The 72,089-nt window shown below is 39.2% G+C and overlaps 1 protein-coding gene across 2 annotated transcripts; it reads right to left on the reverse strand.

Annotated features, from left to right (window-relative positions):
• Nucleotides 1-28,108: 28,108 nt before the first annotated feature.
• Nucleotides 28,109-45,509, reverse strand: LOC140782817 (caffeoylshikimate esterase-like). 2 transcript variants are annotated; one of them, XM_073129605.1, is made up of 9 exons: nucleotides 45,334-45,509; nucleotides 45,024-45,253; nucleotides 37,820-37,849; nucleotides 35,918-36,044; nucleotides 35,671-35,817; nucleotides 30,459-30,589; nucleotides 30,243-30,380; nucleotides 29,866-29,964; nucleotides 28,109-28,592 (listed from the first exon to the last, which is right to left on the reverse strand). In XM_073129605.1, the coding sequence occupies exons 1-9, from the start codon at nucleotides 45,386-45,388 to the stop codon at nucleotides 28,362-28,364; spliced, it is 1,188 nt and encodes a 395-aa protein (XP_072985706.1). In that variant the 5' UTR covers nucleotides 45,389-45,509; the 3' UTR covers nucleotides 28,109-28,361. The 2 variants fall into 2 exon arrangements, with proteins under 2 accessions (XP_072985706.1, XP_072985707.1); XM_073129606.1 differs by having other exon boundaries at nucleotides 45,024-45,243; nucleotides 45,334-45,452.
• Between the last annotated feature and the right edge of the window lie 26,580 nt (nucleotides 45,510-72,089).

The following is a 72,089-nucleotide window of genomic DNA, read 5'->3' on the forward strand; positions in this document are numbered from 1 at the left end:
CCTCAGTAGGATTTTGCATGAATTGGCAAACTGAATTAACACTGTAAGCAATATCTGGACGAGTAAATGTTAAGTATTGAAGGCAACCAACAATACTTCTATAAGTTTTCACATCAGTAAAAGGAGCTCCATCATCCTTAAGTAGCTTGGAGTAGGGAAGACAACGAGTAATGCTAGGATTGCAGTCAACCATACCAGCTTTTTCCAAAATGTCATTTGCATACTTAGCTTGTGAAAGAAAGATACCATCCGGAAGATAGGTGATCTGCAAGCCCAAAAAATAATGAAGAAGACCTACGTCTTTCATTTCAAACTCTTGTTGAAGAGCATCTTTGACCTTTTGTATAGCAGAAGCATTGTTCCCTATGATTATTATATCGTCTACATATAATAGAAGATAAACATGGCAAGATCCAGAAGTAAACACAAACAAGGATTTGCAGTAGATTGTCTGAAACCAAGTTGGGGTAAGAAAGATGTGAACCTCTCATTCCAAGCACGAGGAGCCTGCTTTAGCTCATATAGGGATTTTTGCAATTTGCAAACATGATGTGAAAACCTTGAATCCTCAAAACCTGGTGGCTATGACATGTATACCTCCTCTTTCAACATACCATGTAAAAAAGCATTTTTCACATCTAATTGATGAAGCTTCCAACCAAACTGAGCAGCCAGAGCCAAAATAAGATGCACAGTAGTGTGTCAAACTACTGGAGTAAATGTTTCTGCATAGTCAATACCCTCCTCCTGACTAAAACCTCGAGCTACAAGGTGTGCTTTCTGCCTTGAAATTGAGTCATCTGAGTTTGGTTTAACTTTGAAAATCCATTTACAACTGACAATGTTCTTGTTAGCTTGAGGAGGAACTAAAATCCATGTTCCTTGTTTGGTTAAGGCATCAAATTCTTCTTGCAACTAGTATTTGCAATGCCTTTTTGTAAGAATTAGGCTCAGTAGTTGTAGGATCAAACAAAGTATTGTCTAGAAAGACCTTTGGTTTAAATATCCCATTCTTACTTCTTGTAATCATAGGATGAGTACCTTTGTCAATAGAAGTGGAAACATATTGAGGTTGAAATGCTAAAATAATGCTAGAAGTAGCCTCAGATGGTGGATCCAAATTAATCTCAATATCCGATACAGGAATATAGACTTCTTCAGGATGTAAAATAAATTTTGTAGAAGAGTCAGGAATATCATTTTGAAGCTGAGATGAAGCTTGAGGTTGTGCAGTGTCAACCAAAGACGGAACCTCATTAGGAGTTGTAGCATTTTGAAACTGAGATGGTGGAGCTTGAGGTTGTATAGTGTCAATCACAAATGGAATCTCATTAGTAGCTATAGGGACAGGTGAGGTATGGTGCTGTTGTGAGATGGTCTTGGAGATATATGTATGTTTAAATTGATACCTAAGAAGAAATTGAGTAGGTGAAGGATAAGATGGATGGGAAGAAAAAGTTGTTTGGGTTTGGGTGGGTACAAATTGATAAGGAAATGATGACTCATCGAAGACAACATGTCTTGATGTAAGGAACTTAGAACTTGAGTAATTGTAACACACGAAACCCTTGTACCCTAGTGCATAGCCCAAAAATATGCACTTAGATGTTTTGACTTGAAATTTGTTAGAATTATATGGTTTAAGCAAAGGGAAACAAGCACACCCAAAAACCCTTAGATTATCAAGACATGGTGGTTTAGAATAGAGTAGCTCATAAGGAGATGACATAGACAATGTAGGTGATGGCATTCTGTTTATAAGAAAGACTAAGATAGCATAAGCAAGGAACCAGAATTTGGGAGGAAGATGAGCTCGATGAAGAAGTGTTAATGCAGTTTCTACTATATGCCTATTCTTTCTTTCTGTAAGGCCATTTTGCTGTGGTGTATATGGGCACGAGATTTGGTGAATACTACCAGTTTGAGAAAGAAAAACTTTAAACTTTTGACTCAAGTATTCACCTCCTCCATCAGTTTGCAGAACTTTAATGGAAGATGAAAACTGATTAGAAACAAAGGAGTGAAAGGCAATGAATAAGGAACAAACTTGTGATTTCTTATTCAAAGGAAAAATCCAACAAAATCTTGTACAATCATCTATAAAGGTGAGGTAATATTTGAAACCTTCAATGGACAAATGAGGAGAACCCCACACATTTGAATGTATCGTATGAAATAGTACAGATGATCTCGTACTAGACTTTGGAAATGGTAATTTGGTAAATTTACCAGATAAACAAGATTCACAAACAAAAGTAGATGAAGCTATAGTAGGACATATTTTGGACTTTGCTAACATGGAAGCTGTAATGATATTGGATGGATGACCAAGGCGTTGATGCTAAAGAGACTGGGATATCTTGGAGCCAATGTAAGCTATAGGTTGTAATGGAAGTGAATGGAACAGGTTCTTGGACATATACATTACAATAGGATAGAGACCATTCTCACTAAGGCCTTGAAACAGCACCTGACCTGTCACCTTATCCTGTATAAAGAAACAAAACTCATCAAAGATCATTCTGCAGTTGTTGTCCTTGCATAATTGAGACATAGAAAGCAATTTCGTTGCAAGTTTTGGAACATGTAAAATATTCTTTAATGTAAGAATAGCATGTTTATTAAGAAATATAGAGCTATTGCCAATGTGCTTAATAGAAAGACCCGCACCATCTCCAATTTGAACTTGAGCACCATCAGAATATGTGGTCACATTGTTGAGATTATGAGCATCTGAAGTCATGTGTAGAGGCTCCAGAGTCTATGATCCATACTTCCTGAGAAGAAGAATTTGGTGTGTGCTGATGAGATGCAATCATTGCTGTAGGCTAACCTTGAAGAGTAGCAAATTGCTGTCTCGATTGCAATATGCAACAGTATGATTTGTTAAACCACACAATTGTGAATTTGCACCTTTATTATTCCATTCATTGTTTCCACCATAGTTACTAGGTTCACCACTGTGGTTTTTGTAACCTCCTCCAGAATTGTGTCTAAATCCAGAATTAGATCCTCTATTGTGTCCACATTATGCTTATAGCCTCCCCTATTCTATCTTGGACCATTACCTTGAGCCAATAACCCATTGTAGTTAGGTGTTGACAAGATTCCCTTATCTTGATTTTTTGAAGAATAAGAATTATTCTTGGCCACCATGGCAGACATAAAAGGCAATACAAGAGATTTGGACTCAATCCAATTCAGATTCAGCAGCAAGAAGCAAAGAACGTAGCTCATACATAGATATTGGAGCATGTTTAGCCTTAATCATCATTCTCACAGTACTAAACTCTGAGGGTAAACGCTTAAGAACAAGAATCATAATATCTACATCTTCAATCTTAACACCAATAGCTGATAATTGATCCCTAGCATTTTTGACTCGAAGCAAATATTTATCAACACTATCTGACCCTTTTTTAATAGATTGCAAATTAGACTTCAGCTGAACCACATTAGAACGAGACACAGTAGCATACCTATCTTTTAGAGTATTCAATACCTCTAAGGCTGTGTTACAGCCAACCACATGAGACAAAGCTTTAGGAGATAGAGTTGTAGTGAGCAAAGAAATGAGATTGCAATCCTGCTCTAGCCAATCATCATGATCTTCAGAGGAATTTTTTATGAGACGACTAGCATCTGAAATGGAGTGCTGAGATGGACAAGGATATGAACCATCAACAAACTTGAGCAAACCATGACCTCGAAGAAGAGAATACATCTGGAAATGCCATGTGGTATAGTTGTTGTCATCAAGCTTGATAGAGATGATGTTGGAGAGATTTGCAAGAAGAGAGGCTGTAGTAGAATTCACCATTATTGAGAGAGTTCTTGATCTTGAATCTTGAATCTTGAGGATTGAGAGATCGAAGAAGAAGAAGCAAGAAAAGGAGAAGGAGGAGAATTAAAAAATGGATTGGATTTGTAATCCTAGGCTCTAGGCTCTGATACCATGCAGGATTGAAAGTTTTGGGGTTTAGTGATTTGAGAGTAGAGAAAAAAGAGAGATGAGGAAGAAGATGAGATTGTATTCCTCTTTTTTCGATATGTCCTCCAATGACTAATACAAAGACTTATTTATAGAGCTAAAGCTTAACCAAACTCTAACAAACTTTAGTTAAATTGCTAACAACCTTACATGCAATACCTCGACTCCAGTTAATCACCTTATAACTGACGCCCTCAAATAACACTAACAATCCAAATAGAGTAGTGCTTTTTTATCAGAGAAAAATAATATTTTTTTAAGCTCAAGGATTTAAATATTCTTCTTCCTTTTCCTCTTACCACCATTTTTATTAAACAAACTAGTCATTATTATCTACACAAACCATATACGAGAGGCATTGCATACATTAACCTTCCTTTATTGGGTCGGACCTTTAACTGAAGAAGTATGTTCAAAACACACGAGTAAACTTATTAATTAGTGATTTTTAATTTCTATTTATTTAATTTGACACTCAAATATTTAACTAAATATTTATTGAACAGATGTACTTTTCTCTTTATAATAGTGGATTACAACATTTAAAAGCATATATATATATGTTTCGTGTTTTGATTTTTTGGTTTTATTTTTAGCATATGAACTTCGATCAATATTATTTTAGTTGCATTGGAAAGGTTATCTAATCCTTTCAAATTTTATTTCTCATAAGTATCTTCAAATTTGATCTTATCAGATTAGATGTTTGTGAAGATGGACAATTTAAAATTTTAACTTAATTTGTTAAAAAAAATAATACAATTCACTGGTAACTGATGTGATTTGTTACTAAATAATGGAATTAAATTTTGTTTGATGTTTTGCTTTATATTTTTCATATATACTCTGATCGGTATTATTTTACATTACTTGGAAAGCTTAAAAAAGTAATGTAATATTATCGATTGATAACTATCGTGATATGTTGCCAAATAACGAAATGAATATCAGTTCGCTCTTTTTGTTTATATTTTCTTGTATGAATTTTAATCGGTATTATTTTGGATATATTAAATTTTTTTATTAAATTCTCTACATTTTCATCTTTCATGGGTATCTTTAAAATTGGACTTTTTGGTGATTAAAGTTTTGTTGGAAAGTTTAAAAGAATAACAAAATCTATGTATAACTAAAGTTATCCATTATTAAATAATAAAGTTTATTATTTATTAAAAGATTATGTCAGTCAACATGGATAAGTTGTAGAGGATAGAAAGGTTCGATGAAAACACTCATGAGTAGCTGATTATGTTATTTATCCACGAATTTAATCCAATTCGAACATTCATTACAAATGATTATTTAATCAACACTGACAAGTTGTAGAGGATTGGAAAGATATGATGAAGATACTCATGAGTAACTGACTATGTTAGTAGGAAAATTTATATATAACATTATATCTTTTAACAAAATTATAATTTACACCCTATATTTTTACTATTTAAAAATTTAGCCTTATAATTTAGTGAATGTCCATAAAATACTGTTGTTAGATCTGTTAGTTAAACTTAACTAAATATTTAAGTTAAGTTAACTATACTAAGAAAATTATGATAATACTCTCAATTAAGTCATACTAAGGGTGTTTTAGTTATTTTGGAAATAAATGCATTTTAGTTATTTTAGAAAGAAAATATCTTTACTTAAAGGAATATTTTCACGGTGTTAATTCAAATCTAATCTAAGATATTTTTTGCACATATTTACTAAATTATAGAGCTCAATTTGTGAATAGTAAAAATATAGGATGTAAACCATAATTAGTGGATTATGTCAGCCATGAACTAATTATGTCGTTTAATAACATATTACATTGAATTTAAAGATACTCTTAAGAAATAAAATTGTAACGGATTGGATAAACTTTTCAACGCTCAAAATGATATCAATTAGAGTTTATGTAAGAAAGATATGATCGAAACAATGATGAGCAATAGATTACTTAATTTAGTAGTAAAAAATATCATTTATCAATGGATTACATTATTTAGCCATATGTCAAATTTGAATTTTCATTTGAAATGTGGAGTTGTATATAATTGGATAATCTTTTCAACATATCCATACTAATACAGATTAATTTAGTATAAAAAAGTTATGATCAAAATATTAAAGAGTAGCCAAATTTGTTGTTTATTACGGATTATGTCAACCGTCAATGGGTTTACATCTTTCAATAGCATATTAATCAAATTTGAAGATAAATATATTCTATAGAAGATTGGATAAACTTTTTAATATATCAAAAATTATTTAAATCAGAGTTTATAAACAACTGATATGATCAAAATACTAGAGTGGTGAATTATGTTATTTTGTAACAAAAAGTAGCATTAATTATTGTATTGCTTCATTCAACCATGTACTAGTTTGAATTTGAAAATTCATGTAAAATATAAAATCGTAGATAATTGAATAAGCTTCCCATGCGACTAAACCAATGGAGTTAATATGAGAAAGTTATGACCAAAATACTAAAGAGTTGCACATTCCGTTATTTATTAATAGATTACTTCAATCATTAAAGAATTATGTCTTTAGCAGTGAAGATATTCATGAGGATTTGTAGAAGATTGAATAAGATATCCAACACAACCAAAATGATATTAATCCATATGACAACGATATGATCAAAACACAAGCAATAACAGATTATGTTATTTACTAGTGAAAAATAACATTCATCAATGTACTATGATATTTAGTGATGGATTAGTTTGAATTTAAAAATATGATATAAAGCATGAAGATGTAAATAATTGAATAATCTTTTCATTGCAGCCAAAAATGATAAACATAGGAGTTCATATAAGAAACTTATGACCAAAACACCATTTAGTTATTTATTAACTGATTATATAAACTATTAACTAATTACATCTTTTAGCAATGCATTATTTATACTGAATTTGATAAAATTATATAATATCTGATATACCAATGATAAGCTCTGATACTAAATTGATGGGTACTTGTACCAAAAGATCGGGTATGGAATGATTCCTTCAAGATCTAGATGTAGTATAGAAATCAGTCCACGCAATTGTGGGAAATTATTCGTCAAATATTCTTCGATAGTTATAAAATTACGAAACCAAGTGGATTAGATTCGTAACTTCCTGATCTACAGCTTTCATATTTATGTCCTTCGCAGATTCGAACTACAATTGGGGTGAAAACACGGAATAACGTGAGTGATGGTGGTGGTAACGGTGGAGTGGATGCTAGGGTTATGGATCGGTATGGAGATGAAGGTGGGTGGATGTGATTAATGGATATAGACTAAGGGAACGAAGTGGTCAAGATTCCAAAGAAGAGGATTGACTCGATAGTCGAGGGAGATTAGAAGTTAGGAGAAAATTTGCCAACGGTAGATGTGGAAGGATGGTGAAGAAGAAGGAGGGAGATTATGGTAGATAGATGATAGAGAGGCAAGAAATCAATAGTCCAATAGCATAATGAATTTGACTGCCATCCACATATATATAGAAGCTAGCCAACAAGTCCTAAAATAATAAGTAACCCTAATTCTAAAGGATTCCCACCGATTGCGTTCGAACACGCCTGATTGCGTTCGAATGCACAAAAGGCATTCTCTGTATGTGCGAACGCGATGCAGGCATTCGAATGCGGGTGTTCGAACGCACCCGACCGCGTTTGAATGCGCATTATGCGTTCTTTGTATTTGCGAACCTGATGCAGACGTTCGCAAGGGCGTTCGAACGCGACTCCTCCTGTGTTCGAATGCGACCTACAAGAATTTTATTTTAGTGAAAATAAACAACTAATGCAGTAAAAAAAATCCTAACTAAATGTATCAATATCTTATAAGATTTTTAATGCATCTAAAATAATATTCAATGGAATTCGTATGAGAATGATATGATTAAAATTATTGACAAATAGTATATTTCGTTATGTAGTCTTAGTGGAAATGACATTGATCAATGGATTTCATTATTTAGTAATGTATTAGGTTAAATTTTAAAAATTCATTCGAAACATGAAGTTAATTAGATAATTGAATATTTTTCCAACATATCAAAAATGATACTGATTAGAGTTTATATGAGAAAGTTATGTCGGGTTGGGTTTAGTATAATTGGGCTTGGATCATAAATAATTTGATACGACTCAGTCAGATTGGATCCACTTGTGACATTTAGTTCATATGTTAGGGACCTGCGTTCGAACGGGCTATGCGAACGTCTGCACACGTTCACAAAAACATAGAACGAAAATTACGTGTTAGAATGCCTACACGCGTTCACAAAGATAGAGAACGATATTACGTGTTCGAAAGTGATCGAGCGTGTTCAAATGCACCACGATGAGAGTTATTTTTTTAAGGTTTTAATTTGATTGTTTGGGTCAAAAGGGTGAGTCTCTATAAATATGTGGAGGAAATTCTAATTGGAGTTTTATTTGATAATTGGATCGTCATTGTTGCCCTTATCTCCCTCATTCTTGCTCTATCCATTGGTACCCTCTTTTGCCTCCTTTCTTCCACCGCCCAAGTCCTTGGTCGGCCTCCTCTAACTCCTAATCCCCCTCTTCTACAGTAACTTCTCCCCCTTCACTCCAAAAGAATTCTCCTAGCACCTATCTAGCCATTGAAGGGCTAAAAAGCTAGGATTTATCCGATATCTCAAGATCTAGCCATCAAAATCCTAAGATCTTGGATTCATTGGGAAGTTCTCTTCAAGAGCGACAACATATGCAAATTTCAGCAAGATCCAATGGCTAAATCCTTCGAAATTTCTTTCGAAAGTCTCGTCCTCAAATTAGTCCAAAACTGTTACAGATCAGATCAAACCGGATCGTAAGACAATTCAACCCGTCTAATCCAATTATTAAATGAGTCATGTTTATATTTATTAGCTCAACCTGATTAACCTATTTATAAGGTCATGTTTGTGTTTGTATTATCATGACCGACCTGAATCTTGTTAACCAAATCAAATTGCCATCCCTTGGCTGAAATATTAAAGAATGGCAAATTCTTCTATTTATTAAAGGATTATGTCAATCGATGGATTACATATTTTAGTAGTGCATCACATTGACTTTAAAATCTCATTGAGATGAAGTTGTATAAAATTAGATAAGCTTTTTAATACATTCAAAATAATATTAATTGGATTTCGTATGAGAAATATATGACCAAAATACTAACGTAGCAAAAAATGACATTCATCAATGTATTACGTTATTTAGCTATGGATTACTTCAAGTTGAAAATCCATGTGAAATATAAGTTGTAGATAATTGAAAGCTTTCCAACATATTTAAAATAATATTTATCAAAGTTCATATGAAAAAATTATGACTAAAATACTGAATAATAGTGAATTTTTATTTATTAATAGATTACGTAAACCATCAACAAATTACTTATTTTAGCGGCGTATTATGTTGAATTTGATATATATATATATATATATCAAATTTAGTTGAATATTTGAGTATCAAATAATATCAAAATAAAAAAAATTCTAATTAGTAGGCACATGAGTTCGTATATAGATTATAAAGCCGATAATGATAAGTTAATTTAGATAGGATGTTGGTAAGCGAGAGATGAACAAGAATAATATTTAATTCCGTGGGTTTAAAAAGGTAATGCTTTCTCTAAAAAAATATTTTATTTTGAAAAGGACAAATAGTAACTAAATGAAAAACAACTTTTTCTCCCTACTAAAAAGTAAAGCAAAGATAATTTGGTTAGAAAATAGTGAAACGGTAAAAGTTGTTATATCAAACTTATTTTGGGTTTATTCGGCAAAACACTCTTGTACTATAGCTTTATAAAGATTATGTGTTCTTTGTTTATCTTTCTTGAGAAAGTAAGTGGGTTATTTTACAAAGCATGTCAGAAGTAAAATTCATGTAATTGAAGGCTGAAAAAGGTTTACAGTATTGTGCCACATCTAATGAAATTATTTCATATAAAACTTTTTTTGACTGGAAATAAGTTCTCAATTTTTAGGATAAATTTTGTTTCACTCTCTATTTACATTATGGTTGAAATTTCCACATTTCTACTATTCTCAATTAAACTATGAGTTTCTTTAAAAGGTTGTGGAAGAAATTAAAATGAGGGAGGGAGAGATCAAGAAGAAACAATTCCAGTTTCATTTATAAAACAGATTGCTCTCATATTTTTTTTTTTATCTATCTCTACAACCAATTTTGCTATATGAAAATTCTAAAGCAATTCTGAGAGAGCTTAAGAAGATCATCAAAATAATATCATTTAAGCTAGTGATCAACCTAACCTCACCATCTCTCTCGAGAGTTCCATCACCACCCACGACAAAAATCCTTACCTCCATCTCAATTCCCTCCTTGCTGTCCAATCCAAAATCCCCACCAAATCGCTACTGTCCAAATCTCTCATCACTTCCATCATCTCGATCCCTTACTTTCTGGTAGAGAGCTGTAAGATTAGAAACCTTAGTACGGCGAGGTCACTAAAGTAAAAGACAGAGGAGGAAGGAGGTGGTGGAGTCCGAGGGGTGTGAGAGTGGGGCAGGAGGAGGTGGCAGCGGAGGTAATGCAGATGTCGTGGTGTTAGGCGAGGAGGTGGCATCAGATATGGCAGGGGGATGGTGATGAGGTTATGGAGGGTGTTGTAGGCAGCATGCTTGAAGAGGATGAAGCGAAAATGGTACTCGTTTAAAGTTTGGGTTTAGCTCGAAAAGAACTAAGACAAGCCTAAAGAAATTTTTTGGCTCAAAATTAATTTGAGCCATGCAAAACTTGGTCGCCTAGGCTTGGCGCATTTACACCTCCTAAGAAGGAGAATAGAATATAAAAAGAGAGCGTGAGAGGTTTATAAACGACAGAGATAAGTAAAAAGTAGAGAAGGATGCAAATCTTTTATAAGAAAATTAAGCTAGCTTAAGGACAAGGCCGTGGACATTAATGCACAGAAATGAAAGACTTTTATGTTGCGCTCTCTCCAAAATTTCCACCATATTACAGCTAGAAGCATGTCGAGGCCCTCCAAAGAGTTTGATGGGATGTTGTTGGTTTTCCAATTGTGAAGATTGTCCCAAGAAGTTGACCAAATGACAATGTCCAATCACAGAATTTATGATCACACACCTCAAAGAAGATGTGTTTGACTATTTCTTTCTCCGAATTGCAAAGCACACAAATAGTCAAGCTCATGAAGCCTTTTTTTGGCAAGGTTGTCCTTGGTGTGCAATTGGTTGAGATGCACTAGCCATAGGTGTTACTTTGGTTGATAGTGTGAATTTCGATATTTTTGTGATGTCTGTCTTATTGAACTCTTAAGAAATTTATGTAGATTTAATAATGTATATCCCATACCAGCCTTCATCTCTCTCCCCTCTCTCGCTCTTCGTCATGAAGGTTTGACATACGCCCCATTGATCGGGATTCCCTGTGAGCCATTATCTCTTACTACTGCCATCCGGGCGGAATCGTAGAGCACATCACATGCTGATTTCGAGTACGAAGATAGGTTGCCTAGCCGCCTCCTTCCAAATCATTTAACACTCTTTATTGCTTCTCGCGACTTCTTTTACTATTGCTCTGCAGCAATCCCTACAATTGCTTATAGGGCTTTTTAAATAATAATAACTAGACGGTCAAATCTTCATACAACTCAGTCTCTATCAACTAAGAGGCATCTCTTCACAATGAGAGAGTGAAGGTCTTCAAAGTCCTGCAAGAGTATGTCCCCTCCACACGGTTTTAAATGTTTTCGAGATGGAGCATGAGAAGGCAATATTCTTTGAGAGGAATTCTTTGATGATAATATTTCTAAAGATAGGTCTGCTTATCACCTAAAGTTTCTACCACCATTTCACCAAAAGGGTGATATTTTGAGAATAAAGGTTGAGGACACCAAGATCACCCTATTCTCAGTGTTCGTAAATTCTACCCTAATTTATAAGGCAATGAAAACCATTAGTTTTGTGTCTTCCTTACCAAAGAAAATTGATAGGCTACGGAATGATTCCTTTAAGATCTAAATTTATTGTAGGAAGCAGTCCACGCAACCGAGAAAAAATATTCATCAAATATTCTCCCGTAGTTAGAAAATTATGAAACTAAGTGAAATCGATCCGTAACTCTCTGATCTACATTTTTTGTATTAGCCCTTCACAGATTCAAACTAAACTTGAGATGAAAGTATAATTTAGTGCGGATGATGGTGGTGGTGATGGGTGGAGTGGAAGTTAAGGTTTTGAATGTTACTGGAGATGAGGGTGGATGGGTGATATTGTTTAAGGGATAAAGACAAAGAGGAAGAAGTGGTCAAGATTCTAAAGAAAGGGGAGGACTCGACAGACGAGGGAGATTAGAAGTTAAGAGAGACTTTGCCAACGATAGAGGTGATAGGTTGGAGAAGAGGGAGGAGGGAGATTAGGGTAGAGAGAATAGAGAGAAGATAGGAGGCAAAAAATCAATAATCCAATAGTATAATGAATTTGGCTGTCATCCACACCTTTATAGAGGCTAGCCAACAAGCCCTAATAATAATAACTAACCCTAATCCTAGTGGAATCCCGCCGATCGCATTCGAACGTGCCCGATCGTGTTCGAACGCACAAAAGACGTTCTCTGTATGTGCGAACGTGATGCAGGTGTTCGAACGCACATTTTGCGTTCTCTATTTTTGCGAACCTGATGTAGGCGTTCACAAGCTAGTGCAATAAGAAAAGACTCTAATAAGGTGTATCAGCCCACCACGCTTCCCCCACCTTGCCCTCAAGGTGTAAAGTGAGGGAAACGCTACAAGATGTCTGTCTCCAACTCTCATGTAGCCTCTCAACTAAAATCTCCATCTCTAATCTGGTACCATGACGTCGTCGGTGCCTACCAAGTACTCGAACTAGCTCTACGATCTCTATCTCCTCCAATGGCTCTAGTAGAGCTAATCCAACAACCTCATGATCACTAATCCATTCCCTCAGCAATGAAACATGGAGGACAGTATGCACTCTCGACCCCTCCGGCAGCTCCAAACGATATGCAATTGGACCGAAACACTCCAACACCCGAAATGGACCAAAGTAGCGATGTGCCAACTTTTGGTTACGCATCGGACGCAAGGTCACCTGTCGATACGATTGTACTCTCACAAACACCCAACTGTCGATACGATTGTACTCTCACAAACACCCAACTGTCGATGTCAAACTCTTGCTCTCAATGGCTACGATCATAAACTTGCTTCATACGGTTTTAAGCAAGTTTCAGCTGAGTACGCAACCTCCTCAATGTGGCGTCTCTATCCATCAAAGCTAAGTCCACCTCCGTACGATCTGCAGATGCCACTGGATCATAAGCGTGTAATGTCGGAGCCGTGCACCTATATACCACCTCGAATGGAGTCATGCCAATATTGTTGTGGTAGGCGGTGTTGTTGGACCACTTCGCCCATGGTAATAACTCCAACCATCATCTCAGCATCTCTCCAACAAAGCACCTCAAGTACTGCTCAATGCCTCGATTGACCACCTCGATTTGGCCGTCCGTCTATCGATGGTAGGTCGAACTGAAATTCAATCGAGTCCCTTATAACTTGAAAAACTCTGTCTAAAAGTCGCTCATAAATATACGATCACGATCTGAGACCATCGTGCGTGGGATGCCATGTAACCGAGCAATATCTTTAACAAAAATTTCAGCTACTCACTTGGCTGAAAATGGATGTGATAATGCAGAAAAGTGCGCATACTTGCTCAATCTGTCAATCTCCACAAAAATAACGGAATAACTACGTACCAGCAGAAGACCCTTTATGAAATCCATAAAAATGTCTTCCCAAACATGATCCGGTATAGGTAAAGGCTATAGTAATCCGGCTGGTTTCAATGTGGTTGCCTTAGCCCTTTGACAAACTTCGCAAGCACGGACAAAATTCTTCACATCGCGCCTCAATCCTGGCCACGTGCAACTCCAAGATATCCTCCTATAAGTCTTCAAGATACCCTTATGACCAGCCTCTAAAGTTTGGTGGAAGTGCTCCAACAATTTCTGTCGCAACCCATGATTTGTGGGCACCCGAATGCATCTGCAGTTCAGCAGCAAACCGCATCGATTCTCCAACTCTGGATGGCGCTTTGGATCATCCAACACCTCCTATAAAAATCTCAAAATATCTGAGTCAGATGTACATGCATATCTCAGCTCATCAAGGAAGGAAAAGGTAGGAGAAGAATAGGCTACGAGCTGGCGGTATCGGGTTGGTACGATAGTGCATCCGCTGCTCTATTTTTCGTTCCCTTCTTGTATTGGATTTCATAATCATACCCTAACAATTTTGTGACCCATCTCTACTGTGCCAGAGTGTGTTTACGCTGTCCCATAAAGTACAGAAGGCTCCTTTGATCAGTTTGGATAATGATTCGCCTACCGATCAAATAAGGCCTCCACTTTGTCACCGCATGTAAAATTGCTAACATCTCTCTCTCGTAGGTCGATAATTGCTGGGATTTTTGTGATAAAGCCTTACTAAGAAAGTCTATGGGACGTCCTTTTTGCATTAGTACAGGTCCTATTCCAACTCCCAATGCATCACATTCTATAACGAACTCTTTGGTGAAGTCCGGTAGAGCTAGAACGGACTCAGTTGTCATTGCTATTTTTAGTTTTTCAAAGGCTGTAGTGGCTTCATCTGTCTATCTAAAGAGTCCTTCAATAAAGAAGTGAGAGGAGCAGCGATCTTGCCATACCCGGCGATAAAGCGGCGATAATATCCGGTCAGCCCCAGAAATCCTTGCAATCCTTTTGAGAATCCGCCGCTACACCGCTGAGATGATGTGGCTTAAATACTCCACTTGTGGTACTCCCCATAGGCACTTGGACTTCTTGATCTTTAACTGGTTTTGTTTCAACAAATTCAGCACATCCTCCAAATGCTGCCAAAGCTCCAATTTTGTCCTGCTATACACCAAAATATCGTCAAAAAATATCAAGACATACCTTCATAGTAAAGGCCGAAAAATATCATTCATGAGGCCTTAAAAAGTAGCTAGAGCATTAGTAAGACCAAAGGGCATCACCCGGAACTTGTAGTGCCTGTCCGAAGTCCAAAATGTAGTTTTATGCACATCCGCCGAGTGAACTCTAATTTGATGATACCCGATTCTCAAGTCAAGCTTGATGAATATAGTCGTCCCTACAAGCTCGTCCAACAGCTCCTCTATGACCGGAATGGGATACCGGTCCTTGACGGTGATAGCATTTAGTGCTTGGTAGTCGACACAAATGCCATGTCCCGTCTTTCTTTCGCACCAATAGTACAAGCGATGAGTAAGAGCTATAACTTAGTTGTATGAGGCCTTGCTCCAACATCTCGGCTACCATCTTAGAAATAACTTCTTTTTGCATATGTGGATACCGATATGGCCTCACGTTTGCCGGTGCAACCCCGTGTACAATCTCTATGCGATGGTCTGCCGTTCGCCTTGGTGGCAAATCCTTGGTTCCTCAAATAGTCCAGCAAATTTATCTAATAAATTAGACAACTCTATGGTAGTATCTGGACACATTTGAGGCTCATCTCCTGCTGGTCCTAACTAAAGAAGATAGGTCAAATCACTCGCACAAGGCAGCCCCACCATCGGCTGCATCATAGGAATCAGCGGAGAACGAACGTCATTAAGCCGCACATCTTTGTTTCCTTGTTTAAATTTCATCCACATGCTCCTGAAATCAAATGTGACGGGTCCCAAACTCTGTAACCACTAAGTGCCAAGGATAATGTCCGCTCCTCACAGCGCCAATGGATACAAGTCCACAATGATGTCGTGTTCTTGCACCCGTATACCGGCCCGGCGACACAAGCTCTCCACCTTAAGCTTTGTGTTGTGTAACGCCCCCGCCCGGCACGGCACGTGCACGCCCATGCGCCCACACGGCACGCGTGGTGCACGCGACAGGTCGGCGGGGGGCCCGTCCCACACAGATACTCTCCTGTGCACATATAATCATGACATCATCAAATAAAACCTGTTAACCTATTCATGATCACATGATCCATCACCAAATACATCATACTATCAACCAAATAAACTTGTTAACATATGAATATCCAAGTTCATAATAATATACACTAGACCACTACATAGTCCGGGCGGGGCCCACACAGCCACAACAAACCATCAAGATACAACTAAACAACTGATACACGAGTGCTATAAATTCTGATATATACTATACAAATCATCATTCGATACAATAAGGCACAAATATAACAAACAACGATACAACTCAATGTCTGGTTAAACTATCTTCTATACCGTCTCGCATCAATAGCTCACCTCATCATTACTCTAAAATATCTTCTCAAGATATCTCAGGTCGCTATCACGTACCACAAATCTAAGGGGTTAGAAAAGAAATAAAGAGAGTCATGAGCAAAAGGCTCAGTGAATAGACCTTATCCCGAATTAGTGATGCCAAACAGAGAGTAAATCATATACTGAATAATATGAATCAGAAAGAGTATCATGCCATGAATGAGTATATGAATGTATCATCAATAATATATAAATAAAAAGTAGATAACATGTCATAACTGATAAAAGTATATAATCCTCGACCATGAGTAAACAAATCTCCGTATCATACTATCATCATAACTCTCTCTCAAATATGACACATGATGCATGCCGACCATGACCACGTTATGATATCAAATGCAATCATATATGATGAATATTGACCACTCGATAATCATGTAATCAAATGATAATGAAATCATATGCATTTCTCAACATCATAATCATCACCGACATCTCAGTATAATATCAACATACTAGACCACTTTGCACAGTCAATATCCGGTACCCGGTCTCAACATCATGTCCAAAGGCTCAAAGCATACTCCGCCACCCGCAAGAGTATCTCTAATATAACCATACCCCGCCACCCGCTAGGGTATCAACATCCATCCGGACCGGGCACCCACATAGTTGATAGAAACCTCGTGAGGATAACTCGCCACATATGCCCTGGCGAACGGCATGTGTCCGAATGTCTGCTGCGCACACAGACTAACAACCTCAGACGTAAGGTCAACAGGATCGTGACTATGTCGAGCGATCAATTATCCACCAAGCGCGTCCCAACCCTCGCGCCCACTCGGGTATCCTCACGCCCACTCGGGTATCCTCACGCTTTCTATCAACTATCCTATCAATCACATTTCATGCTTTCCTTCTAAATGACAAATCATATGCATATATCAAGTACAATAACAAGTCAATGCATAACAGGAATTTAGGTGGAATAGGAATCAAGAGAAAATGATGCAATGCAGTCTCCAACTGTTTCGTCAACACATGCATACTCATGCTAATCTATTACATGCATACTCGTGCTAATCTATTACATGCATACTCATGCTACAAATCAACTCGGTAAACAATCATAACAGTAGAATCATCTCTGATCATCTCTATATATATCACCAATGTACTCATATTCCAAATCAGCATAATCGAATGCATGATAAAATATGCTCGACTATAATCATCTCTAGATAAAATCATATAATCATACTGGAGGCCAAAACATGCATATACACAAATATATAATATAACCTAATTTGAAAAAGGCGTCTAAGGGATAAGACTACTCACAGCCTGATCAGAAGATACATACCACGCATCTCTCACGTCCGTCAGGTAACCAAGTGACACTCATCGCTAGTAAGGTCCACGGGATCTCAAATAAGGGGGTTCAGGATCTGAAATATTTAAGTAGTATGATGTTAGTCGTTTATCTAATTAGAATTAATTCAGTTAAAATATAAAGGTTTATTAGATTTAGAATCACTTTTCTTTATTTTTGATTACATAACTAGGTCTATAATATAGATACGATTCAAATATTATAATTCTTTATTATTATAAAATGTTAGTTATAATATAAGGAGAAGAGGCTTGTTTCCTTTTATATAAGAGTATTTCTAAATATATAATTATAAAATAAAATAAAAGGCTAAATAAGTATAGAGGTGGTCTAATTTTAATTAATTTTATAATTCATACACTATCTTGATTAATTAGGGACAACGCAGTCTTTACTCAATAAAATAATAAATAAATAACTAAATAAACTTAGTATTTTATTTGTTGCAGAATAATCATAAAATTAATAGAAATACTTAAAATATATATGATGAGGGTATTAGAATATAAAGCTAATAATTATAATTCACAAATCTATCTATTAATCTAATAGATATGTAAATAAATAAATAAATATAAGTATTACCTATATTTATACCTAATTAATCATTAATTATAAAAATTATCATTAATAAAATTATATTGAAGATATATAATATTATTAAAATAGTTAATGTCTAAATAATCTATTTGCATTAATTAAGAAGAAAAATACCTAAATAAATAACATAAATAAACTAATTAATTAATAAATTAATTACATCTCGCCATCGGTGCGGGGCTCGGCCCAAGATTATGCCTTTCTGATCTTTGGGCCGAGCCCAACAACGTGCGAAGGAAAGAGAAGGAGCTGAGGAATAAGGAGAAAAAGAAAGAAAGAAAGAAAGAAGGAAAGAAAGAAAGAAAGAAGAAGAAGAATAAGAGAAGAGGAAGAGAAGAAAGAGAGGAGGTGAGGGAGGAGGTTGCGGACCCGGGCCGGCGGGGAGGGCACTGGCCGCTGCTGGCCAGCCAGCGGTCGGCCTCTCGCCGGCGGCTCGGCTCCGACGATCCCAACCTCGAGCAAGAGAGAGAGAGAGAGAGGGAGAGAGAGAAGGAAAGAGAGGGGGAGTGAGAGATCTCACCGGCGGCAGTGGCGGCGGCGGCTCCAGGGAAGGTGCCGGCATAGAGAGAGAGAGTGAGAGGGTGGCCAAGAGAGAGAAAGAGAGAGAGAGAGAGAGAGATTTAAAGAGAGAGAGAGAGAGAGAGAGAGATTTAAAGAGAGAGAGAGAAGGTGGTGGAGGAGGAGTAGTGGCGGCGCCGGGGCCCACCGCGGCCAGCTGGCCGCAGCCGGTTGGCTGCGGCAGCAGCCGCAGGCACGTGGCGCCCCACCAAGCTACATGAGCAGCTAGCATGGGCACGAGGCCGGCCACAGTGTGGCCGGTCGCGTCGTGCCCATGAATTTTTTTTTTTGTGGGATTGGGTTGTTACATGTTGTCTCCAATGGCAACGTCAAATCCCTAAGTTGGTTTAGCGTCCAAGCCCAAACTCCATACTGACCTCTCGTCTAGAAAGTTGTGTGTACTCCCCGAATCAATGAGGATATGCACACAAGGCTTTCTAACTAGTCCATCTACTCGCAATGTCCTCGGCGCGAAAATACCTGAATATGCATGCATCAATATTTTAGCTTGGATATCTTCCTCCGCGCTCTCCTTAACGGCCTCCTCTGAACACTCTCCATTACCCACAACCTCATCATCCTCCTCGAGACTGTCGATGAGCATCACACTCCCGATTGATTTGGAACACTGATGACCGGGAGTGAAACGTTTATCACATCGAAAGCACGAACATTTGTCTATATCTCCTCTCGCAGCCCTAAAATGAATGTGCTCATTAATGTCAGTTCGGGCCAAGGTGGCTCACAATGACTACTAACTCTTTCAAATTCTACTTGGTACTCTACTACGGTCGTCCTCTGAACCATCTTGCTTAATATGCTAGCAAAATCTTCATATGCCACGGTCCCAAATCTGGGTGTAATCCTCCTACAAAAGTCAGCCCAATCGATAAATCCTCCACCACGAATAACCGATCTATACCAATGCATTGCCGTTCATTGGAGGTGAAAGCTTGCCATCTAGACCTTTGCATCATCCGCTGTTCCTTGACAATCAAAGTATTTTTAATTTGAAACACCCAATCTATTGGATCACCGCCTTGGAATTTTGGAAAGTTCAAGCATGTGGTTCTCCCCCGAATAGCATTGTCGGGTTTGCGAAAGATCCTTGGTTCAGGTCGAAACCTTTGTGCATGTTGATCTCCTTCTCTAAATCCTCGAGCACGTCCATCACCATCTCCGAAGGGATCAACTTCATCCTCAAAGTGCCAATCCTCCTTATCGACAAAGCGCATCGGTGTCGCACGCCTCTCGGGTCCACCACCATCGGTCTTAGGTTTCGTATCGGAGGTGGGGAATGATGTGTAAGCATAGGTAAAAGGGGATCATTGACACTTACATGTCGCACCTGGACCTATGGGGTATCGGTTCGATGTGGTCCCACCTCTGGTCCATCTTGAGGCACCAATGTTCATCGAGGAGATGACGAAGCCGATCGGTTCATGACATATTTCTTTAAAGCATTATGATCATTCTGCATTGTGTCAATTCTTTGCAGTAATGTTTGGAATATGCTCCTAAGTTCATCCGCCAAGCCCATGTTCACACCCATGGATGTTGGTTGTCTCGGTCCTACAGTGGTTGCTCCAAGGGAATCGACCTCACGGTAAGAGTTATCGTGGATTGAGTCTTCCCTTATCGGTGTGCTTTCCATTGGTCTCTTTGTTGATGTCATCTTCCTTGTTTCCACCATTAATGGAGGTCTGAGGTTCGGCTGGCTCTGATACCAGTGATAAGCTATGGAACGATTCCTTTGAGATATAAATTTATTATAGGAAGCAGTCCGCGCAATCGAGGGAAAATATTTATCAAATATTTCTCCCATAGTCAGAGTCAGAAAATTATGAAACAAGTGGAATCGATCCGTAACTCCTTGATCTACAATTGGGATGAAAGTACGATTTAGTGTGGATGATGGTGGTGGTGACAAGTGGAGTGGAAGTTAGGGTTTTGGATGATAATGGAGATGAGGGTGGATGAGTGATGTTGTTTAAGAGATAAAGATCCCAAAGAAGGGAGAAGACTCGACAGACGAGGGAGATTAGAAGTTAGGAGTGACCTTGCCAATAGTAGAGGTGGTAGGTTGGAGAAGAGGGAGGAGGGAGATTAGGGTAGAGAGAATAGAGAGAAGATAGGAGGCAAGAAACTAATAACCCAATAGCATAATAAATTTAGCTACCATCCAGACCTTTATAAAGGTTAACCAACAAGCCCTAATAATAATAACTAACCCTAATCCTAGTGGAATCTCGCCGATCGCGTTCGAACACACAAAAGGCGTTCTCTATATGTGCGAATGGGATGCATGCGTTCGAATGCGCCCGATCGCGTTCGAACGCATATTTTTGCGTTATCTATTTTTGCGAACCTAATGTAGGCATTCGCAAGGGCGTTCGAACGTGACCTCTTCCGCGTTCGAATGCAACCTATAGGAATTTTATTTTAATGAAAATAAACAATTTTAGCCGACATCTAGACATATTAGCCGACATCCAGACCAATAAGAAAAGACTCTAACAAGGTGTGTCAAAAATCTTTTCTAGTGGAATCAATTTTATAAGATATATTAGCCGACATCCAGACAACAAAGAGAAATTAAGAGGGCAATGCTGCTTGGATGACATCGGGAAGAGAGTTGAACAACCTCTTACAGAAAGGGTATATTAGTTGGTATCCAGATATAAAAGAGAAAATAAGAGGGCAAGGCAATTAGGACGACATTGAAAAGAGAGTTAAGGCCTTGTTTGTTTTGAGTTTAGGAACCCCCCTAAATTGGTTTAGGGACTTCTAAACTGGTTCAACAACCAAACATTTTTTTATATTTTTTGTATCTAATCAAGTTTACTCTCCAAAAAATCAAGACTAAGAAATGAGACTAATTAATTGAGTTCAGGGCTTAACCTCAGACCAAACAAGAGAAGTTGAGCTGGAAGCCTAAAGCAAGCTAAAAAAAAGCATACAATATGTTTTATGTTAGTAACTAAGGCTACATTTGCCTTGTAGAAAAAGATGTTATCATCAAATTGGAGGAGGAAACGGCCACAAGTACCTCCTCCACCCATGGAGCCACCCAACCAAATTCGAATGTGGAAGAGCCTAGCATTCAAGCTATGATCGGATCACTTTCGAAACAGATGGCCATAAATAACCAAATGATGATGGACATGATGCGGGAGATATGGGCGACGAAAGAAGCCTCGGCGAACAAAAATGCGCCGACGACTCTCCGACGCGAGTCTACTTTGACGAACACACCACCACAGCTCCATCCCCTTCACCAGAAAGAACCCCCTACTGCCACCTCCCCTCAGTCATTGACCAGCAAGGGTGGTTCCACCCGGCCAACCATGTGAGTCAGCTCCTCCATCGGGCAAACTTTGAAGGTGATCAATTTGGGTTTCAATTTGGGTTTCTAACCCTTGGGCGAAGCAAGTCAGACCGAAACCTCATCGGGTTGACATGAACCAAAAGAGGGATTATTTGCCGGTCGTGATGCATTCTCCTATAGGTCAGACTAGGGTTCGGATGTGATCTAGACCGAGAGAACAGTACATGGGCAAACCGTGCATCTTGACTTTCTGAAGTTCAAAGGTGACAACTCGGTCGATTAGTTATATTGAGTGGAATAATATTTTTCCTACGAAGGAACAATGAAAGAGCAAAAGGTGACCTTTGCGAGCTTCCACCTTGATTATGCAGCACTTCATTGGTTCCTAACAGCCAACGTGTATGATCCAATTGGAAGGTGGATGGATTTTTGCACCGACATCACTCGGCGCTTTGGAGCATCAAGGTATGAAGATTTCGATGCTCTTCTCTCGAAGACCGTGCAAAGAACCATTGTTGGTGTCTATCAAGAAGAATTTGAGAGGATAAGTAGCAGCTGCTATCCTCCTTGGACGTATCAACTACTTCTTAGCACTTTCATCTTGGGGCTCACGCTCACCTTTCGGAAGAATGCTGACGAGTACTGCTGGATGGATATCAGCCACGACATAGACCAATGTTGCAGTCGTTGTTTGGTCTTCCATGTGCAGGAGACCGAGCTCTACTTATACAAATGGCTCCTATTGAACTTGAACATCAACCGCCTACTGGAGTACTCGCTGATATGATGGAGTTGTTGAAGAAATTCAACGACCTCTTGCGGCGAAACTAGCTAAAAGTCAGGATGAACAAGTGCCTTTGGGGTGAGCCATGAGTGGAGTACTTAGGGCGTGTCATCTCAGCAAGAGGAGTGGAGGCCGACCCGAGCAAGATCAAACATATGGTGGGCTGGCCAATTTCTACTAACCCGCGGGAATTGAGGGGATTCCTTAGGTTGATGGGGTACTATTAGCGATTCATTGCAAATTATGGCAAGATTGCTACTCCACTGACCTCCCTACTCAGAAAAGAAGTATTTCAATGGACGGACAAGATGACGAAGGCTTTCGAAGCATTAAAGGTAATCATGTCTACCATGCCAGTTTTGGCCTTACCAAATTTAAGCAAACCTTTCGTGGTGGAGTGCGACGCCTCAGGTGCAGGTATTGGAGCTGTCTAGATACAAGAGGGAAGGCCCATGACATACATGAGTAAAACCTTGTTGGACCGATCGCGACAACTGTCCATCTACGAGCGCAAAATACTTACAATTTTGCACGCCATTACCAAATGACTCCCCTACTTGATCGGTCAAGGGTTTACTATTCACACGGACCAGCAAAGCTTACCTTTCTTCATGGAGCAACATGTACACACCCCGGCACAACAACAATGGGTCATGAAGCTCTTTGGGTACAACTATGAGCTGGTCTACAAAAAGAGAATTGAGAACAGAGTCGTGGAGGCCCTTTCACACCAACCAGATGCAAGCAAGTGCACTTCCTTTTTTGGCTCCAATATTTCCCTTCTTTTCAGATTTGCGGAGTGCTGATGCGGAAGATCCAGATCTGGTCTGACTCATGGAGGAGCTAAGAGAGGACCCGTTGAGCACCCCGAGTACGAGGTGTGTGAAGGGTTGGTGCTCGAGCACGGGCGAATCAAAGTACACGTGAATGAGAGGCTACGACGTCAATTGGTGGGACACTTCTATGATACCCCCATAGCAGGCCATAAAGGAGTCTTGCGCATGTACCAGCTGCTAGCCCAGAGCTGCATATGGACAGCGACGATATCGAATGTGAAGAAATATATGCATGAATACCAAATCTGTCAATGAGTTAAGTTGGAGACGCTCAAACCGAGTTGGTTGATGCAACCGCTGCTTATACTGAAGTAGATTTGGGAGGACATCTCCATGGACTTCATCGAGGCCAATTGATGGTGTTTGTAGTGGTGAATAGGCTAAGCAAATACGCCCATTTCATAGCTTTAGCACAATCATTTTCAACAAAGAAGGTTGTTGAAATTTTTGTTTGAGAGATAGCACTCTCACATGGGATGCCTAGGATGAACGTGTTGGACCGAGATCATATCTTCACTAGCAAATTTTGGTTCGAGTTTGTCAAATTGCAAGAGACTCGGGTCAATCTCAGTTCAGCCTACCACCTCGAGATGGATGGCCAAAACCGAGGTGGTGAACCGCGAACTAGAGCAATACTTGTATTTCTTTGTGGTAGACCGGCCGAGGGATTGGGTCAAATTCCTTCGATAGGTCAAGTGATCTTATAATACGGCTCATCACTCTAGCATCAGCATGACCCAATTTGAGGTGATTTATGGGTGCACACCACCCATCTTGTGCACCTATGATCGACTCATGGCATCAGACCGGATCGAACTCAACTTGGAACTCGCGGACCAAGATGAGACTTTGAGAAAGCTCAAGACTCACCTAGCAGCAGCCCAAAACTGCATGAAGCAGACTCATGTCAAGGGCCAATGTGAGCATAAGTTTAAGGTGGGTCAACTAGTGTTTGTTCGAGCCCACTCATATTGATAGTCCACATTGAGGCTAATTTTGAGCTAGAAATTGGGCCAGAAGTACTACGGGTCATATCACGTGCTATAATGAATCAGTCCAGTAGCTTATTAGGTGGTGGGCTTGGCTTTGCTTGAGCCATTGGAGGAGAACAGCCCAATCGAACAATTTCGAGTCTTAGGCCGCAGAAGATGGCGCCATGGGTCTAGATTAGAGATCGATGTCCTGATCGAGTGGCTAGGCAAGCCCACCGATGAGTCTACTTGGGAGCTTGAGTTAGACATTATGGACCACTTTCCCAATTTCACACCTTGAGGACAAGGTAGTGGAAGCATAGTGGATTGATACGACTCGGGTCATCACGAGCATGGAAACAACCTAGGAATCCATTTCATATTTCAATTTCTTAGTTTTCTTAATAAATAAGGTTTTTAAGTTGGTGCATTTGAATACAAGGAAAGGGCGTTCGAACGCCTCTATCACGTTCACACATTCAAAGACACTGTTCTGTCTGTTCAAACGCAAGGAAAGGGCGTTACGAATGCCCAGTTCGAGCATATGCATCACGTTCACATATATAGAGACATTATTTTGGCAGTTCAAATGCCCCGTGAGGCTGTTCGAATGCACCCAATAAGAAAGCTTGTATTAGGTCTAGTTTTTTTAATTGCTTGGTGGATAAGCCTCTAAATATGCGGAAGACAGCCTCATTAGGGTTTTATCAAATAAATTGAATTCTTATTCACTAATCTTCTTCCTCCCCTTCTTCCTTGTTCCCTCCTCCCTCAGTAGCAACCACCATCTCGACTACGCCACCTCTAACCCCCATCAATCGGCCTTCCACTCTAGACCCTTAGGGGAGGCCCACTTCTCCCTCTTATTCTACTCGCCCTACCATCGCCTTAACCCCATCCACCACCCCTAACCTTCCACCACCATCAACCCTATTGGTTCCACCCATCATTGCTGATCTACCACCACCATATTCCACCTAGGAGTTTGTGCCTCCACCCACAGATCTTAATTCCCGCTCGGATATGAATTTATCAGTTTTGAACTTTCGACCTCTGTACACTATTTCGATGATATCTCTCAATCTAGCCATTCAATTCGAGTGAAAGTGGATCCATTGGCGATCTTTACTAGGGCCATAACATATTAATGTTCATGTTGATCGTACGGCTGGATCCATCAAAAAATTTCTTGAAAGCTCTATACAAATTTATGCCCAAATTTGGTTGTGAGTCGGATCATTCCTTTTTATGGGGAGATTGTATCAATTGTCTGATGGATGAGTTCATGAATGGTGAGAAAATTATCTAGAATGTAGCATCCTTTGATGAAGCATAATTGAGAGGGCAAGATAAGATTGTCTAGGAAAGGAGCTAGATGGTTTGTGAGCTCTTTGGTTAAGATCTAAAAGATCAATTGATTAGGTTGATAAATCTGAATTTATTGAAATTTTTGGCTCAATCAAATTTGAATGCGGATGGTGATACCTTTTCCCATCTGTTAAAAGAGAAATATTTGTGGTAAACATCATCGTAGGCTCTTATGAGGTTATTCTTAATGACAGAACAATAGCATTCGAAGAAGAGGGCGAGGAATCCATCTGCTCCATGCACTTTCTCTGATCTAAGATAAAAGATGGTCAGTTTAATTTCTTTTTAATAGAATGACTTGTCTATGTCTTATGGAGTGGAGTTTATTGGGTCGAAGAATCTAGCTCAATCAAGATTATATGAGAGTTGATCCACGGGTTAAAGAAGTTCCTAAAGTGTTTTTTGAAAAGAAAAGGATGTCTTGTTGATTTTAGAAGTCCCGGTATTGCACCTCAAAGGATGGGATAAAGTTTCTCCTCCTTCACTTGTTAGCAAATTGGTGGAAGAACTTAGTATTGTTGCCATCATTTTGAAGTTGGGTTTGCTTGGATCTCCGTGAAAGTAGAGGGCGAGAAGGAGCTCAATGGTTGTGATTGCCCCTACATGATTATCACCCCCCTGTCGGCTGTTGCCATTAATGTGAGGCATCCTGTTGGAAGAGGCTAAGCAGCCTCCTGCATTTTGGCTTAAGCGCTCCAAAATTTGTCAATCAACTTCAGGAGAGGGAGGGAGCACCCTGCTTAGAGCAGAGCCATTCTCTCGGGCTACTTGATTTGACCACACTATTGTGAACTGGATTAGGTCGGATCATCATGAGGACATTGGGCTTGATGGATCAAATATATTTATCTTTTAATTAATTCATACTTATTGCTTATGTAAGTCTTTAAGGCAATTCTATTTAAAGTCATATAAGCCTCAAAAGCAAGTCCAATTAAATCATGTAAGCATTTAAGGCTAGTCCAATTAAGTCTTGTAAGTATTTAAAATAAATCTTAGTATGAGTCTTGTAAGCATTTAGGGCTGGTCCTAATAGGACTCATTGTACCCGACATATATATATAAGAGGATTGAGTTTCTTTTTTTAATTATTATCCAAACATTTAATGAAGAATTAAGAATTATGTTTTAGAATTAGATTATCTTAGAAATAAGAGTAAAATAATCTAAGAGTAGAAGTAATTTGATCATAACCGTTTATTTTTCTATGAGTAAATCTAATTCAAAATCATAATTCTATCTCCAAATTCTAGCCACCATCATCTCCATGAAACATCATGTTGTACGGTCATCCACCACCACCATTCACCGCAATGTCACATATTTCCAATTTTGTCTCGTTCTAACCTTCCCTTATTATTTTATTTTGTTTCACCTCGGCCTTGCAATCATGTGAACCGAAAGTCGTTAGATCCTTAACCTCCGAGGCTTCCTTCTATAAAAATAACAATTTTTTTTACATTCAGAATTTTTTTAGATCCGATTCGTTAACACATGCATGCCACCAAGTCGCTGCCAAAGCTCGTGTGTTCGTGGTTTCACTTTTTGGAAAAGCTTTCCACTTTTGATAAGAATGGATATGCCCCTAATTGTTATCTTAAGCCAAACTTAACTTCAACATGGTGTATATCTTATCTTCTAAAACTTTGACATGAAATGATAAGTTTTATAATATTTTTCCTATCCTGTATGCCTGTATGGCCCTAAGCCAACTTCACGTGGGCCAGAGTTAGTGTACATAAAACCACAAACAAGAACCTCACTGGCTATTTTGTGCATACGAAAGATTTTTTTGTTTTTTGTTTTTTGTTTTTTGTTGGGCAGTGTGGATTTAGGCTCAAGCCATAGTTTTAACCTAATGAACTGCAAAATTAGCACATAGATATCCAGCATTTCTTAAAGTGCTTTACAGGTACATACACATAAGCGGCATAGCCATCAAATCATGGCAAAAAATAACAAAGTTTCTGATGCAGGGAATGCCAGAAATGAAAGAACGGCACAACATATGAACAAATAAATTTATGGATATCTGGTTTACATATAAATGAATATCTTTGGCAGTTACAATAAAAATACCAGCAATATGCTGCAGTGGCAAACTACAAATAACATATCTGAATAATTGAATTCCTTCAGACTATGTATGAAAACTTTTTTAACGAGGCAAATGGATGAACATGGACAGTGTGGCTGCAGTAAATTCGAGAGAGGAACATCTTCTGGTACCCCCCTTAATCCCTTATCCTAATGGAACACTTCTCTCCGTGTGGGTATCTAGCCACGAGATGATGTCGTCGAGAACTTGGAATATCGTATCATCAGGTTCGCCTTCCAGGAGAGAATGATAAGCATCTTTGTAAAGACAGAGCTTCTTGTCCGGGCTACTTGCCTTATCATACAGCGCCTTGCTCACTGAAGGATCAGTAACAATATCAGCCTCGCCATGTAGAATTATTAGCGGCAAAGATACCTGAAACAGGAATGAGATTTGCTATAGTTCTGCTATATCAGATAGAAGGAATTTAACAGGAACAATGATGCATAAACAAAAATATCCAAAAGAATAGATGCCTCTGGAGTATATGGTCATTTCCTTAAACTATTGGAAGAGCAAACAACTCTACCATTCATTTCATGGTCAGGCAGAGTTCAAGCCAAGTATTTAGAGATCTAGCATAATGAGTCAGCTAGGAGATATACTTGCAGCAAGGGTGTACAACCAAAGAATTATAATATCGGTTATATCCAACCTTCCTTTTACTTAAAAACAACAATCAATAAGTTTATGAATATAAAGAATATGACAAAAGATTTAGAATGAAACACATACTGGCAATATTAGTATCCTGTATATGTGATATCTAGAAAGTATCCAAGAGGTACTAGAAACCATATTAAAAAAAGTTGTATATAGGAAGAAGTATACAAAAAAATCACAATGAATTGTCAATGTGATCCAATACAAAACACTTACAGCATGTAAAGGCCCATATTTCTAATCTTCTGCCTCTTTTTAAAAGAAGCTGGTGACTTATCTAAAATTAAGCTTTTTACCACAAGTTGAATGGAAATTTGGCAAGACAAAATTAACATAGCAAACAAATAAGGGAAACCTTTAAGGGTCTAGACAGAATGCCTATGTGACTAGGAAGGTGCACCAAACTTGATTTGCCTAAATTTTATCCAGTTTTTACATGAAATTTTGACCTGCAAACGTTTACATTGTATTGAACCGTTGTCGCAAATAAAAAATATTTTACCTTCTGGTGTCATTGCAAAAGATCAGAGCATGGTATACTTCTATACCAGATACACAAATGTATAAATGATAAATGGAAATTTTATTCAACTATCTAGCTCATAGATTTAATCTTCGCAAAAAGGATACAATTACTTTCACATCTATTATACTAATAAAACTATGAGAAATATTTCTATATATTTTTTCTAAAAATGGAGACGTTGTGTATGGCACCAAATATTTAAGCTACTTGTGGACTGCAGTTTGAAACTTTGAATCCTGCATTTCTACTATTTGAAACCTGCTTTTTGTGTAAAATTTAGAACAAGCCACCCCAACTAATGTTATGCATAGGATCGTTTGTGTGGACAACATAGAAAAGGAAATATTTCATTATTCACTATAGTAATTCTAGAAAAGTTGGCTTAACTTAGGATAAAATGAATCCAAAATGTAATAAGAGAAGAGTTGCATAGTTGAAAAATTGAGCTAACACTCATACATCTTCAAGTCGGCGTTCTATCTCTTGGGTAGTTCTAAGCAACTCTAATGCTGTTCTGAGCCGTGGTTTATCCTTGTAAGCAATGACATTGTAAGAAGTCTGCATACAACAACTCAAGAGAAACATTAACACATTAGTATGAAACTATGAATGCAAATTTTGAGTTAAAAGGCAAGGTTGCAAGATAGAGATATCTATAACATCAATTGTAGAAAGATTATATTTCAGTTACACAGATAAATTACAATCTGCATCAGGTAAATATAAGTCACATGAATCAAATGGATCATCAAATCTTGCTCTCGCTTTTTTGTATCTTTGAATAGGAAGCTCATCTCAGCAAGTTCAATTGTCGTAGATGGTGGAAAAGAACAAACCTGCTCTCGCTTTTTTGTATCTTTGAATGCCATTTCTGCTAAATCTTTTTGAGGAACCAACTTCCCTTTTGGAAGAATTTTGGCCATACAGATTAGAATTTTCTGAACGGGCCAAGGTGGAACAACATCTTCTGCCATCTACTAGAAATTGTTAACAGTTATTAAGAAGTGGTACACAATATCAAAGCAGTTTGCAAGAAAATTAGGAATAATTACTTTGCACATTGGTGCAACTAACACTGCACCATCCCATGCATTGGGCTGTTTGAAGTGGACCTTTAGCGCAACTGCTCCGCCCATGGATTGCCCAAACAGAAAGCTTGGAATGCCTTGGTATTCAGGACTTTCTGGCAGTCAACATATTGCTTCTATAAGATACTTCACAGGATGTGATAAAACAAGTTTATCGTACTATAAATGACATGTTATTAGGCAAAATAATTCTTTGACATGAATGCACAAACATCTTTGCTAGGCATGAGTTGAGATCTGAGTTTCTGAGTTTAATGCATTGGCCATGCCATAATGTATCAGTCTATAAACTTTGATACTGACATATACATGTTGTGCATAAAATTAAGCATGATAACCCAAACTTCAAAAACCCACCTGCTATGGAAAAATTAACTGGAAAAGATACATGCTTACGGCAAGGGGTTGTATCATTGGTAACTTAAATCTTTGTTATGAGTACAACTGGAGTAGCATGAAATTAAGCCATATAACTGTGCAACCAACAGTAACATTTGTAAATAGAAGATCCGTTCAGATATGCCCATCGAAAAACTTGTAATGTATCTGATAAACTATAAAGAGAAAAAGGTGCAGTAAATTCTGAGATTAGAGAAGCACACTCAAGGGTTGTGCCAATTGGCATGTCCCGTGCTAGTGGGGTGCCAACACATGACATAGCTGAGGCACACCACCTTGTGCCGATGTGATTCACCTTGTTCTATCGTGTGTTGCTACTTATATCACCTGCATTGTTCGATATGGGTAGAATACCTAGCAACACATCCATTTAGATTACTTAAGAGACCCTTTTCGCAGGTAGCCTTATTTCCAAACCATAATGAAGAATAGGAGAAAGAGGGATACATGAAAGGAGAAGGGAGATCCAAGGATGGGAACTTCAAATCCAATCAAAAAATATATTAATATTATCATTTTCTCTTCCTTTTTTTTCTAATTAGAAACCAAATCTGAGATTAATTATCCAAAATGTACCAAAATGAAGCTAGATCTATCATTTGTAAAAGTCATTCTACATAGATCTATCACAAATGCTAGATCTATGCAAAATACTTTTCAAAACATAGGAATCGAAAGGAAAACATAATTTTCCACAAAATTCCCAAAACTTTCAAAAATTATGAAATTAATATGTACAAAATTTTCAATTTAGGTCAAAATTGGTGTAGAAATATTACAAACCAGCTTGATCTGATTTATAACAATTCTAAATAGATTTAAGTACGGAAGTTCAAGGGTTATTACAGATTATCTAACCGTTGGATCTTTTTCAAATTTGGATATGTTATTGCTTGGGGCAAGAGCTTTCCAACAGATCCAAGATCTTAGGATTTTACCAATTAGATCTTGAGTTATTGACCAAATAGTGGCTGAAGATCAATATGTATTCTGCTACTCGAGAGGAAGAGAAGATGAGAAAGAAAAGGCCGGCCCTTAAAAAACAAGGTTAGTGTGGGCTGGACGAGACCTTGCCAACGAAAGAGATGGTGTCGATTAGTGAAGGAGGTGGGAGAAGTTGTAGCCTTCGGCTAAGATGAGAGAGGAGATAGACAAGGGCTTAAGCCAATAAATCTTCCTTAATTGATTGCTTGATTAAATTAGGGCGGCACTCCATCTCATACTAGAATTTGTGTTAAGGGCTTACATTAGAGATAAATATGACTTAATTAAATCAATTTTCTTATCTATCTCAGATTAGTTCTTCATTCTGTCGCAAATAGAGTCAGAATTTAAGAAAGCTTTGAATATGAAAGTTCTAGATCAGGACGTCAGCGATCTTATCCAAGTGGTTTCGTAATGTTCGAACATCAGATTAATATTTGCTGAATATTTTTCTAAAACTGCGCAAAATATAACTAAACTGAATTTAACTAATTAAGTAAATTCTAACTTACTAAGCTCCGACTAAACTATATACGCAGAATAATTAAGATAACTAGACTCGATTCATCGAGCCCAATGTCCTATGATGTAATCTGGCTGACTCGGTTTACATCAAGAAACATGTTAGAGTAGCTCCATATGAGTTGATAATTGTTTGATATTGTATATTGAATCATAATACTACTGCTATTTATTTAACAAAATAGGTTTTTTACAATAACATATAGGAATAAAAGACTCTAATGTAGGCTTTAATACATATCCTAGAACCTAAAATATATATAAAAACACTAAACAAACCTATTTAAGGCATGCCTGTTGGATTGGAGCATGCCACTTGCATAACAACCATTGAGCACACTTAACATGAAACATGAAGTAAAATGTGAGGATTACATCTTAATTTCTAGATGAGTTAATTCATATATATTTAATCAATGTAATAATCCCTGAAGACTGTTCAAAATATTGCAAGGTACAATAAGTATTAAGTTCTCTGGCAGCTAGAATTGAAACACCAATTAGCTAAAGAAAACTATCAAATGCTTTTAAAATGATAATCTGACAAGATAAACCTTCAGATGACATTTATTAGAGTATCTTTATCTATCTTTTTTTTGGCATTTTATCATTTCCTTGAAGTGAATCTTCTAATTTGTTAGCTCCTCGCATCATGATAGCACTGCATTAGACAACACTTTTAATCAGCATTACAAGAAAGCCACAATGCCACATAGTCATGATATTGTTTACGTTGTGATAGGCCCTAATAAATAGGGAAAATTTTGAACACAAGGTAATCAATAATGAAAACCACTAGGATCCAAGTAAGCTGTAAGCCTTACATCTTGGCACTACGAAAAAAATATCCAATCTTCCTTGCAGCCTAGCTAACCTACCATTAATCCCAAGTCACAACTCATGGTTTATCAATTTATACTTAGAGCCTCCTCAAAATAATCCTTGAGAATTTCTCCTCATATGAATCTAGTTACTATAGATTTACATGATCCGCAAGTCCATTAGAGGTCACTTTTCTGAAAAAGTAAGTCCAAAAGTAGTAAACTAAGTCTAAGCATGTCTTACATTCTGAGAATATTTTGCATTTCTTGCCAAGTTCGAGACAGTGTGTAACATGTTGTGCTCTAGGTGGGTTATTCCCTCCCTGAAGAACTTGGGAAGCATGAACTAGATTTGAGTTCAGAATTCAGATCTCCACTAAAGCTGCTAACAGACTCCTTAAAGATATAAAAATATATAAAGATTTAAAGGTACATACATTATTTGTGAAAACCAAATCATTCCCTGAATCCAAGTATCTAACGGTCTTTTTGGTTCTATGTTTTTATCTTTTCTTTTCCATTGCTACAACTTTTGGAACTTTACCATGAACCAAACACTCCAGCCACCTCTCAAATTTTCTCATCTGTCCATCTCTTCAAAAACCCAGATTTAGGATTGATATGATCCTGCCTCGAAGTGGCTCCTTCCGATCTGTAACTAGTTCTAGACAGAAATTAGGGTGGGACTTTCGAGAGATATATCGAACGATCTTCCTGTTGAAATATTGTGAAATTTAAAAATATATTGTAGCTCTGAAAGAGATCTTTCTAACAAATCCAAAGGGGGCGGTCCGACGAGGAGGAAGGTGGCTTGGTTAGCTAAGTGTGGTGGTCGGCCAAGCTTGGTAATGATCAAACATGGGAGGGGGAGGATTGAGAGAGCACGAGAGATAGAACAACTAGTGTAGGGCGGCAATGGTGATGGTGGTGGTGTAGGGCTATAGTAGATAGTTTAAAGGAAAAGGGAGGAGGGAGAACGTGGATTGTTCCTTAGGATCAAAGGGACAGGTGACGAGGAGGTAGGTGGCTTGGTCGGCTAAGGGTGGTGGTAAACCAATCTTAGTGATGGTCGAACAAAGGAGGAAGAGGATTGAGAGAGCAAGAGAGATAGACCAACTAAAGTTTCAATAATCTAAGCATGGCTAACCCAGTTAGACACTACAACATTTATAGGTGGCTCCCTGGCTTGCCTCAGTTAGCCGTATCGAATAGGCTCGAGTCTAATTAATCCACCTAAGCAACAACTAATATACATAAGCAAATGACTAGAAAGTAAATACACCAAACATAGGGTCTAAAGAGTCATCTAATAAGCAAATAAAAGCCAAATATAAATAGATAACTAGCCATGGAAAAAGACGTAATTGTCGCTGACCACCTCTAGGCATCTAACTCAATGGGATTGAGTTCGCCCTCATGGCTAGGTCATAACAAAGATCTTTTATCGAGTGCCCTAAAAGAAGGAAAAAAAGAAGGGAGTTCAAGATGCCGGAACAAAATCTAAGAGAAAGAAAATCGTCTACAAGAACTTCAAGTTTATCTCTAGAATTTCTGCTTAATATCTTTGGGAACACCTTAACATACTCACCTTTCATAGAACCAAATCATAGCTTACAATGCTACCATAAAACTAGGACTATTATTCATGGATGGCTGTGCCATGGTAGGGTCCGTGCCGTGGCATTTGCCGGCCATGCCGCAAGAAAGGGAGAGAAAAAGAGGAGGGAGACTAGTGATGCTTCACTCTTCAACCTCATTGTCGCTATTCACCACCGTCGTCGCCCGTTGTTCACTGCCGGAGATGAAGGCGTCGTTGTGTCTCACACGGGGATGCGATCCGAATCAGCAACTTAACTCTTTATTCACCCGCCCTGACCCGCCCGAGGTCTTCTTCCTCCTCGATTTGGGGCTGGGGCTAGGGCATCCCCGCTTGGGACACGACGATGCCTTCATTGATGGAGCTCTCTGGCATGACGGGTGACGACGGCAGCAATGAAAGCTCGACAACAAGCAGATCACTACTAGAAGGGGTATCATGCAACACTACTCGTGCCACATGCTGGTACGCCACCGGCACACCCCGTGCAAGTTGACACAGCCATCGTTGCTATAATTACCTCTGTATGAAGATATGAACACACTTTTGGATGAAAACATGTCTCGAATTCTTGCATTACCCAAGAGAAAATGGTAAAAATAGGAGTATCCATTACTTCAACACATTTAACTATTTCAATAGAAGGCTGATTATCCATTCTTTATTATCTTTCACAATCCAAATTATAAGTTTTGTTCATGTCTACAAACACTTCTAAGAAGAATTCAAGACATTTTTTAGACAAAGATTTCAAAGAATTTAACTTGCCAATGTTCTCACAACAAAGTTGACAAATGTATAAGAATAAATGGTTAGACAAAATCGTTGATAAGAATGCAAAGTGATATCATACCTTTGATCTTGGAGAAGTGCTCAACTACATCATTAACAAGAGAATCAAAGCATGGTATATATCCATGAAGCCCTTCTGAAAGACCAAACCCAGGGTAGTCCAATGCAAAAACTCCATATCCAGCTGAAGCTATTCTTTTTGCAAACCCTATAAAACAAACAAAGTCAAATGCCAATGTAACATCTTATGATACTTGGGGATGGTTTAGAAGTCAAATTCACAAGCACTACGAGCAGGAAAAACATACCTTCACAGAAAAACGTGCAGGTGTCTCCATAACCATGACAAAAACAAACTAATGCTTTTATTCTAGAATTCTCTGGAAGCCAACATTTGGAGAAAATTTCCGAACCAGTAGAATTCAGCATATACGACTATACAAAAGCAGCTTAGTGAGTATCATATTTATAGCAAGTTGTACCAGTATCATATAGTATGAAATAAACACTATCTGAACCATAATTACCATTTAAAAGGGGGTATCAAGAGGACATTACTAGGTGTGGTCATAGTTTCTAGTTTTGGCTGATCCCGAGCGGGATTGGCTATAGCCGATCCCGATCTGGGTTGAAACCAGCCGTACAGGTGTGCTGCTAGCTACAACCACCTGCAGTTGCAGCAGCAGCAGCCAAAGAGAGAGAGGGAGAGAGAGGGAAAGAGGAAGAAAGAGTGAGGGAGAGAGAGGGAGAGAGAGAGAGAGAGAGAGAGGGAAAAAGGAAGAGAAAGTGAGGGAAGAGAGGGAAAGATAAAAAAAAAGAGGGTCAGGGAGATAGAGAGAGAGGGGGGAAGATAGAAAAAAAGAGAAAGTATGGGAGAAAATGGATACTTCAGACCAACAGTTAGAGGGATAGGAAAAAAGAGAGGGAGGAAGAGAGATTTTTACTTTTTAGGCTTTATATGTGAGTAATTATTATTTCTTATTTTCTTATAATTTTTTCTAAATTTTTAGAAATTTCTCAATATTTTTAAATAATATTTAGAATTTTATTTAATTAAAATAGTCCAATCCGATACAGGCGGCCGATACAGCCGATATGTATCGTTTTTTCGGACGGTTGATCTCGATCCCGATACTAATTTTCGGAACCCTGGGTGTGGTCTCACCTGCTCTTTTCAAGCCAATGTCTACCTGGCAAGGCATAGCCTAAGCATCCCTTCAGCCAAGAACTGTCCAGCCATTTACCAGGCTAGATTAAGAAGGACCACATTTTCAATGGTATATTCCATTTTAACAGCCTAGATGGTCCTAGGCTTTCAGTATTCAAGTGGAAGTGGCCCAAGCAAGGCTACAAGAAGTTCCAAGACTTGCCTCAGCCATATTCCTATTCAAGTTACTACATTTGTACATACATTAAACTCTGAAAAGATTTGGAAATAAATTCAATACAAGACTTCTTTGTCGGAACTCCTTTAACCCAATGAACTTGGAGATCATCTTGTATATCATCAGTGTATCGAAAGATGGCAACAGGTGGTGGGCGGTCACCCCACCACCTAGTGCCAAGGTAGGCTAGCATTTTCATATATAAAAATAAAATATATTTCATTAATTATATATGATATATAGTATATACCAATATAGCATATTATATGTATATAAAAAAAATTAATAGTGTAATTTATAACCATAACAATAAATATATATATATACATATATAACAATAAATATATATATATATATACATATATATATATGTGTATCTTATCAAATGCATCTAAAGTAATATGGGAGCACAAAAGCTACAAGAGTGGATGTGATAGGAAGAAAAAAGAGAGTGAGTGGGTGTGTTAGGGACACGCGGTAGCTAGTGAGAGGGTAAAGGAAAGTGAGAGAAAAGAAAAAGAAAAGAATAGTTCCCAATATGAGAGGAGGAGGAGGAAGAGGAAGAGCACCCACTTGTCGCCGCTACACGCTTGGCAACTGCCAAACCACCGCCCTCTAACCCTTTGCTGGGCGGACAGTGCCCCGCCTTGCCAAAGAAATTGCTTTGGCTACTTTTCAAAACCATGTATATCATGTATATACCAACAATGTACGAAGATAAAACAAACATGGAATTTACTGCAAGGAAAAAATTTCTGGAGGGATATATATAATTACAAACAAGTAATGATACATAGGGACTTCTGCAACATTTATAGTTAGTACCTCCATCGTTTTGACTCCAGTATATTGAGCCTGCAAGGACAAGTGGAGGGTGTCATTTGTCTTCCTTAACTAATGACAAAATAATCATTTAAATGATATTACAGGATACATCAAGTCAAGGTATTCTCCAGCAAAAAAAAAATGTTCACAAACTTTAATAAAGTAAAGCTTTGAAAGTAATAGCATCACAAAATTTGCTATCATAATCAAACTTAACAAACCTAGGCTAATATTTTAACATAAATGCTGATCTCAATGTTGAGGAGGTCAGAATAATATGTAGTTATAACTCATCTTTTCCATAAAAAGACTTAACGGCATAGAGTTAAATATGGTCAGATCAAGCAAATCAATCCACAGTGTCATCTACGAGTTTAACATACATAAACATAGCATTGCTAACCCCATCATATATGCCAGTAAGTTTGTATTTTGATTCTAGTGCAAACATAAGTGACTAAATAGCGGTCATTGGCCAACATTGTCATAATAGAATATTCATTTGTCTTCCCATAATGGTCCATATAATAGTTACTCCTGTTTTATTCTTGTATGCCATCACAACTATCTTCTATCAAATACTCCAACGCTCTAAGAGCACTATCATAATTCGTTTTATAAATTCATAACAATGTGTACTTGTGTAGATCCTTTCTTCTAAAAAACTTCTAGAAAAAAGTTCTATGATAGATTTTCCTAGAATGAAACCAGCTAGCATTCTCATAGCTGGTTTTATGTCTTGACCTTTGATAGACCAATTTCTTAAAGCTTATGAATAGGTATTAGAAGTCTAACTTTTATTGTACTTGTGCAACTTTGCATCACCTTTTTTTCCTAATTTACAGGTAGTAAGGTGCTGTCCCTGGTCTAGTATGTCATCTACTTAGTCCTCAGAATTGAATTTGGTCATATAATTAAGTCAACTAGACAACAATAGTAGACAACTATGCTCGAAAATCATCCCGGCCTCTTTCAAAGGGCTATCATGTTCCACTATCCTTCACTATTTTGAATATGTAAAACATTTATGACTTCATGGAACCTAATATTTCTATTACCTAATATACTAACACCAATACTTCAAGTATCACCAATCTCTAGACCTATGTGGTTTTCATGAAACAATACAAAGTGAGTCTAACTCTTTTTTGATCTTGATGTACACTAGACACTAGGATATGTGTCATACCAATAAGAGAAAAATATAAAGAGTGATGCGGACATCACTGATAGGATGTGATGGCGTATGTACCAGCGCAGGGGGCGCCGACAGTTGATGATCCCTCCTATAGGGATCTGGTTCTGATTTTGATTTATTTATGGTGTCTTTTGTTTATTTCCTATGTAGGGTGTTTTTTGCTTAATTCCATTATAGATCTATATATAGACCTATTATATTTTCTTTGGAACTTAATAAAAAAGTTTATGTGATTTTATTCTCTGAAGAATTTTGGTGTGAAACTATTTTCTTAGGGTGGAGGTGTGAAACTCCATTACTTTCCTTCTTATTTTTTCTTCATCTTTCTCCACCACGTTTTGCATCAAAGAGTCTATAGATCCAAAGATTGTCATGTCAGCAGCACATGCCATGTTGATACCCCTGTCAGCATGCCCTAGTGATCCATTGGCAGATTTACTGACATGCCTCTAATACATTTCTTAGAATTTTTTACATTATTTTGTTCTAATACATATATTAAATCCTATATTAAAGTCTTTTATCTTTAGATTTTTCTTTTTTGAAATTTGAGGCAAAATTTTGGGGAAATCAAATTTCCTCTTTGATTCCTATATTTTAAAGAGTATTATAAATTTAGAACCAAAATGTTAGATCTATATAGAATGACTCTTACAAATAATAGATCTAAAAAAATTAAGATATATCCGTCATTTATATAATTGGTTTCTAAAATGTAAACACTTAAGAAAATGAAGAAATTATACCTTTTGATGGGATTTGAAGAAAAAAAATCTTAGATCCCATCTAGATCTCATTTTTGCTCCTCTCTTTATGTGTAACTCCTATTATCTAATGTGGATCTCAAACTTAAGTTAACGTTTTGGGAGGGACATAATGTGTGTTGCTCGATACTATACCCATATTGCCCATAATGGGCGATACGGGTTCGGTATGGGCCCGGCATACAAGCGTGCCACTCAACACAGCCTGGCAGGGAGCATAGCAAGTGTCGATTGACACAGAATGTGCTAACTAACACGACAATCCTTGTACGGAACCATGATGAAGGTGAGAAATTGAGAATCCTCTTTTTAGTTCCAAGTTTCATTTCATTATTAGTACAACTAGTAAAATAAGTGGGGAGAGAGAGAAGTGAACTTGCCTGGCTATAAAGGAGAGACATATATAATCAATCAAACTATGAGGTAAATAATGATAACCCAACTTGTTGAGGGGAAAAGAAGATAACTATGTGGTTGTGCAGGAGATGAAGAGGGGAGAGAGCATGTATAGGGGTATCCTCCACAAGAATTTTTGGTGTTTCCTATTTCATGATAAAACTATGTACTTTCAAAACTTTCCTCAGCTCTATACAAAGATAGGAGAATATAACATCAACTGACAACCTAAACTAATCTGATTCCTTCTCAAACCAATTTATAACTAAATCCAAATTCTTTTAGATCGAAATCAACCACCCAAGGTCCGAACTTCTATAGAAGAAGATAGAAGAAGATAATGCAAAAACCTGTATCACATCAGATCTTAAATTCTATTGCCCTTTGATCCAACTTTTGAAGTATTTAATACATTTGGTCACTCTTATATCTATATGCTGATTCACTATTTAACATTCCCTCTCATATCATATCTCTGGACATTTTAATTGGCACAAGACATTCATTTTCAGCTAAATGAAAGAAGGTTTACATTTTAGTTGACAGATGTGTTTGATGATGTTCAAACCCAAAACCTGCTATTTTGCTACCATCTTCATTCACTATCTTCTCTAGAAGCTTAAGCTGATAGAAAACAATGATTTCAATCTTTTATAGTTTATAATTTAACAACCTTTACCAACTTTATATAACATCCTCCTTTACTGAACTCTCTTTTGGTATGCATAAAATATCACCTACGTCCTCTCTCTTCCTTTTCTTACCTACGCAACTATGCACATATTCTTCTCAGTTCCATTTTTAGTAAGTAAAATATGACATATACTAGCATATGCATTAGCATTAGCCTCACTAATTTCTTGGCTTCTTCCATAGCTTCAGCTATAACCTCACATTTTCTACCTTCTCACTTTGTTATTTATTCACTTTCAAACTATAATTGCATTAGCACTTATTCAAAAAAAAAATTCAATGGGAACAACTAAAGTTTCCATATTCCTCATAATGCACCATGCATGCTTGTTTTATTATCTAAGTTTGTTCCTAAAGAAACAAAAGACTATTCTGGAAGAGTTAGAAAATCATGCTTAATATCATTTCAAAGTTAAGCACATTATACATATTTGTTTCTTGCATCAATAAAACACAGATGAAGCCAAAACGGTTAGGACATTGTCGTAAGACTAGGAGTGAAAATGGGTCGGATTAAGTCCAAGCCAACCCGCTACCTGATCCGGATCGAATACTGATAAGAAAATCCTATCTGATCCGGATACGGATAGGGGCATAGTAAATGTCCTAATCCGGATCCGGATACAAAAGTCTTTTAGGAAAAATACGGATACCAGGTATAACTAATGTTATCGGATTCGGATCCGGATAATGAATATCCGTTTAACCGCTTATATAAATACCTAACCCTCCAAACCAACTGATCCACCCTAACTTTACCTTCTCCATCTCTTTCCCAACTAGTAGCCACCTCCACCGAAAATCTAAAATCTCTCCCCTCTATCATCGTCTTCAACTCCTCCTCCGTCGCCATCACCTCTCCGGCCTCTCCACTATCATCACCACTCCGTCGCTACGTCACCGAGCTCCGCCTCATCCCGTCCTCCCTCCTCGAGCTCGCCGTCACCAAGCCCCGCCTCCTCCGGTCCTCCTTTCTCGACCAATTTAAGTTTCTTTTTCTCCTTCTTCAACCTCCTTGCAGAGAAAAATCATCAAATCTAAGTTCCCATAGACCCTTCAAATCCAAACTAAGCTTGTTACTCTTTACTCTCTCCTCAACCAAATGGATTTTGCCGAGTTGGGTTTTGAGAGGATCCCATCCAAAGCGCCATTCATTTGGAACATGATGCATCGAGGTTATGCTGTCCATGGATTCTCTCGTAAAGCTCTACTTTTGTACTTGGAGATGCTACAATCTGAAATCTTTCCACCTGATAAGTTTGCTTTCCTATTTATCCCCAAGGCCTATGGTGCTTTCTCTGCTATAGACAAGGGCCGAGAAGCTCACGGGAGGGCAGTAAAAATTGGGCTTACATCCGATGTGTATATCTCAACTGCGCTAGTTTATTTTTACATGAAAATGGGTGACGTTGAAATTGCTCGCCAATTGTTTGAAAGAATTCCATTGAAGAATATTGTCAATTGGAATGCATTGATAGCAGGATATTCTTATAATGAGTTGGATTTGGAAGTTGTTGATGCTTTCCAATGGATGTAGGAATTGGGTTGTGAGTTATGCTCTTTCTTTGTCAATGCTTTCTCATGGCAATAAGGGGATGCTTCCAGACAATGCTCTTCATTTGCTAGAGAAATGTGTGCTAGTCCAATTTGTTTAAATGTGTTTGTAATGGGTTCATTGTGTAGTGTATATTTTGATTGTATGATGCAAATTAGAGTAGGTGTTTGTTTGGTGATTCCAGATTTTATGATGCAATTACTCACAACTATGGGGTGTAATTTGTAATTTCTTTTTGTGGTTATGTTAGCACTTTATCTTTTTTATGATTAAAAATTAATTTAGACCATATTCATTTGGGATCCAAATGTACTCTTATATGCAATTCGTATCTGAAAACTATCCAAAATTATCCAATCCATATCCGTTTAGTTAGGATATGATTTTAATTTTTGCTATCCGTCAAATATCCATATCCGAATCCGTATCTGGACTAAAAATATAGATTAGGATGTGGGTTGAGCACTATTCAATCTGAATCCAATCCGTTTTTACCCCTACATAACTCACAACTGAAATTTTCATTTCTGAAATCTTCTGAGATTAAAATGCACTAGAAATTTTTTTTTCTTGTGACTAAACCAATCAAAAATTGGAAAGGAACGAGTGATGTTGATGGAGAAAATCACTAGGCCTACTCAAATCCACGAGTAAAGCCTTGATCATGAGTTAGGTTGAAAGATAAGGGCCAAATATCTCACAAAGATTCTAAAAGATAGGCCTTATGATGGTGTTTTTTTTTTTTCGAAATTTTGAATTAGATAAGAACTTGTGTATCACTAGAAGATCAAGGTATCACGAACTCAGAATCGGACAAGATTTGTAGGTCGAAGGAAGATATGTGTCTGATCAAAACTCATCACTACCAAAAATTATTATGATCCAAGGTGGAGTTCTACCAAATTCCCTCATTTCAGACCTCAAATCAACAATTTTCTTGTTTCAACAAAGTTTTATTTGCTTATCCTATTCATATAAGACCCAAAATTCAATTTGGTTTCTTTCAACATGTTTGGGTTGAATTAAATTAGTGTCGTATGAGTTAGGTCAAAGCCTTCTATTTTTGAAGAGTTTATCTTTCCGTCATATTAATGCTTTGATCAAGTTGTATGGCATCATCATGTGGAATTATTCAATATAATAGAAAGCAGATTTGAAAATTGAGTTTCATGATAGGTTACAACCAGAGGAACTTGTGGATTGTGAGAAGGATGATAGCCTTGATCAAGTAGGACCACCTATGCTTGATGACACTATGGAGGAGGGATTCAATGAGAGAGAAGAGCCTATGTTCAACCACTATGTCGAGAGCAGTTCATTGAGATAGTAGAATCAATTCTATGTCCTTTTATGCAGTATAATATGCTTATCAAGGACTTGGCAGGTGGCATTGATGACATTGCTTATGACACATATCTAGAAGTACTAGATTTGAAGAATGGTAATGTATCTTCAATTGTCAATGCAGAAGATTTTGGCTTGATTGACAGGTTTGTTATAAATTGAGCCAAAGAGATCGTGACTAACTATGTGTGTAAAATTGATCGGAAGATGGTGAAACAATTCCATTATCTTGCTGATGAGTTCTCTCCAACCAGAACCGAATGATGAAGAAGAAAATAAGACCAAATACATCTACTAAAGAAATCTACAATTAAGCCTTCAATCATGAGTCAGATTGAAAGATAAGGTCCAAAGATTTCCTAAAGATCTTATAAAGATAGGCCTTGTCATGGGGGTGATATTCAAATTGTAGAAGAATTGGTAGTTGAATATAATATCAGATGGTGATGAGCTTAGCTTTAGAGCTACAGGAAGATGTGCTTCTTATTATAAATTTATAACTTGACACAATGAAAGCTTATTTAAGACCAAAAGGTGGATTTCAATCAAATTCTATTTTTTCCGGCCTCGAAGCAACAATTTTACTGTTTTAGTAAAGTTTTATTTCACTTATATCTTTTTATGCAGATTTCAGTATTCAACTTCATTTTTGGATTGATTTAGTGAATATTTTATGAATCTAGGTTGAAGCTTTCTACCTTTTGAATTTCTGTGTTACTCAAGTCTATTAAATATATTACCCAAATGGTCAAACAAACCTTAAAGAATCTTAAATACACACAAAAGGATACAGATAAAATGTATATGATGGTACCAGTTATGCAGAAATAATTTATAGCACAGAGAGAGGCCCCAGGGCAAATCCACTAACATGATGTATCCACAAATTTCATACTTGAGGGATCCAGTTACGATATTAAACTCAACGCACTAAATTCAAAAGACATGCATTAATTTCCCAATTCACCATATTTTGATAAAATCCTTGGCCACTTATACCCTCGGTATCAAGGCCAGATGTTTAGAATCTATTAAATTTACTAGAAGTACACGCAGTTTTCGACTAATAAAACTTTCTCTTCCACATAAATTCCAAATAAATGCAAGTTTGAAGGTTCTTATTAAAGAAACCATCTTTTTCTATAAATCCGATCACCAATTTGCCACATAAGCCATTCATGAAAGTTTTGATAATGACCCAAATGCCAAAATCCAAAGAAAACAAAAACCAGAAATAGAGGTCAAAGGCATCACCTTGAACAAGCAATGGTCAATCCCAAGCTGTACATCCTTGAATGCCTCACGCACCCGACGCCGCTCTGGTGCCTGATCAAGATTAGCTTCCAAAACCACCTTCCCCAGCCTCTCATCGACCCCCTCCCATTTCATCGCCGCAGCCATCGCCGCTTGCGCCGCCACGGATCTTCCGCTGGCGACCTCCTCCTTCTCGTGGAAGAAGGAGATCCCAACGCTACTAATAGAATCTATTAATGGTCAGAAGGTAGATTCACGAATTGAATATCGAATATTCGGGCTAGAGTGAGGGAGAGGTGAGTATAAATACCGCGAGGTGGGCGAAAAGGGAAGAGCTTGGCGAAGCATGGAAAATTGGATGCCATATAAAGCGAGAAAGAGAAAGTTATATAATATAAATGGATAAAGGTACGACAACACCACCAGAGAAAAAAAAAAGTTGGGGAAGAGGGAGAGTAATTGGACTAGAGAGTTTGGGCAACGAATAGGAAGGTGGGAGAGATGTGGATTTAATGGCAAAAAGGAGGAAGAAAAAGGTACCGCAATGCTATTTGGTGGGTCATGGGTTGTTGTCTTGCGATGAACCATTTTAGGCATGTCAGGTGTTAAAGAGAGAAGTCAATGCTGGTGTGCTGAGAATATTTCTTAAGACCTAATTGGAATCATTCCTGTCTACGGACTTATTTATTCTCAACAAAAAAATATAAAATAAAAAATTGGAATCATTCCAAACCTCTGAAATTGGGAATAGCAGAGGGATGATCTTTTTGCTAGGCCCCTAGAAACCAAAGCTTGGATCATTTTTGAAAAAAAAATGATCTTTATGCAAATATGCAAACCAAGTTAAACACTATATAATATTTAAATAATATTTAATTTGATTTGCTTGTTTCATTTTTTATTTTATAAAGTGTAGACTATCAGATTCAATTCAAGTATGATTCAGGCTTGATTTAAGCTTAATTTAGGCTTAATTTGAAATAAGTTTAAAATTTCTTATTAAGCAACTTGAAATGGCTAATAAGATAGTGCTCATATGGTTAAAGGGTCTCATAGTGTATCAATGTTCTGAGGCTCAAATTTTAGCGACATCGATTTAATTAGGACACTATTAAGTTTCTACTTCTAAAAGAAATATGAAATAAGTCTTGTTATGGACCAGATTTGGACTGATCCGAATATAAGTGTAACAACCCAACCTTAAAAAAAAAAAAATTATTTATTAATTAATTTTGGGCACGATGTGGCTGGCCATACTGTGGCCAGCCTTGTGCCCATGCAAGCTGCTCATGCATCTTGCGTGGTGGGGCACCACGTGCCCATTGCCACTGCCAACTGGTTGCGGCCAGCTGGCCGCGGCGAGCCTCAATGCCGCCGCTACCCCTCCTCCACTACCTTCCCTCTCTCTCTTTAAATCTCTCTCTCTATTTATCTCTCTCTCTCACTCTATAGAATTCTCTCCGATCACGTTCAAACGCACCCGATTGCATTCGAACGTGCCCTATCGCATTCGAACGCGCCCGATCGCGTTCGAACGCACTAAAAGACATACTCTGTATGTGCGAACGTGATGCAGGCATTTGAAGGCGGGCATTCGAACTTGCTCGACTGCGTTCGAACACACAATATTCATTCTCTGTATTTGTGAACCTGATGCAGGCGTTCGCAAGGGCGTTCGAACGCGACTTACATGAATTTTATTTTAATAAAAATAAACAACTAATGCAATAAGAAATGATCCTAACTAAGTGTATCAGCCCACCACGCTTTCCCCACCTTGCCCTCAAGGTAAAAAATTAGGGAAACGCTCCAAAATGTCAGTCTCATTAGATGGTTTGTTAAGCCACTCGACTAAAATCTCCATCTCTAATCCGGTACCATGTCGTCGTTAGTGCCTAGCAAGTACACGAACTGGCCCTATGATCTCTATCTCCTTCAATGGCTCCGGTAGTGACCTCATGATCTCTAATCCGTTCCCTCAGCAATGAAACATGGAAGATAGGATGCATTCTCGAGCCCTCCGGCCGCTCCAAATGATATGCAACCGGTCCAATACGCTCCGACACCCGAAACGGGCCAAAGTAGCGATGAGCTAATTTTTGGTTACGCATTAGACGCAAGGTCACCTGTTGATACAGCTGTACTCTCACAAACACCCAACTACCAATGTCGAACTCCTGCTCCCTGTGGCTACGATCATAAACTTGCTTCATGTGGTTTTGAGCAAGTTTAAGATGAGCACGCAACCTCCGCAATGTGGTGTTTCTATCCATCACCGCTACGTCCACCTTCGTCCAATCTGCAGATACGACTAGATCATAAGCGCATAATGTCGGAGCCGTGCGTCCATACACAACCTCAAATGGAGTCATGCCAATGCTGCTATGGTAGGCGGTGTTATAGGACCACTCCGCCCATGGTAAGAACTCCAACCATCGTCTCGGAATCTCTCCAACAAAGCACCTCAAATACTACTCAATGCCTTGATTGACCATCTCGGTTTGGCCATCTGTCTATGGATGGTAGGTCGAACTGAAGTTCAATCGAATCCCCTGCAATCTAAAAAACTCCATCCAAAAGTCGCTCATAAATACACGATCACGATCCGAGATAATCATGCGTGGCATGCCATATAACCGAACAACATCTCTAACAAAAATTTCAGCCACCGACTTAGCTGAAAACGAATGTGACAATGTCAAAAAGTGCGCATACTTGCTCAATCTGTCAACCACAACAAAGATAATGGAATAACCACATACCAACCGAAAACCCTCTATGAAGTCCATAGAAATATCTTCCCAAACACGATCCGATAATCGGACTGGTTTTGAAATGTTACGCCCCCACCTGGCATAGACACGTTCACGCCCACGCGCCCATACGGCACGCACAGCACACGTGATAGGTCGGGCGGGGCCATCACGCACAAATATACTCTTGTGCACATATAATTATGGCATCATCAAATAATACATGCTAACATATCTATGCTCACATAATCCGACACCAAATAAATCATATTATTAATCAAATAAACATATTAACATATGAATATCCAAGTCCATAATAATATACACTAGACCACTACATAATTTGGCAGGACTCACCCATCAAGATACAACTAAATAACTGATATACGAGTACACTATAATCTAACATGTATTATACAAATCATCATCTAACCATGAAGTACAAATATTAAATAATAGTACAACTCAATATCTGGTTAAACTATCTTCTAAATTATCTCATGCCTATGGCTCACCTCATCTTTGCTCTAAAATATCTCCCTAGGGTACCTCAAGTCGCTATCATGTATCATAATATCTAGAGGGTTAGAAAATAAATAAAGAGAGAGTCATGAGCAAAAGGCTCAGTGAATAGACCTTACCCCGAATCAGTAATGCCAAATAGAGAGTAAATCATGTACTGGATAATATGAATCAGAAAGCAGCATGATGCCATCTATGAGTATGTATATATGTATCCTCAATGACATATATATATAAATAGAATCAATTCTCATGAATGAGCATATTATATCCTCAACCAAAAATATATCTCATGATGAAGTTACAATATAACATCACCGAATATAACAACATATAATGTATAACAATCATGATCCAATGATACTAGTCATATCAATGATGATGCATGCCAACCACTAGATAATCGTATATGTTAGAGGCAAATATAATCTACATATTTCATACTATCACAATCATCTATCTCAACTCTAAATATCATCCATCATACTAGACTATGGTACCTGGCCCAAACCCGATACTCATCATAATAATATTAATATGTAATTATTCTAATTGTAGATTTATTTATAAAACCATAGTTTGCTAATTACATATTAAGTATATAATAGTCAATCTCTTTAGATGAAAAACAAAACGTAAAAGAGCTACATGTACAATAATATAATTTAAAATACAAGCACCTATATTATATAATATTATATAATTATACTTTAATTATTTTGTCACTACTACCCTTTCTAAATAAATTACGAGTTGCATATAAAATAATCTTTACTTAATCATGTAACATAAACATCAAGTAAGCCTACTATTATATCACATGCATAATAATGTATAATAAATTGTACATATATATATATACCTAATTATAAAGACATGTATTAATCTAATAAAAATATATGAAGTTAAAAATATATTTATGTACAAATATTTATAATTATAATTAACTAAAATTACACTAATTACACTTATCTAATAACCATGTTACTAAATATATCTATTCTTGAAAAATTAAACTAAAAATCTAATTTGGATTAACTAAATAACATAAGTAATTTAGACATGTGTTTTATTGCTAGAGAAGGTAAAACGAAGAGAGGAAAAAGCAGTAGAGGAAAAGAAGAAGAGGAAGAAGAACAAGAACAAGAACAAGAAGAAGAACAAGAAGAAGAAGAGAAGGGAAGGGAGAGAGGCTCACCACGGCGGTAGCGACGGTGACAGAGGCAAGCCAGCGTCGATAAGAGAAGGAGAGAAAGAGAGAGCTCAAGAGTGAGAGGTTATTGTGAGAGAGAGGAGGGTAAGAGAGAGAGTGAGAGAGAGTTAGAGAGAGTTGGAGAGAGACTTGTAAAGAGGGAGAGAGAGAGAGAAGTGGTGGGGGGGTGCGGCGGTGGTGGTAGCGACAGCGGCGGTAGGCCGACGTTGACGAGAGAGAGAGAGAGAGAGAATAAGTGAGAGCGAGAGACCGAAAGAGAGGGAGAGAGAGAGGCGGTGAAGGAGGGGAAGGGCGACAACTACAGTGGGTCGGCGGTTGTGGGCGCACGTGGCGCCCTCAACGTGCGCCCACAATTTGCATGGCACGAGCTCGTGCCATGCAACACCAAATTTTTTTTTCTTTTTGTCTCTTATTTATTTATTTATTTAATTTATACATTATTATTATTATTATTGTTATTTTATTTTTATTTATTTATTTATTTTTCTAGGTTATTATATTATTATTATTATTATTATTATTATTATTATTTATTTATTAATTTTTCTAGGTTATTACAGGTTTCAATGTGGTTGCCTCCTTTGACAGACTTCACAAGCATGAACAAAACTCCTCACATCCCGTCTCAATCCTAGCCACGTGCAACTCTAAGATATCCTCCTATAAGTCCTCAAGACACCTTCATGACCATCCTCTAGAGTTTGGTGGAAGTGCTCCAACAATTTCTGCCTCAATCCATCATTTGCGGGCACCTAAATGCATTCGCGGTCCAATGTTTGGGTCAGATGTACATGCATACCTCAGCTCGTCAAGGAAGGGAAAGATAGGAGAAGAATAGGCTGCAAGCTCTACGGTATTGGGTTGGCGCGATAGTGCATCTGCCGCTCTATTTTCTGTTTCCTTCTTGTATTAGATTTTATAATCATACCCCAACAATTTCTTGACCCATCTTTGCTATGCCGGAGTGTGTATATGCTGCCCCATAAAGTATGAAAGGCTCGTTTGATTAGTTCATATAATGAATCATCTACCGATCAAATAAGGCCTCCACTTTGTCACCGCATGGAGAATTGCTAACATCTCTCTCTCATAAGTCGATAATTGCTGAGTTTTTTATGACAAAGCTTTACTAAGAAAGGCTATGGGACGTCCTCCTTGCATTAGTGCAGCTCTTATGCCAACACCCGATGCATCACATTCCACAATGAACTCTTCGGTGAAGTCTGGTAGCGCTAAAACGAGTGCCGTCGTCATTGCTATTTTCAGTTTTTCAAAGGCTATAGTGGCTTCATCTGTCCATCTAAAAAAGTCCTTCTTCAACAAAGAAGTGAGAGGAGCAGCGATCTTGCCGTATCCGGAGATGAAGCGTCGATAATATTCGAACAGTCACAAAAATTTTCTCAATTCGGTGGTAGTAGTAGGCCAAGTAGTCATGCATGAAACCTTTTGAGGATCCGCCACTACACCATCCGCTGAAATGATGTGGCCTAAATACTCCACTTATGGTACTCCCTATAGGCACTTGGACTTCTTGATCTTCAATTGGTTTTGCTTCAATAAATTCAGCACATCCTCCAAATGTTGCCAATGCTCCAATTCAGTCCTGCTATACACCGAAATGTCGTCAAAAAATACCAAGACATACCTTCACAAGAGAGGCCAAAATATATCATTCATGAGGCCTTAAAAGGTAGCTGGAGCATTGGTGAGACCAAAAGGCATCACTAGAAACTCGTAACGCCCGTCTGGAGTCCAAAATGCAGTTCTGTGCACATCTGCCGGGTGAACACAAATTTAATGATACCCGGCCCTTAAGTCAAGGTTGTTGAATATAGTCGCCCCTGCAAGCTCATCTAGAAACTCCTCGATAACCGGAATAGGATACCGGTCCTTGATGGTAATAGCGTTTAGTGCCCGATAGTCGACACAAAAATGCCATGTCCCATCCTTTTTTCGCACCAATAGCACGGGGGATGATTATGAGCTATGACTTGGTTGAATGAGGCCTTGCTCCAACATCTTGGCTACCATCTTTGAGATAACTTCTTTTTGCACATGTGGATACTGATATGGCCTCATGTTCGCTGGTGCAGCCTTGGGTACAATCTCTATGTGATGATGGTCCGCTTTCCTCGGTGGCAACTCCTTCGGCTCCTCAAACAGTCCAGAAAAGTTATCTAATAAATTGGTCAATTCAATTGTAGTACCTGAACTTGTTTGAGGCTCATCTCCTGCTAGTCCTAACTGAAGAAGATAGGCCAAATCATACGCACCAAGCAGCCCCACCATAGGCTACATCGCAGGAATCGACAAAGTCTGAACACTATCAAGCTACACATCTTTATTTTCTTGTTTATATTTCATCCACATGCTCCGGAAATCAAATGTGACGGGTTCCAAACTTTATAACCACTAAGCACCAAGGACAATGTCCGCTCCTCGCAATGCCAACGGATACAAGTCCACAATGATGTCGTGTCCTTGCACCCGTATACCGACTCGACGAAAGAAGCTCTCCGCCCTAAGCACATGTCCACAATGATGTCGTGTCCTTGCACCCATATACCGACTCAACGACATAAGCTCTCCGCCCTAAGCTTCATGCCGTTTCCAATAGCAACATCAAACCCCGTAGTCAGTTCGGCATCCAAACCAAATCTCCTCACTAGCCTCTCATCTAGAAAGTTGTGTGTACTCCCCGAATCGATGAGGATGTGCACATCATGCTTTCTAACGAGTCTATCAACTCATAACATCCTCGACACAGAAGTACCTGAATATGCATGCATCAATATTTCAGCTTAGATATTTTCCTCAACGCCCTCCACAACGGCCTCCTCATGGGTCTCCTCTGGACACTCTCCATCATCATCAATCTCATCATCCTCCTAAGGACCATTGATAAGCATCACATTCCCGATCGGTTTAGAACATCGATGACTAGGGGTGAAATGCTCATCACATTGAAACACAAAGGTTCTTCGCTCTTCGCTCCTCCACCTAGGCAGACGTGAGAGTTCGAACTAGGGGTCTTGTGCCTCCTCTAATGTCGGAAGAAAGTCTAAAAGGTGGTCGTGGTCTAGTAGTCGCAGTCGCTGTTTTAAAAACTGTAGAATTTCTAGCCAGTGTTCTACGTGCAAACCGCCCATCTTGGTTGCCCCAATTGTTTTTCCCTGCCATCCTTAAAGCCCTATGCTTTTGTTCCATCCTCACGGCCTTCTCAAAGGTCTCCTTAAGAGTAGTAGGACATGGAGCATGAACATCTGCTTGTATCTCCTCTACTAGCCCTGAAATAAATGTACTCATCAATGTACATTCATGCCACATTGACTCACAACGACTACTAACTCTTTCAAACTCAGCTTGGTACTCCAATACGGTAGACCTTTGAACCATCTTGCTTAATGTGGCAGCAAAATCTTCATATGCCGCTGTGCCAAATCTGCGTGTAATCCTCCTACAAAAATCAGCCAATTTGGTAAATCCACCACCATGAATAACTGATCTATACCAATGCATTATCGTTCCTTGGAGGTGAAAGCTTGCCATCTTGACTTTTGTATCTTCTACTATACCTTGACAATCAAAATATTGTTCAACTTGAAATATCCAATCCGTTGGATCACCGCCTTGGAATTTTGGAAAGTCCAAACGTGCAATTCTCCCCCGAATAGCATTGTCAGGTTCGCGAAAGATCCTTGTGCATGTTGATCACCTTCTCTAAATCCTTGAGCACATCCATCACCATCTCCATAGGGATCAAACTCATCCTCAAAGTGCCAATCCTTCTCATCGACGAAGTGCACCGGTGCCGCACGCCTCTCGGGTTCCACCACTACCGATCTTGGGTTTTGTAACGATGGTGGGGGATGATGTGAAGGCATAGATAAGAGGGGATCATTGACACTCATATGACGCACAGGGACCTATGGGGTATCGGTTCTATGGGGTCCCACTGCTAGTCCTTCTTGAAACTTTGTTCGTCGTCGAGGAGATGACGAACCCAATCGATTCACAATATATTCCTTGAATTCATTGTGATCCTTTTGTATGTTGTCAACTCTATGCAACAATGTTTGAAACATGCCCCTTAGTTCATCCATATTCGAACCTATGGATGTTGGTTGACTCGGTCCTACCGTGGTCGCTCTAAAAGAATCGGCCTCTCGGTTAGGATCATTGTGCATTGAGTCCTCCCTTGTCGTTGTGCTCTCCATAGGTCTCCTTGTTGATGTCATCTTCCTTGTTTCAACCATTAATGGAGGTCTGAGGTTTGTCTGCTTTGATACAAATTGATAAGCTCTGATACCAATTGATAAGCTCTGTTACTAATTGATAAGCTCTGTTACCAATGATAGGCTCTGATACCAAATTGATATGATTTGGAACCAAAAGATCGGCTACGGAACAATTCCTTAAGATCTGAATTTATTGTAGGAAGAAGTCCATATAACTGTAGGAAAATTTTTGTCAGATATTCTCCGTTAGTCAAAAAATTATGAAACCAATTGGGTTGGATCCGTAACTTTCTAATCTACAACTTTTGTATTTACGCCCTTCGTAGATTCGAATTGTAGCAGGCGTTCGAACATGGTCGTTCACAAGGCGTTCACAAGGGCGTTTAATCGCAACTCCACCTGCGTTCGAACAGGACCTACAGGGATTCTATTTTAATGAAAATAAACACCTAATATAATAAGAAAATATCTTAACTATGTGTATCAGGGTGGCTCGATAGTCGAAGGAGATTAGAAGTTAGGAGAAACCTTGCCAATGGTAGAGGTGGAAGGATGGTGAAGAAGGAGGAGGAAGAGATTCTAGAGAGAAGATAGGAGGTAAGAAATCAATATTCCAATTTCATAATAAAGTTGGCTGCCATCCACATATTTATAGAGGCTAGCTAACAAGTCTTAAAATAATATGAAGCCCTAATTCTAGAGGATTCCCGTCGATCGCGTTCGAACGCGACGGATCGCGTTCGAACGCACCCAAAGACGTTCTTTGTATGTCCGAACGCGATGCAGGCGTTCAAACGCGGGCGTTCGAACTCGCTCGACTACGTTCAAACGCACAATATGCGTTCTCTGTATTTGAGAACCTGATGCAGGCGTTCGCAAGAGCGTTCGAACTCGACCCCACCTGCGTTCGAACGCGACCTATAGGAATTTTATTTTAATGAAAATAAACACCTAATGCAATAAGAAAATATCCAAACTAAGTGTATCATTCCACCACCACCGGTCTTGGGTTTTGCAATAGAGATGGGGGATGATGTGTAGTCATAGATAAGAGGGGATCATTGACACTCATATGACACACCTAGACCTGTGGGGTATCGGTTCGATGAGGTCCCACCGTGGTCCTTCTTGAAACTCCCATCGTCGTTGAGGAGATGACGAGCCCAATCAGTTCATGACATATTCCTTGAATTCATTGTGATCGTTTTGCATTGTGTCAACTCTATGCAACAATGTTTGGAACATGTCACTAAGTTCATCCATATTCGCACGTATGGACATTGGCTGACTCAGTCCTATCGTGGTCGCTCCAATGGAATCGGTCTCACGGTTAGGGTCATCGTGGATTGAGTCTTCCCTTGTCGGTGTGCTCTCCATAGGTCTCCTTGTTGATGTCATCTTCTTTGTTTCAACCATTAATGGAGGTTTGAGGTTCGCCTGCTCTGATACCACTTTGATAAGTTCTGCAACCAAAGATAGGCTACGCAATGATTCCTTCAAGATCTGAATGTATTACTAGAATCTATTACTGTGGGAAAATATTCGTTAGATATTCTCCGGTAGTCAGAAAATTACGATCTACAACTATAGCAGGGATGAAAACACAAAATAACGTGGGTGATGGTGGTGTGGTGATGGGTGGAGTGGATTTCAGGGTTATGGAAGGGTATGGAGATTAAGGTGGATGGTGGATGTGATTAAGGGATATAGACGAAGGGAATGAAATGGTCGAGATCCTAAAAAAGAGGGGTGACTCGACAGTCGAGGGAGATTAGAAGTTAAGAGAAACTTTGCCAACGATAGAGGTGGAAGGATGGTGAAGAGGGAGGAGGGAGATTAGGGTAGATAGATGATAGAGAGGCAAGAAATTAATATTCCAATAGCATAATGAAGTTGGGTGCCATCCACATATTTATAGAGGCTAGCCAACAAGTCCTAAAATAATATGTAACCATAATTCTAGAGGATTCCCGCCAATCGCGTTCGAACGCACCAAAAAACGTTCTTTGTAGGTCCGAACGCGATGCAGGCATTCGAACACGAGCGTTCAAACTCGCTTGACCGCGTTCGAACGCACAATATGCGTTCTCTGTATTTACGAATCTGATGCAGGCATTCGTAAGGGCGTTCAAACTCGACCCCACCTACGTTCGAACGCAACCTACAGGAATTTTATTTTAATAAAAATAAATAACTAATGCAATAAGAAAATATGCTAAGTGTATCATAAAATTTGAGAATTAAAAATTATATACTATAACAAAGATGTAGATAAGTGGGTCTTTTGTTCAAATAAAGAAAATGACATTGATATTATAAGGGTTAGGATACCCTAAGCCAATCGGTTATTATTTTAAGAAGATTTTGAAGAAACACTATGAAAAACCCCTAGACACACGTATGTATCTAAACACTAGGCAATGATCTCGCTCGTTCGCTTAAGTAAAAATTGGAAGAAATATTAAAAACGAAAGCAGAGATGAACGCCAAGATTTTAACGTGGAAAAACCTAAACGGGAAAAAACCACGGATCCAAACTCGGATCAAAACCAATCACTAGAATAGTAGCAGTTACAAGACTGACTCACAAAACAACCCGTCGATTCAAACGACTTTGTTCCTCTTAGTCTTACTCGCTAGAACCCACGATTCACCGCTTCTCGTGATTGAAGTCCAATCTCAGTAGCCCTCGAGATTGATCTTTCGTCTAGATAGCCATTAAGATGAAAGCTTAAGATTTGTAGATGAGAAGAGCCTTGTTAGTTGAAGAACCGATGTAGCCTCAAGAAGTCTCCTTCAATAATGCTTCTTCAACCACCCTAGAGATAGGGTTTCACAATCCTTATATATGATCTCCAAGATAGAGCCAAATCCAAGTCTTATCCGTACTCACGAAAGTACAAGATAGAGCCAAATCTAAGTCTTATCCGTACTCACGAAAGTATAAGATAGAGCCAAATCCTAATCTTATCCGTACTCACGAAAGTACAAGATAGAGCCAAATCTGAGTCTTATCCGTACTCATGATCTTCAAGATAGAGCCAAATCCGAGTCTTATCCGTACTCACGAAAGTCCAATATTCTTAAACTTTGTTGGTGCATTCGAATAGGCTCGAGTGCGTTCGAACGCGACAGCTTGAATTCTTCAGGTTGCGTTCGAACGCGTTTGTGAACGCAGCTCTCGGTCTGTGTGAACGCAGTACCTGCGTTCGAACACGTTTGTGAACGCGGCTCTCTATCTGTGTGAACGCAGTACCCGCGTTCGAACGCGTTTGTTAACGCGGCTCTCTGTCTGTGTGAACGCAGTACCCGCGTTCGAACGCGTTTATTAACGCGGTGTGAACTTGACGGCTTTTCTCCAATAATTTTGCAATTCTTCAAACCAGAGATATTCTAGACTTGTGTAAAGCTCATATACATGAAAAAATATACTTAGAATATTTTGTACATAATTGCCAACAAATAAAAACCTAACACACTATTTTTCAACAATGGAGGTTTTTGATCATTTTCTATACATGAAAGTATTTGTCTTAAGGGTCACCAAGACATATGAACAATCTTGAGGGTTACTAGGATTGAAAATCAATCATGGAAAGTAGTAAATCATGGGTCTAGTAATTATGAATATATCAGATAAAGTTGTGGGGATCAACGGGTTATTTGTAAGTCAGTCTTGTAAACTGGTACAAATTTATTAGTGATTGATTTGATTTGAGTTTGGAACGGTAATTTTTTTTACCCATTTGAGGCTTTTCCACGTAAAAATCTTAGTGTTCATCTTTGCTTAATTCATTGATTATTATTCTATATTTTAATTCTTAATGGAGCAAATTATGACTACTAGAAAGCTATGATGAGAGCCTTCATAAAGTCAATAGATGACCATATTTGTCTTGCTATAATAAACGGTTGAAGTGCACTTACTCACTTAGTAGATAATGAGATTGTTAATAAACCTGTTGAATCTCGAGAAAAATTAGATTATGAGAGTTGGCGGGAATAACAAGGTTATAAATGTTATTTTCAGTTGTGTTTTATTAGATGAATTCCAACAAATATGTACATGCAATGTTGCTACAGTTGCATGGGTGTTAAGCTCTGATACCAATTGATAGGTTCTGATACCAAATGATAGGCTCTGATACCAAATTGATAGGATCTGGAACTAAAAGATTGGCTACGGAATAATTCCTTAAGATATGAATTTATTGCAGAAAACAGTCCGCGCAACTGTGGGAAAATATTTGTCAGATATTCTCCAGTAGTCAGAAAATTACTAAATATATTGGGTTGGATCTGTAACTTCTTGATCTATATCGCAGATTCAAACTGTAATAGGAAGGAAAACACGGAATAACGTGGATGATGGTGGTGGTGACGGGTGAAGTGGATGTTAGGGTTATGGATGGGTATGGAGATGAGGGTGGATTGTGGAAGTGATTAAGGGAAGTAGATGAAGAGAACGAAGTGGTCAAGATCCCAAAGAAGAAGGGGGCTCGACAATCGAGGGAGATTAGAAGTTTGGAGAAACCTTGCCTAATGGTAGAGGTGGAAGGATGGTGAAGAGGGAGGAGGGAGAAGTCTAGAGAGAAGATAAGAGGCAAGAAATCAATAATCTAATTCCATAATGAAGTTGGCTGTCATCCACATATTTATAGAGGCTAGCCAACAAATCCTAAAATAATATGAAACCCTAACAAACCAACTAAACCAGTATTTCTTATCTTCTCCGATCACCTCTCGGATTAAGCTTTCATTTTGTCACAGATAGAATCTGAATCTGGAGAAGTCATGAATATCAAAGTTGTAGATCGGGAGGTTGCCGACCCAACTAGTTTGATATTATTTAGATATATGTAGAATATTCTATAAAAAAATTTCCAAAACTGCGTAGAGCTGGATTTATCTAATTAAATGAAATCCTAACCTACTAAGACTCTAACTAAACCAAATAACCAGATAAGATAATTAGACTCAATCCATTGAGCCTAATCTCCCTTTGATGTGATTCGATTTATATCAATGGGTTATCCTAGAAACCACACAGGATGGTACCATTGCTTTTGACCTCTCTAAGCTACAATGGTTGACGACCAATTTTGAAACTCTTTGCATAGAAGACAATGAAACTTTTAATAAGTTTCATGCAAAACTAAGTGATATTGTGAACTCTATTTTCAACATAGAAAAGAGAATCCTGAAGCATAGAATAGTGCAAAAAATCCTTAGGTCTTTACCTGAAAGATTTCACGTTAAAGTTAGTACTATAGAAAAATGTAACGATATTGACACTATAATGGTTGAGCAATTGGTAGGGAATCTATAAACTTTTGAATCCACTCCCTCTAAATGTAAGAAGGCTAAATGTATGGTCATAGCTACTGTAAGAGATGACTTAGAGGAGTTGGATAAGGAAAGTAAAATAGATCTTGAAATTATGGCCATGTTTGTAAAAAAGTTCACAAAACTTTTCAAGAAGCCTAATAAGTTTACTAGTGAGAAGTTTGAGAAAAATAAAAACTTTGAGAACAAGAAAATTTTCTATAAATTCAAATTCTAGGATGACCAACAATTCTTCAAAATAGAAAGCTAAGATTCTAGATGGTAAAATATAATGCCATGTGTTTTGGTTTTGGACATATTGCATAAGAATGCCCTAATCATCTCAAGAGGAAAGGAAAAGCTATAAAAATAAAGACGAAGGGAACTATCTAGCTTTTACTAATTTTCTCTCTCTCTGACCCGTCTTTTTGATTCTCAGGATTTGTTACCAGACGAAGAGGACTCAGAGATACCAAAAGTATATAATGAACTATATCTAGGTTCCTTCAAATTGAAGAGGAATAATGTATGAGTTCTTACAAGACTCAAGATGATTGAAGTGAAAAGAACTCAATACGAGATAAGTACAAAGAAGAAGTTGATCGAGTCAAAAGTCTTACTCTAACAACTACAAGAAATTAAGGAGAAGTCAATGATTGCGAAGATTGAACAAGAACGTTTGTTAAAGGAAGTAACCTTTCTTAAAGGGAAGAACAAATCGAATGAAATTCTTGAGGCTCAAATCTCTTGTAAGGACAAGTGTGGACTTGGATATATGGTTAATTCAAATTGCTACGATCACCCTCAAGGAAGATAAAATTGTGACAAGGTACAGTCCTAGATAGATTTGCATGAAACTTTTGAGAGATTTTCCTGTGTATCTAGCCATTGGATTAATGTAAACTTTCGACATGTTATTGATTTGGAAGAGAACTTTCCAACAAATTAAATATTGTAATATTTGGATGGCTAGATGATACGATTAAGACTTGACCGATGATGTCACGAGTATCGATACACTTTAGGGGTGACTTTTATTTCTTATTTTAGTATTTATTTCATAGAAAAATAAGTTACTGTATGTCGCGTTCGAACGTGGATGGATTGCGTTCGAATGAGCTTGTGAACGCCTACATTAGGTTCGCAAAAACAGAGAATGCGAAAAGTGCGTTCAAACGCAATTGGGTACATTCGAACACCATGTTCGAACTCGGATGGAGTGTGTTCGAACGCGCTTGTGAACGCCTGCATCAGGTTCACAAATACAGAGAAAGCAAAATGTGCATTCGAACGCGGTCAGGCGCATTCAAACACGATCGGCGAAAATCTACTGTTTAAGGGTTAATAATTGTCATTTTTGAATTGTTTGATTAGCCTCTAAAGGTGTGGATGGCAACCATGGAATCATTATTGAATGAATTGAGTTTTGCTTTGTCTCCTTCGTCTTCTTCTCTCCCATTCTCTCGTTCCCCGGCATCGCCGCTTCTAACCTCCCTCGACCGGCCAATCACACTAGTACCTTAAGCGGCCCACTCCTCCCCCTTCTTCTAATCTATTTATCACTTTGCCCTAACCCTTCCATCACCCATAACCCTTCCATCTCCATGTACTCACCGGTGCCACCCTATTAACGCCGGTCCACCAACACCAAGGATCTCGTGTCTCCAATATTTGTGCCATCTCCATGTACTCACCGGACTCCCTAATATTTGTCCACTAATCGTACGATATCTTGAGATCTCACCGTCTGATTCACCTGAACCTTAATTTTTTGGAAACCTCTTTTTTGGGGTTACAACATCTCAAAATGTCACATCGATCCGACGACTGTATCTTTCGGGATCTATTTTCAAAGTTCCATATCAGATCCTGTCCATATCTAAAAATTGGAATAGATCGAGCCTTGGCCAAAAGGGGAGATCATATCAAGTTGGTATTACAGTAGAGATCATATCAAGTTGGTATCAGAGCCACCGTTCTTCGGACACACGCTTCCTATGATGACAACCAGAGCTATGGCAGCACGGCAAGATGAGGAAGATGAGATTTCCCCAATAGAGAAGGGGGAAACAGTTGCGGGGACTTGCACCCGCGGAACTGTCCGATCAAATCTGAATACGGAAGAGCCTAGCGTTCAAGCCATGTGTGGGTCTCTTTTCAAATAGATGGCCATCAATAATCAGATGATGATGGAGATGATGCAGGAAATACAGGCGTGGCCGAAACCTTCTTCAATAAGCATGGCAATCTCAAGGCAGCATGGGGAGCCTTCCGCAGCATACCCAACATCCTCCATGGCCTCCTCGTTCCCCCACAAAAATAGGGGAGAGTTTGGCTATCTAGCAAGATCAAGCTTCTACACCCTGACCCATGGTCAGCCGCAACGAATCGCCATCGGCTACAATGGAATCCTCAACCATCGTAGCAGCCCTCGGAACCTCCACATCTTCCCATGCACTAGAGACCTGGCCGACAAACTGCAAAAGGCTGGCCGCACCCTTCTTGATCCCTATAGAAATGACGAAGAGTCTAGCTTCAAGGTAGCAGTTTCCTTCGGTGAGCTCAACGGTTGGAAAGATTCTTTCAATGTCAGAATGGAGTTCTTCAATGAGTCGACAACCGTGTGAACCACTATTGAATGGAGGAAGACCACGGATGGTCGCTGGATATCCCTCATCAGAAATCCTCATCAGTGGTGAGGGAGATGATCCGGAACCGCAAGTTTGGACACTTGGGCAGCCTTACACCACCTCCCTTTGCAACCACGGCGAGTCGGCAACTAGGAAGAAATCGCATATGGTCTCCAGCGACCTTCCACCATTCTCCTCGGTCAATCGACAGTGACCACGAACAGCGTCATCACCGGAGATGACGTTGCAGCTCCCCGCCAAGCTACAACTCGAAGGAGAAGGCCACGATCTTCCATCCACATCAGCACCGGCCGCTGACAGCCCCGTAAAGATCTCGTGGGTTCCTACTTTTCTCACCTAGACGGCCGAAAGCTTCCTGCCATGGTTGCGACTAAATGAAGAAGAAGGAGATAAAGATTTTGTTTTGGTCAACCTCCGCCACCCCAATAGGGACCTCACCGGTAGCTATTTTCATATTCCAGATGGCCGAAGGCTCCTTGCCATGGCTGCAACAGGACAGAGAAGAAGGACCTAGAGATTTTATTTTTTGGGCCAACTTCGGCCTTCCATCGCCATCGACCGCCACCACACTGCCGAGAACCCTGCCAGAGCAATTACTAGAGGTGGTCACTGCTCAGCCATGGCTGCCACGTACCAAGGCAACTCCTATGACAATGACTAATAGAGATGGAATTATGGGAGAAATATTAGGGATTTCAAATTTTTTTGAAAACCCTAAGTGGTTAGAATTTCAAGATGGCTACATGGTTGGGCTTGACCATGTTGAATTGCTAGACATGAGTTGGTGGTTTGGACCCAAGAGCCAAAGGGGTCAAGTCAAGTGTGAGTCATCTCTTGACTTGGGGACTCAATTAAGTCAAATAAGGGACTTGGTCAGAAACCCTCTACTTTACTTAAGTCGAGTTTGCTTATATGAGGACACATTTGACTTGGATCCTAATCCATGGAGTGGGCAGAACAATTATGAGCAAAACCAATAATCAGTTTGGCTGGTTGAACCTAACTCGAATCACTCGGTGGACCTAATTAGGATCCCCAACTATATCTAACTCGACCTCATGAGCGCAATCGGATGCACCAGATTTCTTTAGCTAAACTAACATTGAGTCAATTGGTTTGACCACCCGAGACCAAGTGGACTCAATGTAGATGGACCCGAATCCCATCTTGGGCCATGATACACTTAGTTATCATCTTTTTTTATTGCATTAGTTATTTATTTTTATTAAAATAAAATTCTTGTAGGTCGCATTCGAACGCAGGTGGGGTCACTTTCGAATGCCCTTGCGAATAACTACATCAGATTTGCAAATACAGAGAACGCATATTGTGCGTTCGAACGCGGTCAGGCGAGTTTGAACGCCCGCATTCAAACGCCTGCATCGCATTCGTATATACAAAGAACGTGTAACACCCCAATTTAAAAAAAAAACTTGACGCACACGCCGAGAACGTGCGTCAGACCCTGCCACCCTCCCCCCGTCCTCTCTTCTCCTTTCTTCTTCTTCCTCTTCCCTTGTCGTGCATGCCACCCTCCCCACCTCCATTAATCCTCTTTTTCCCCTCACCGCAGCCATCCCAACCCCCATTTTCTCCTCCACCTCGCTACCTCTCTCCTCTCTCGTAGGTTGCCGACGCCGGAGCCGACGAAGCCTCGGAGCCGACGGGCCTACCTTACCACCCCCTTGGTAAGCCCTCCTACCCCTCCACCATTAATTTCAGTAGATAACCTCCCTCCCCCCTCACCGTCGTCGGAGTCCGTGGCAGCCAATGACTCTGTATCTAGCCGCCGATCTAAGGGCTCCGATGGGAGGAGAGATAGCCTCTCGAGGCTTCGAGCCCTTAATGAAGGGAGGAGGGACCTCCATGGCCGCCGACCATGGAGCGTGCCCCGCCGCTGTCAAGCGCTCTTTCCCTTTTTCTTTTCCTTCCCTTTTACTTGCCCGTCGGCCTCGTCCTGCGCCGCCAGCCTCGTGGCTACGCCGCTGGCCTCGTGCTACGCTATCGGCCTCATGCTATGCCTAGCAGGCCCTAGCCCACTAACCCAAATGTTGGGTGGGCTATAGACTGCAACCCACTAATCCAACCTTGGTGGGCTATGGTTGGACCCCCAGCCCACCAAGGCCCCTCTTGCCTATTGAGCCTAACCCAATACCCCCAGCCTAGCCCATTTGGGGTCATTTGGACCCTATAACCCCGTTTATCTATTTTCACTTGATTTATTAGCCTAACAACTCCCCTAAGGACAAATTATTAGCATTTAAGTAGTATGAATTTTAGGATGACATAGACCTTACCCTAGGGGACCCTTGACTCATGTATATGCCTAAGCATAAATTTTCTAATAAGATAATTAATTCTATTAGTTCATTAATCTTACGTATGGCTTTACTTGCGTGAATTAATAGGATTGACACTGCGTGAGCTGGCTAACTGAAGAGATTTAGTGTTGTGGAGATCTTCCAGGCGAGTAGAGTTGATACAAGTCTAGAATAATATAGTTACCATTATTATTCCTTCCATAATATTACAGGGATGTTAGTGTTAGTACATGCATTTAGTGTACTATGATGTATCTTGACATGTGCAGTTATTAATAGATTACTCATCATGATATTATGAGAATGCTAACATATGCATTAGTGTAACGATGCTCTACATGTATCTTATATGATAAACTCTTGCATAAATATTTGTTGTGAATATAGAATGTAACGATCATGATAACTATGGCATGCATTATACACTCATAGACACTGCAGCACTTCGACCTATCATTAGTAGTCAGGTTCTGACTAGGCAATGCCCCTACTCACTCAGCCCAGGGTTAAGGGTAGAGTGTATCTTATATGACTATACTATTAACAGCCTACACCTGAGGTCGGGAGCCTGTGTGGCATTCAAGTAATTATATTGCATAGTTAGGACTAGATTATGATGATAGAAGAACATGATTGTGAGGCGGAGATATATCTCTAGCGGTACCCGACGACGCAGGGTTAGGGCGTCCGTTGATGAGCCGAGGGCTCCCGATTCTCTCGCTGAGGGCGGTGATGATTTAGAGAGAGTGAGATATAGGCTTATGACCAGGGTCTTTAGTCTGATGGCCCCAAACAACCGGTCACATGTAGTGTCGCCATGCATGTGTAGGTGGCATTACCGCTAGATGTGTATATATCCCCTCGATGTATGAGATGATGGATGATTTTCTTAAGAGTATTTACGCTATGCGGTGAATAGCTCAGTGAGCTATAATAAACATGATTAATGCCTTGATGTGCACGAGATGACTGAACTACTCTTTTATTGCTGTGCATAACATGTAAACACTATGATTGAGATTTGTATAAATAGAAGATTATAGTAAGCTTCATATCTGAGTGGACTTATCCTAATACGTTTAGGAATCGGCATGTTCTAGGATAGTGACGTGTAGTCCTTATTGATTGAATTGATTTAGTAACTTATGGTAAGTTATTTAAACAAGCGTATTGTTATTGTTAGCAACTATAGGCATGCATTGGATATGCACCTGTGATTTCATTGTTATAGATTGTATGGATCCTACTCGCTGGGCTGTGTGCTCACCATCTCTTGGTGGCATTATTTCAGAGCTAGGGGATGCAGGTGCGGGTAGCGAGGAGTAGCTGCCTTTTTATTTCAGTATGTCTATTTGTTGTATTGAGCCCTAGCGATGGCGTTATGATTGACATTGTATTTTGGATGTGTATCTTGAAGGCTTGTTGTGGCCTGTGAAGCTTGTATTCGGACTCTTATGGTTGAGTTTATTTATGGTATGAACTTGTGCTGTTATGTGCCTTGTGAAATCCTATTACTGATAGGTCATGTGATGCACCGCGTGGGGGGGATTTACCCACGCGGTTTACACGTGTATTTGGAGGTTTGGGTGTTTCAGAATGTCTTTTATGCATTCGACTATCGAGCCATCCCTTTTTTTGGGATCTCGACTACTTTGTTCCCTTCGTCTATATCCCTTAAACACATCCACAATCCACCTTCATCTCCATATCCATCCATAACCCTAATATCCACTCCACCCGTCACCACCACCATCACCCACGTTTTTCCATGTTTTCATCCTAGTTGCAGTTCGAATCTATGAAGAGCATAAATACGAAAGTTGTAGATCAGGAAGTATAAATCTAATCTACTTTGTTTTGTAATTTTCTAATTATAGAGGAATATCTAACGAATATTTTTCTATAGTTGTGTAGACTACTTTTTGCTATAAATTTAGATTTTAAGGGAATTGTTCCGTAGCTGACCTTTTGGTACAAGAACCCATCAATGTGGTAGCAGAGTAGGTGAACCTCAGACCTCCGTTAATTGTTGAAACAAGGAAGATGACATTAATAAGGAGACCTATGGAGAGCACACCGACAAGGGAAGACTCAATCCACGATGACCCTAACCGTGAGGTTGATTTCTTTGGAGTGACCATGGCAGGACCGAGTCAACCAATGTCTATGAGTGCAAATATGGATGAACTTAGGGGCATGTTCCATACATTGATGCATAGAATTGACTCAATTCAAAAGGATCACAATGATTTCAAGGAATATGTCTTGAACTGATTTGATTCATGACGAGCGGAGTTTCAAGAAGGACCAGCGGTGGGACCTCACCGAACTGATACCCCACAGGTCCAGGTGCGTCATGTGAGTGTCAATGGTCCCCTCTTACCTATGCCTACACATTATTCCCCATCTCAATTGGAAAACCCAAGACCGGCAGTGATAGAACCCGAGAGGCGTGCGGTACTGGTGCGCTTCGTCGATGAGGGGGATTGATACTTTGATGATGAGGTTGATCCCTTTGGAGATGGTGATGGATGTGCTCGAAGATTTAGAGAAGGGAATCAACTTGCACAAAAGTTTAGACCTAAACAAAGGATCTTTCGCGAACACGACAATGCTATTCAGGGCAGAACCACACGTTTGGATTTCCCAAAATTATAAGGCAGTGAACCAACAGATTGGGTGTTTCAAATTGAACAATATTTTAATTGTCAAGGTATAGCAGAAGAAGAAAAGGTCCAGATGGCAAGCTTTCACCTCTAAGGAACGGCATTGCATTAGTATAGATCGGTTATTCGTGGTGGATGATTTACTAGGTGGGATAATTTTTGTAGGAGGATTTGATAGGCTCTGATACCAAAGTGATAGGCTCTGATACCAATTTGTTAAAGCTCGGATACCAAATTGATGGGATCTAGAACCAAAAGATCGGCTACGGAATAATTCCTTAAGATCTGAATTTATTGCAGGAATCAGTCCGCACAACCGTGGGTAAATATTCGTCAGATATTCTGCAAGTAGTTATAAAATTATGAAACTAATTGGGTTGGATCCGTATCTTTGAAATCTACAACTTTCGTATATACGCCCTTTGCAGATTCGAACTATAGTAGGGACGAAAATATGGAATAACATGGGTGATGGTGGTACTGACGGGTGGATTGTGGAAGTGATTAAGAGAAGTAGACGAAGGGAACGAAGTGGTCGAGATCCCAAAGAAGAGGGGTGGCTCGACAGTCGAGGGAGATTAGAAGCGAGGAGAAACCTTGCCAACGGTAGAGGTGGAAGGATGGTGAATAGGGAGGAGGGAGGAGTCTAGAGAGAAGATAGGAGGCAAGAAATCAATAATCCAATTGCAATCTAAAGTTGGGTGGCATCCACATATTTATAGAGGCTAGCCAATAAGTCCTAAAATAATATGAAACCCTAACAAACTAACTAAACTAGTATTCCTTATCTTCTCCGAATACCTTTTTGATTAAGCTTTCGTTTTGTCATAGATATATTTCGAATTTGGAGAAGTCATGAATATCAAAGTTGTAGATCTAGAGGTTGTCGATTTTATCCAAAGTTTGATGTTATTTGGATAGGTGTCGAATATTCTATAATATTTTTTCGAAACTGCACAGAGTTGGATTTAGCTACTTAGATAAAATCCTAACTAAGTGTATCAGCCCACCATGCTTTCCCCACCTTGCCCTCAAGGTGAAAAGTCAGGGAAACACTCCAAAATATCAGTCTCCAACTCCCATGTCGCCTCATCAGAAGGCTTGCCAAGCCACTCAACTAAAATCTCCATCTCCAATCTGGTACCATGTCGTCGTCGGCATCTAGCAAGTACTCGAACTGGCTCTATGATCTCTATCTCCGTCAATGGCTCCAGTAGAACTGATCCAACAATCTCATGATCTCCAATGCGCTCTCTCAATAATGAAACATGAAACACAGGGTGCACTCTCGACCCCTCCGGTAGCTCCGAACGATATGTAACCAGACCAATACGCTCCAACACCCGAAACGGACCAAAGTAGCGATGTGCTAACTTTTGGTTTCGCATTAGACGTAATGTCACCTATCGATACGGTTGCACCCTCACAAACACCCAACTGCCAATGTCGAACTCCTGCTCCGTATGGCTACGATCATAAACTTGCTTCGTGCGATTTTGAGCAAGTTTAAGATGAGCACGCAACCTCCTCAATGTGGCGTCTCTATCCATCAATGCTAAGTCCACCACCGTCCTATCTGCCGATGCCACTGGATCATAAATGCGTAACGTCGGAAGTGCGTCCATACATCACCTCAAATGGAGTCATGCCAATGCTGCTATGGTAGGCGGTGTTATAAGACCACTCCACCCACGGTAAGAACTCCAACCATCGTCTCGGCATCTCTCCAACAAAGCACCTCAAATATTGCTCAATGCCTCGATTAACCACCTCGAGATGGCGCTTCGGATCATCCATCACCTCCTGCAACAATCTCAAAATATTTGGGTTAGATGTACATGCATACCTCAGCTCATCAAGGAAGGGAAAGGTAGGAGATGAATAGGCTGCAAGCTCGGCGGTATCGGGTTGGCACGATAGTGCATCCACTGCTCTATTTTCCGTTCCTTTCTTGTATTGAATTTCATAATCATACCCCAGCAATTTTGTGACCCATCGCTGCTGTGCCGGAGTGTGTATGCGCTGTCCCATAAAGTATGGAAGGCTCCTCTGATCGGTTCGAATAATGAATCGTCTACCGATCAAATAAGGCCTCCACCTTGTCACGGCATGTAGAATTGCCAGCATCTCTCTCTCATAAGTCGATAATTGCTGAGATTTTTGTGATAAAGCCTTACTAAGATAGGCAATGTGACGTCCTTCTTGCATTAGTACAGCTCCTATGCCAACACCCGATGCATCACATTCAACAATGAATTCTTTGGTGAAGTCCGGTAGCGCTAGAACGGGTGTCGTCATCATTGCTGTTTTCAATTTTTCAAAGGCTAAAGTGGCTTCATCCGTCCATCTAAAAGAGTCCTTCTTGCCATATCCGTCCATCTAGAAGTGAGAGGAGCAGCAATCTTACCATATCCGGTGATGAAGCGTTGAGAGCAGCAATCTTACCATAACGTCCTCGGCGCAGAAGCACCCGAATATGCATGCATCGATATTTCAGCTTGGATATCTTCCTTAACGCCCTCCTCAATGGTCCACTCATGGGTCTCCTCTAGACACTCTCCATCATCATCAATCTCATCCTCCTCCTCAAGATCATCGATAAGCATCACACTCCCAATCGGTTTAGAACACCGATGACTGGGGGTGAAACGCTCATCACATCGAAAGCAAAGGCCCTTCGCTCTTCGCTCCTCCACCTAGGCAGGTGTGAGAGTTCGAATGGGGGGTCTAGTGCCTCCTCTAACATCGGAAGAAGGTCTCAAAGGTGGTCGTGGTCTAGTAGTCACGCTGTTTTTGAAACCGCAGAATTTGCAGCCGGCGTTCTAAGTGCAAACCGTCAATCTCGGTTCCCCTAATTGGTTTTCGCTGCCATCTATAGAGCCCTATGTTTTTGTTCCATCCTCACGGCCTTCTCAAAGGCTCCTCAAGAGTAGTAGGACATAGAGCATGAACATCCTCTTGTATCTCCTCTCGCAGCCCTGAAATAAATGTACTCATTAATGTACGTTCAAGCCACGGTGGCTCACAACGACTACTAACTCTTTCGAACTCAGCTTGGTACTCCAATACGGTAGTCCTTTAAACCATCTTGCTTAATGTGGCAGAAAAATCTTCATATGTCGTTGTCCCAAATTTGCGTGTAATCCTCCTACAAAAATCAGCCCATCCGGTAATCTACCTCCACGAATAATCGATCTATACCAATGCAATGCTGTTTCTTGGAGGTGAAAGCTTGCCATCTGGACTTTTGCATCTTCCGCTGTACCTTGACAATCAAAATATTGTTCAACTTGAAATACCCAATCTGTTGGATCACCACTTTGGAATTTTGGAAAGTCCAAACATGCAATTCTCCCCCAAATAGTATTGTCAGGTCCGCGAAAGATCCTTGGTTTAGGTCTAAACCTTTGTGCATGTTGATCACCTTCTCTAAATCCTCAAGCACGTCCATCACCATCTCCATAGGGATCAAGCTCATCCTCATAGTGCCAATCCTCCTCATCGACGAAGCACACCGGTGCCTCACGCCTCTCGAGTTCCACCACCGCCGTTCTTGGGTTTTGTAACGGAAGTGGGGGATGATGTGAAGGCATAGGTAGGAGGGGATCATTGACACTCATATGGCGCACCTGGACCTGTAGGGTATCGGTTCGACGGGGTCCCACCGTTGGTCCTTCTTGAAACTCCATTCGTCGCGAGGAGATGACAAACCCAATCGGTTCACGACATATTCCTTGAATTCATTGTTATCCTTTTGTATGTTGTCAACTCTATGCAACAATGTTTGGAACTTGTCCCTTAGTTCATCCATATTCGAACCCAAAGAAGTTGGTTGACTTGGTTCTGCTATGGTCGCTCTAAGGGAATCGGCCTCACGGTTAGGATCATTGTGCATTGAGTCCTCCCTTGTCAGTGTGTTCTCCATAGGTTTCCTTGTTGATGTCATCTTCCTTGTTTCAACTATTAATGGAGGTCTGAGGTTCGCCTACTCTGATACCAATTGATAGGCTCTGATACTAATTGATAGGCTCTGATACCAAAGTGATAGGCTCTGATACCAATTTGTTAAAGCTCGGATACCAAATTAATGGGATCTAGAACCAAAAGATCGGATACGGAATAATTCCTTAAGATCTGAATTTATTGCAAGAAGCAGTCCGCGCAACCGTGGGAAACTATTCGTCTGATATTGTTCGGTAGTTAGAACATTATGAAACTAATTGGGTTGGATCCGTATCTTCCTAACTACAACTTTCGTATTTATGCCTTTCGCAGATTTGAACTATAGCAGGGACGGAAATACGGAATAACGTGGGTGTTGGTGGTGGTGACGGGTAGAGTGGATGTTATGGTTATGGATGTGTATGGAGATGAGGGTGGATTTTGGAAGTGATTAAGAGAAGTAGACGAAGGGAACGAAGTGGTCGAGATCCCAAAGAAAAGGGGTGGCTCGACAGTCGAGGGAGATTAGAAGCGAGGAGAAACCTTGCCAACGGTAGAGGTGGAAGGATGGTGAAGAAGGAAGAGGGAGGAGTCTAGAGAGAAGATAGGAGGCAAGAAATCAAGAATCCAATTGCAATATAAAGTTGGGTGCCATCCACATATTTATAGAGGCTAGCTAACAAGTCCTAAAATAATATGAAACCCTAACAAACCAACTAAACTAGTATTCCTTATCTTCTCCGAATACCTTTTGGATTAAGCTTTTATTTTGTCATATATATATTCCAAATTTGGAGAAGTCATGAATATCAAAGTTGTAGATCTAGCGGTTTTCGACCTTATCCAACTAGTTTGATATTATTTGGATATGTGTCGAATATTCTACAAATATTTTTCCAAAACTATGCAGAATTGGATTTAGCTAATTAGACAAAATCCTAACTAAGTGTATCAAGATTACACACAGATTTGGGACAGCGGCATATGAAGATTTTGCTACCACATTAAGCAAGATGGTTCAGACGACGACCGTATTAGAGTACCAAACTGAGTTTGAAAGAGTTAGTAATCATTGTGAGCTACCTTGGCCCAAACAGACATTAATGATCACATATATTTCAGGGCTGCAAGAGGAGATACAAGCGGATGTTCGTGCTCTCTAACCTATTACTCTTGAGGAGGCCTTTGAGAAGGTCCCAACACTATACCTGTCTTTTCTAGAGATCTGAGCCTTTAGGATCTCGTCAAGTTTGTTCTTCCATTTTAGAAATGTCACTTCCTTATTCAGTCGCTCTAGTTCAATTTCATCAGCCTTCATTTTATTTTTTGCATTGTCAAGTTGTTCAGAAAGGTCTTTGACACGTTCAAGTTCCAATTTGTACTTCTCCTCAAATTGAATTCTTTCAAGTTCGATTACCTTGAGTCGTTGATGTAG

This window comes from Typha latifolia, chromosome 2 (genome assembly GCF_019914945.1).
Source record: "Typha latifolia isolate L0001 chromosome 2, TyphaL0001v2, whole genome shotgun sequence".
Taxonomy (NCBI): Eukaryota; Viridiplantae; Streptophyta; class Magnoliopsida; order Poales; family Typhaceae; genus Typha; species Typha latifolia.

What these genes read in the sequence shown, in the direction of transcription:
- LOC140782817 (XM_073129605.1), bottom strand. Translation starts at nt 45,388, where the DNA reads ATGGCATCCAATTTTCCATGCTTCGCCAAGCTCTTCCCTTTTCGCCCA. An exon ending in GCACTTCTCCAAGATCAAAG is followed by an intron (nt 30,590 to 35,670) that starts GTATGATATCAC and finishes GTTGACTGCCAG; the next exon opens with AAAGTCCTGAATACCAAGGC. An exon ending in TAGTTGCACCAATGTGCAAA is followed by an intron (nt 30,381 to 30,458) that starts GTAATTATTCCT and finishes AATTTCTAGTAG; the next exon opens with ATGGCAGAAGATGTTGTTCC.